A 66,242-nucleotide genomic window follows, 5' to 3' on the forward strand; every position below is an offset into this window, starting at 1 on the left:
AGGGACATCACCCCGATTCTGGCCTCGCTCCACTGGCTCCCAGTACGGTACAGAATCAATTTCAAGCTCCTCCTATTCACATACAAAGTCCTAAACGGGTTTGCCCCCCACCCCCCATCAAAAATCTTCTAACCCACCACTCTATCTCCAGGTCCCTCAGGTCGGCCAATTTGGGGCTACTCACTATCCCGCGGTCTAGGCTTAAGCTCAGGGGTGACCGCGCTTTTGCGGTTGCAGCTCCTAGACTGTGGAACAGCATCCCTCTCCCCATCAGAACTGCCCCCTCCATCTACTCCTTTAAGTCCAGGCTCAAAACCTATTTCTACTCCCTAGCGTTTGAGGCCCTCTGAGGAGGCGCTGTGAACTGTTTATGTATGTGTTGTTATGTTTGTGTGCCATTGTATGTTCGTTTCTTAGTACCTGAACTGATGTACAGCACTTTGGTCAACGTGGGTTGTTTTTAAATGTGCTATACAAATAAAATTGACTTGACTTGACAATATTTTTCGGTTGAAAGGGCATGTGTGCTCCAAGTCCCTTTCCAAAAGAGAATACTGAAACTTTAAGAGAACCCATGCACTGCCAAGTTAACCATTGAATGAACATTATGAGATGTGTGGAATGCATAACTAATTTTAATGAAAATGTTCTTCCACCGGGTCTTCATCCACTAACATCCTTGCAAGCTGTATGCACGCAACGAAAACAGGCAGTGGTTCTACTTACTTCAGCTCTGAAATAATGACAAAAATAAACTGCCACCTGTCCCCGGGAAACCAGTTCTTAATATTGCTGAGGTGGAAAACTGGGAGGGACAGGAGACGAATCAAGCGTTCGTCCGCGGTCGAGTCGGTCCCGACTGTGAGGGGGGCTGCTCCGCGCGCCAGGGCTGGTTAACGGACAACCGGGAGGGACACGGCGCGAGCTCCAGACAGCAGTTGGCGCCAGAAGCTCCAGCCTCGCGGGGGGCGGGGGGCAGCGCAGCACCGGCTCGCGCATCCTCGCTGCACTGCGCGTGCCGGTGCCTGGCCCAACGGCGCGGCGCCAGGTGGGCAAGGTGGAGCCTCGGCGGGAATCCATAATGGCCAGGACTCATCTGCATTTTTCCCACGACCAGTAAGATATTGACTTTATACATAAGTTTTTTTATTATGGGTTGTAGTAAAACTCGCGTTTCAACGACAGTTCCAAGTGCTGTAACAATTTCGTCTTTGGATGTGTAGGGATATGGATCATGTGCCGATCTTCGGTGCAACTGCAAACTCAGCATCTGCAGTTCCTTCCTACACATGAGGTTAGTTTATCATAGCATCATGTTCTGCACAGATACTATGGGCCGATGGGCCTTTTCCTGTGCTGCACTGTTTTGTGGAAAGCGGAAAACATTATGGTCAAGCAATGAAGTGTCCAAATAAACATTTAATTACTAGGACATGACTGCACGTGGCCAAATAAAATGCACCAAATAAAGTACATCGGGAAAACTTTGCAAAATTTGGATGGAAATTACCACAGCTTTACATTAGGGTAGTGTGCTCCCAAATGATGAAAACAACCCATCCCATCTCAAACTCATAGTCACACGATTGTCATCAGTAGTGTTTCCGAACAAGAGCAGCTAAAATCATATTCTAACAGTAAGTTATTAGGGCTTGTGCATTACAGAAGATCCAGAGCACAGGACTGTTAAGGTGGTCAGTCCCTTGTACTGAATGGTTTATGAAATTATCTTCAATAAACTAAAGGGTAATAAAAGAAAATATAACACAAGATCCCCTTATTTCTGAAATGCAACTATTAAACCGGAAAGACAGCACTTTTGATCATTCAAAGAAAATACAGAAAACCTAACTTTGCTTTCAAGAAAATGGAGAAAAAGAATAGGTGACATTTTGGGTCGGAACCCATCTCAAGACTGTTTAACCTGGGAATCCCTCATATTAACACAATTGTGCTGTCTCTCAGAAGAGGGTCATGGTGGCATAGATGGAAATTCAAAGTATTTGCAACCCTCTGTGTCTGTCGCAGTTCTTTAAAACAGCTATGTGGTGTACCTCGACTTTCAGAAAGCCTTCGACAAGGTCCCACATAGGAGATTGGTGGGCAAAATTAGAGCACATGGTATTGGAGGTAGGGTACTGACATGGATAGAAAGTTGGTTGACAGACAGAAAGCAAAGAATGGGGAGAAATGGGCCCCTTTCAGAATGGCAGGCAGTGACTAGTGGGGTACCGCAAGGCTCGGTGTTGGGACCGCAGCTATTTACAATATACATCAATGACTTGGATGAAGGGATTAAAAGTACCATTAGCAAATTTGCAGATGATACAAAGCTGGGTGGCAGTGTGAACTGTGAGGAAGATGCTATGAGGTTGCAGGGTGACTTGGACAGGTTGTGTGAGTGGGCGGATGCTTGGCAGATGCAGTTTAATGTGGATAAGTGTGAGGTTATCCACTTTGGTGGTAAGAATAGGAAGGCAGATTATTATCTGAATGGTGTCAAGTTAGGAAACGGGGACGTACAACGTGATCTGGATGTCCTAGTGCATCAGTCACTGAAAGGAAGCATGCAGGTACAGCAGGCAGTGAAGAAAGCCAATGGATTGTTGGCCTTCATAACAAGAGGAGTTGAGTATAGGAGCAAAGAGGTCCTTCTGCAGTTGTACAGGGCCCTAGTGAGACCGCACCTGGAGTACTGTGTGCAGTTTTGGTCTCCAAATTTGAGGAAGGATATTCTTGCTATTGAGGGCGTGCAGCGTAGTTTTACTAGGTTAATTCCCGGAATGGCGGGACTGTCATATGTTGAAAGACTGGAGCGACTAGGCTTGTATACACTGGAGTTTAGAAGGATGAGAGGGGATCTTATCGAAACGTATAAGATTATTAAGGGGTTGGACACATTAGAGGCAGGAAACATGTTCCCAATGTTGGGGGAGTCCAAAACCAGGGGCCACAGTTTAAGAATAAGGGATAGGCCATTTAGAACAGAGATGAGGAAAAACTTTTTCAGTCAGAGAGTTGTGAATCTGTGGAATTCTCTGCCTCAGAGGGCAGTGGAGGCCAATTCTCTGAATACATTCAAGAGAGAGCTAGATAGAGCTCTTAAGGATAGCGGAGTCAGGGGGTATGGGGAGAAAGCAGGAACGGGGTACTGATTGAGAATGATCAGCCATGAATGGCGGTGCTGGCTCGAAGGGCCGAATGGCCTACTCCTGCACCTATTGTCTATTGTCTATTCAGAATGAATGCTGGAGTGAGAGATGCCTAGAGCTTTGCTAGGCCAGGTTGGCCCTTATTACCTAAGCCTCAAGGACCAGGCCTGCAGATCCTGGGGGTCAGGAAGATAGGAAGAGTGAGTTTTCAGCCAGAAGCACTGCCGCTTTTAAGGACCTGTTGTACTCAGGAGTGTGGAGTCGATACCCAAAACACCCGATTCCGACTCCTTGATTTCTTGTGACTCCCATTCCAACCCTGACCCCTAGGTAATGCTGCAGCGCTGGCGGCGTGGGGTCGAGGTGAGTTGCACCCTTCCCTTTCCCTGTCCCCTCCTCGCCCACCCACGGCCCTGGGAGACACTCCCTGCCCGGCAACGGGCTTCGTCAGTTGGAGAAGGTTGCCGCGCCTGCAGGATCATCAGTTGGGAGATGGTTACTCCAGGAGAGGCCCGCAGGAGAGATTTGGACCTAACGGGTCCACTTGGTCTAGTACAAATTAAAACTAAATGCATAGGTAGTTAAGCTTGCTACAAAAGTACATACCTAAAATTTATTAATAACTTGTCCTCAGGAACAGAATTGCTTCTGCCAGATCCTCTTTCATTGAAACCCTTAAATCTGGTTTAATTATTTTCAGTGCGGAGAACAGCCTCCCCACGCTGACCTGAGTGGGTGACATGGCTGTTACTATCATAGTGGCAAATTTTACTATTTCTGGAGAAGCAGAGATGACTTCTTGTACTGTAAGTTTAAATGAGCGATCATATTTCTCTACTTCTTTTAAACCACCAAGAAGATCGTGCTTAAATTCTATTAGTTTAGCATCAAAAGTCTGCCTTCGCATTCGCACGTTTAAATGGGAACGCTTTGCTCTCGACTGTTCAATTTTATCGAAATATTTTGCAAGATCTGACTCTTCATCATTCGAAGAGGATGACGATTTGGTATTCCCATAATATTCATTTTGTGGTTCTTCTGACTTTTCAGGTCGTAGCCCTTTTCTCCGAACTGCAACATCACAGAGGGCCCATTTTTGCTTTAGCAATTTGATCTTCGCTCAACAAGATTCAGTTCATTGGATCTATGTAGACAGCAGCTAACAAGATCTGATTTTCAAGTAGCAGATCTTTTCTTCATTGACGATACAATTCCTTCAGCAATTAATCCTCCAGATCCTTCCACCTTGGATAGGTGAAACATTAATTTTTTCCACTCCCATAGGAATGTACCAGGAGTTAAACCCTCTGCTTGCAGCTTTTTGGTGACTGCATAAGGGTGAGGAAGCAGAGCGTCAAATTGTGATACCTCCCTCCATTGACTTTCAGTCAGTAAGACCTTGGAATTATCAATGTCTTCTAGAAAGGGTTTTAGGTCAAGCAAACGCTTAACCATCATATATGTGCTGCCCCAGCGAGTTGCTTAGTCCAAAATAGGTCCCTTTCCTGCACGTCTCTGGAGGATAGCATCAATTTTAGAGGTCCTGGCTGCTGTGGTACTTGCCTGCCCTTACCTATCAGAGTAGCTGCATGGCATTCTTTCGATCCATCTCTTATTTTTAGCTGCAGTGTATGTACAGCACAACGCATATGTTGGATTAGACAGAGCTGAGATGACACCTCAACAATATCATCTAAAGTTTCATCATTCTGTTCTATTTCTGGTATTTCAGTTTCAGAATCTGCATTAGAGATCTCCCTTTCAGTAGTGACTTTCTTCTTCAACTTTATTAATCTTTTCTATTGTGCTTAGCATATTTGAAGCATTATCCAGTGACGATGCATAGTCTTTCTTAATTTAAAAATCTTTCAAAATTTCTTCCACTAAGTTCTGGAGATAAATGGTGTCATCATGTGTCCTTTACTCCTAATGTCCGAGTTACTATTTTATTGTTTTCATCAACAAATCTAGCATTGATGGCAAAATAGTTAACTCTGTGACGAGTGGTGGCATCCATGTTAATGAACATGAACTGCCCCTTAAGAGTTTTTTGAAGCTTTTCCTTTTCATTCTTGGCTTCTTCAAGTACAAGTTTTCTGATACTCTCCCTTGCCAGAGAAACTCCTAGTTTCCATTTTTCCATTTAGGCCAAGAAAGACTGGTTGTGAAAATAAAGTTAAGGCTACACCATTTCTTACAAGAAGTTTGATAAGGTGTTTCTTAAACATTTCTGTGGTCATTGTTACAGTTACTTTGTCTGTAATAATGAACTTTGTAAGTGAAACTTGTCCAGGTTGTCCCTCAGGAGATTTATTTTTTGCTGACTTTAATTTAGTTGTACGTTTTTTCGTCTTTACGTTTTTCTTGGTCTAAGGAACACTTGCTGTACTGAAGCTCCACCATCACTCTTATCCAGGGCATGTCCCATTTTCAGCTCTCTTTATTACTATTAATTTACACAGACCCCGCGTAGTCTGACCTGCTCAATTCACAAAATTCTGTACCAATTTACACAGACCCCGAGTAGTCTGAGCTGCTCAATTCACAAGAATACATTACAATTTGCACAGACTGCATGTAATCTGACCTGTTCAATTCACAGAATTCTCTTACCAATTTACACAGAGTAGTCTGACCTGCTCAATTCGCAAAAGTTCTGTTACAATTTACACAGACCCCAAGTAGTCTGACCTGCTCAATTCACAAAAATCAATTCCAATTTACACAGACCACACGTAGTCTGACCTGTTCAATTCACAGAATTCTTTACTTGATGTTGTCTTCTTAAAGGTTCTCAGCAGGGAACCAGATCATGTACCAATTCCTCTTTATCATGCATGCGGGAGTGGGAGAGCTACATACTCGTTGCCCCTCAGGGTCCCACTCAATAGTATTGAGCACAAACAGTACATTTATACCTGATTTTTCACAGGCAGTTAATCACACAGTCAGTACATTCCTTAGCACATTCTTCAGCACATCCCTCCACTAGCTCTTATCTTTCCTGGCACCAGTTCTGATCTTGTCTGGATCACACTTGTCTTTCAAAGTGGTTTGACTTAGCAATCGGGCATCTTATCTTTTTTTAGTCCCAACATCCGGAATCTGTTTATTTTGTCATACATTAATTTCAGTCGCTCACAGCATTTTATCTTGTTTCCACAAATTTCCTGCATGAGTTGTTCCTTAACCCATTCAGTTCTAAACTCTTTCACTGACATACTTTACTTACCTTGACTAAATCACTTTAGTAGTCTCTATTCATTGATAATAATTAAATAATTTGCCCCTCTGTTAGTTTGGGTTAGGGGGGGGGGGGTTCAAGGGAACGTTGCCCCCCTGTTAGTTTAGGTTAACTGGTGTTTACTACACTTTTACCTAAATGAGCCCTTACCTTTTTTTTTTCTTTCATTACCCAACCCCTTACTCACCTTTTAACCTAGAATATTGTGTCAAGCATCCCACTGAACGTAGAAATTATGGTTTGTATTGACGAAAAATTACCAGATTCTTTGACGCTTTGCCAAGACTAGTGTTTACTGCTGTTGAGAAGGAATTAATCAGCACTGACGATTAATTTTGCAGTAAATCATGAAAATTTGTAATCTGTATTCATTTATAATATATTTCCCAATAAATGAATGACTAAATTTACCTTTTGAATTCAGAAATTATCCAGACACTCAGTAGCAGATGGAAGGAAATCAGCTGGTGATAGCGTTTGTTTACGTTTTGTTTCTCGTCGTTCTGCCACCAGATGGCAGCACTGATGTGATTTCTCATTCTCTCGGGTGGAAATAAAGTGTGCAGTATGTTTTAAGAGTGTTTTTTTTCCCGATTTATGAAGTCTCTGAAATTTATGTTGAGGTCGGAGTCGGGACTTTTTTACCGACTCCGACTCCAGCAGCACCAAAATTGCTCCGACTCCACAACTCCGACTCCAACTCCACAGCCCTGGTTTTACTGTGGATCCCAATAATTTAATTGGCTTTATGGGAAAATTAGCATCCCGTGTTAATGTCCTACTGGACAGATAACTTTCAGATATAGAAACTTGTGCACATTGCAGGATATCGGCATTCTTAACATTAACAGCCATGACATATATTGTGATATTCCTTGGTCATTGGGTATCCTAACCCGAGGGCTCAGACTTGTCCTTCAGAAAGCTCACTAAAATAGTTTGGGATGAAAAGTTTCAGACAAATAAAGTTCATCTCCATACACAATTCTTAAGTGATCGTCTAGAATAAGTATAAAACAAAATAGGAATCCAAGAACACAAGAAAATATGTGCAGGAATAGACAGTTGGACCTTCACGTCTACCTTGGTGTTCAATATGGCTAATCTACCCAAAGCTTCAACTCCTTCTCCATTAGATTCTCATGGTCCTCGAACCCCCAATTTTTCAAAATTGATCAGTCTCCACTTTTACCAAGTTAACCTCCACCATCTCTCGAGCAGAGAATCCTAAAGACTCACCACTCTCTGCATGAAGACATTTCTATGGATTTTGGTCCAGCTCCTTAACTTGTAACTATGTCTCCTTGTTCAAAATTCTTTCAGTAGTGACTACATCTTGATATGTACCATGCTATGCCTCGTTGGAATCTTGTTTGCTTCGATATGATCACCTTTCATTTTCCTAAACCCCCAAAGAATACAGATCTATCTCGATAGAACAATCCTCTCATCTCAAGAATTACCCCAGTGAATATCTTGAGACTATCTCCATTGCTACTTGATCCTCTCTTAGGTGAGGGATCATAACTGTGCATAGTACTCCTGGTGTGGCCTTACCAACACCCTGTCCAATTCTAACAATCAACCAAGAAAAAACAATTAAAAAACGTAAAAGTGAAGCTAGAAGACCACACAATGAATATTCCGCAGTGCCTACTTTGCAGTGACAGTACACATTCCCATGTGTTACTTTTGATTTAGTTTAGTTTAGAGATACAGCATGGAAACAGGCCCTTTGGACCACCCTGTCCACGCCGACCATCCATCACCCATTCACACTAGTTCTATGTTATTCAATTTTCTCAGCTACTCCCTACACAGTGGGTCAATTAACCTACAAAGCTCCTCTGCCCCTCTGTTTCCCCTCTCCCTTCCCAATTCTCCCACTGTCTTCCTGTCTCCAACTACATCCTTTCTTTGTCCCGCCCCCTCCCCTGACATCAGTCTGAAGAAGGGTCTCGACCTTAAACGTCACCCATTCATTCTCTCCTGAGATGCTGCCTGACCCGCTGAGTTACTCCAGCTTTTTGTGATACCTTTGATTTGTACCAGCATCTGCAGTTATTTTCCTACACCTCCTACAAACCCACATGTCTTTGGGATGTGGGAGGAAACCGGAACACCCAAAGGAAACCCAAACTACAAGGAGAACGTGCAAACTCTACACAGACAGCATCTAAGTTCAGGATCGAACCTGGATCTCTAGCTGTGAGGCAGTGGCTCTCCCAGCTGCCACTGTGCTGCACAGAATTGTTTCAGTTAATTTGTCTTCCAAAATGTAGACTACATTTAGGCGGCACGGTGGCGCAGCGGTAGAGTTGCTGCCTTACAGTGAATGCAGCGCCGGAGACTCAGGTTCGATCCTGACTACGGGCGCCGTCTGTACGGAGTTTGTACGTTCTCCCCGTGACCTGCGTGGGTTTTCTCCGAGATCTTCGGTTTCCTCCCACACTCCAAAGACGTACAGGTATGTAGGTTAATTGACTGGGTAAATGTAAAAATTGTCCCTAGTGTGTGTAGGATAGTGTTAATGTGCGGGGATCGCTTGGCGGCGCGGACTCGATGGGCCGAAGGGCCTGTTTCCGCGCTGTATCTCTAAATCTAAAGAAAAACTACATTTTCATTGAATTAATTTTTGTATTTTTTTAATCGCGCTGTATGAAATAACATGTAAATTCTATTGATGCAGATTGCTTTAAATTAAAATTCAAAACACTATATAATATAAAAGTTTATTGAATATTCTTAAATTCTAGCATTAAGATATGTTACATTTTCTTCCATAAACTGTTGAAATATAATAAATGATAAAACAATCTGAAATGCATTTTAGTGATTTTTTAATTCCATACCCCAGCAATGTACTAATTTCTATTAAAATCATGTTAAAAATTTTTAAAGATATTTGGCAATTGCAACTATCCAAAGGCTGATTTATCTATTGCTCTGTTAAGAGGTCTCGGCAATCTCCAGAACAGTTTATTTTAAAAGGTGAATAATACCTGTCTTGATCACTGGTGGGTCATCCTTGTACTGAATAAGAACAGATGCTTTACAAATATAATGACCAAACGACAAGCTGTTGGTCAGTATAATAAACAAAAAGTTAGATTATGCAAAGAAAACTTCAGTGACTGTAATGAGCACCAAGATAATTGGTTTGGCAAAGTAGCTGTTGACTGATGGAAATTAAAGGGAGATCTTCCATTTTTTATTTTGTCATGAATTTGTGCTACAAAATAAAAGCTGGGTGTACACTTGCACTGACCAGTCCAAAAATATGTAACAATGTTCTGCTATAATCCTTCATTGGACATCCCAAATTTCACAGAGCAAGGGTGTAAGTTTCTGATCCTTCATCTTCCAGGACATTAATACCTCTGAATGATTGTGGTTAAGAGTTCTAAGCTGAGTAAGTCGACCCAAAAGCCGAGCAAAGCGCTGTGGACTCTCGGGATGATGGATCTTGGAGTACTTGTGTAAAATCTCCAAAAGAGGCTCCTGTAATTTTTCTACATGTATTTTATTCTTTAAATACGGTCGATCTGCAGAAAAAAAGTGATGAGCCTTAAGTTGTGTACAATGATCAATGGCATAATGTTACTGCAACAGTACAAGCACAGTAGGTTAATATTAATCTTTTAGTCAAGGAGTTAAACTTTAAATCTGGGTGCAAGCTTTGGAATGTCCCAAAAAGTACCCATCTGCTGTATGGAAACTAGTTTGGCAAAACCTCACTATTGAGAATGACTGAATTTTCTTTCTAGAGTGTTGTCATATGTACCGAAAGGGAACAATTAAATTCAATACATAACGGCCGGATGGAAATGTAAAATAATCTAAACCCAGGTTTCCTGTAATTTGCTAATAAAATTGTTCAAGTGAATAAAGAAAACAATTTCCTGTGAAACTAGCACAAAATTATGGTTGCAAATAGGATCCTTCCAGAGTAGCTAACTTGGTTCCCTGTTATAACATGACTTTTGTAAATTCAAAAGAGCAGACTTGAAAACATTTTCTTTTTGTTGCGATTTTAAAAGCCAATAGTTACCAATGCAATAGGTCTTGACTTCTCCAAAATCAAAAAATAATATTTAAAAATTCCATTGTCTCAACTCTCCAAGTTTTGTTGTTTCTTCATATGCAATAAGATTTTTCAAATACTTAACAATGATATTTGTATGAATGTGAATTATTCTTGGATTTTATTTTCTGACTCCGGTTTATGAAACCATAAAGTACATGTGCATTTATTTGACTTAATTTAAGATTAATTTAATTTTTGGAAATAAAATGCCTCTGCACTGAAATAATCCAATTGTTTTACTTAAGTAAGTTGAGGCACAAAAATGACTTACAATTAACAGTAATTTCAAAATGGCAGTTATTCTCTGTTAAGTAGCAAAAGCCACAAAAATAAAGAAAATTAGCTCTATGTACAGTAATAAGATAGTCTCTGCAAATAAATTCTGATATTGCACTTATCAAGATGCTTATAAAATAGCTAGAAATACAAAGTCTAACAAATGAGTGTTTCTGATACTGAATAATAGTTTAAAGATTCAGGTTTTAGAAAGTCAACAGGTGATAGAAATAAAAGTGAGAATTCTAAAACTCAAGAGAGAAGATTTTGGTTGACTGTTATTTAAGACATATAAATTCTGTGTCCAATGATTGTGCACCTCAAGGGTTAAAGAGGACGTGTGAGGCAGGCACCAATTAACCTTCCAGAGATTTATTAATTTATGTTTTATAACAAGTGTGCCTTGATTTTATCTGTGTTCCAAGTTTAGCTTTGACTAAGGAAATCAGCAGATAAACAGATGCATAGACTTCTGTATGAAATAATTAATTGCCTTTCTACCATTTATTGTAAGCCAGGAGGAGAGCTTTCCTCTACTCCCCACGCTAATCTACTTGCCCCACTGTCTACATTTCCCTTCTGCAGTCATCAATACCCCATCAATGACAGTCACCCCTTGATCACCAACACTGCAGCTGGTTTTAAGGAAAACTTTCAACAGGAAATGAAGATGGAATTTCTCAGTTTACTACCAGGCAGTTGTCAGTGATTAAATGATTACAATCAGGGGTTGGCAAAATATCATGAATGCCCACGAGGTGATATTAGAAAGATTTGTTGGGCAAGGAGATGTTGCGGAGATAGGAGGCCACAGATAGATGTAAAAAAAATATGTTCCACTAATCATTGCCTGCTCACTGCGATGTGTGGATTACTAGAAAAAATCCCAAAATTATTTCTTTACAATCTGCCAAAGTGTGAGGATTTGGTTACCATTAGTCATAAATCAGCACTTCCTCAGAGTAGCAATCTCCTCAGAGGAGTCATTGTTGTCCTGGTGCATGAGTTTTCTTGATAAAAGAGGCTAAAGATATGAATTGGAATCATCCTGGTAAATTTTGAAGGTTGTATTTTGTACACTTGATACTAATTTCAGAGAAGCAAGTGTTAGATACAATTTGGCTGCGTGAGGTAGAATTTACATGGAAGGGAACCTTGAGATCTCTCTGCAATTGCCAGTTCTAAAAATAAATCTATTCTCTCTCCTCCACTGAATCTGCAGGTATTACTCCCAACTTCATTTGAACCTAAATGTTAAATGCAAAGTCCAAAGAACTCTGATCAACCACTGGATCAAGTTTTGTCGCAATCACGCTATAGTCACGACTTTAACATTATTTATTATTCGCCTGCTTTTAATCGTTATTTCAGCATTAGCCCGAGTCTTTTAGAATTTATGAAAACATACAACTATCTGCTGCTCACAGCCATGTCAGAGGCTCCTGTGAAGACCAAAAATGAACATCGAGCAGAATGGATGTGGTCTGAGGGTTGCAAGCAAAGACAGGCATTTGGGTTGTGTGGGTTATCGGATTTTAATTCCAAATTTCTTAACAAACTCGGTAAAGTATGATTGTCTAAATAGTGGTTGCAAGGTGAAAATTTGTGAGGAATGATGAGCTGGAGTCGATTTAAGAATTGTTCTTCACCAAGATCTAGAATACATGAATGTAATGCTTGTAAGATCCCTTGGAATTATAGTCAATTGAGTTAATGTTATTGTCGTGACGCTCAAATCAGCTCAACCAGAAAGGAAATCAGGAGTGATATGTTAATGCCACGGTAGACTTACAAATGTAATGAAGAAAATTTCAAGTCCTTCACCTACTGGTGGCCTTTTCCAATGTGCCAAGATGTTACAATTTGGCACTATATTTCTTCCATTTAAATTCCAATATAATTTGGGCAAATTTATAAATTTAAGGTCTTTTCAGCAATCGTAATAAACAATGTGTTTAATCTGATCATTATTTCCCAATTAACTACCACACCATTTTACTTCAGCTGCATTTGAACCAGCATTGAATTATAATGCATGACCAACCTAATTAGTGATTATGTTTGTTTTACCTGAGAAAAGAATGGTAGTTGCAGAAAGTAAGGCATATTCAGTGTCTGTCACATTCAGTTCCCCCATGCTTCTGTAGAAATCGAACATTGGTGTTATAAATTCTTCAGCTATACCTGGTTACAAAGAAGTGCAACATTATATTTCCAAATAATCTTCACAAAAATGCATACATGATTTATGAAAACTTGATGTATGATGGGGTACTTGCAAAAGTTGTCAATAGATAAAGGTGAGCCGAAATAGATTAAATCAAGATGTCTAACTTAGAATTTGTAGCATTTTAAAATCACAACTATGTTTTTAAACACATTTGAATCAGACTGAATTGTATTATACGAGATGCTTTAGAAAATAATGCAGTGGAAATGGATCACACTTTAGAAGTATTACAATCAATCATAGTTTTATTCAGATATAGAGAATTAATGAAATTATACAAAATTTATGTCATAAATATAGTTATAGCAGCAATAAAGGAACTAATTTTTCCTTAAATTCACTGGGAATTTTTTCTTCCTTATATCATGATATCAAGATGGTTATTATGGTGGAATGGGTGACTGAGAAAACCCAAGAAATAGACCCTCTGATGAGAAATGTATTGACTTTAATTTTTATTGTCACCATACCCTCTATGCCCAACAGTTAGTGAGAGAAAAACAGCATGACGCAGTCTATGGCTAATGGCTAGGTCTATGGCTAAGAATTCATAGTATTTCTATTTTTATGGACTAATTCTAATAAACCGAGGTAATTAAAAATACAGTTAAAATATAACTCACTCTACTAAAATGACCCCCAGTGTCAACAAGGAAATAAAATTTGAATTTAATGTATAATAATCTTCCATGCCTTAATTATTGCATGACTGTAATAGTATACAAGCAGGTAGTACCTAATGTGCGATTTGGAACTACAATCGAGATCTCATCCAAATTAGACTGCTCCATCATAACAGCTGGAATATGCTCTTCAAAACATTGGTTAGTACAACATCCAGGGAGTGTGGAATAGTGTTCAGTATCTGGAAAACAAACAAAAGAACAATTTACAATAAGGATATTTTATTGGCTATAGTTCAAACCTATATATAAAGGTGAGAGAATTCATAACAGTAGTACAATCAGCGGTACAATATGGTTTTGCTGCAAATCAGTCACTTGTTCTGTGCTTGGTTTCACTTGTGTGGAAGAGGCCTCATTTGGAGCACATAATGCAATAGATAAGGTTGGACGAGGTGCACATGAGCCTTGCATCAACTGGAAGGGCTCTTTGGGTCCTTGGATAGTGATGGAGGAAGTGGAAGAAAAACAACTGTAGCTTGAATCACGGAGGAGTGTGTGCAGAGGGATGAGCAGACCGTAGAGTCAGAGGGAGTGGTCCTTGCAGAAGACAGAAAGGGTTGGGGAGGCTTGTAGTAGGATCTCATTGCAGCTGGCAGAAATGAAAAGGATAATGTACTGGATTCAGGGGCTGGTAAATGAAAGATGCTGTAGTTTGTAAGAGCTGCTAGAAAGCTGGAATTCATGGTGACTATATCTCTGGAATCTGTAGCTTGAGGAATTTGTCTCGGAGTTGATGCGATGAAGCTTATAGATTATGTACTATGATGTAGTTTATAGATTATGATGCATAAGAGGGAGGGAATGTTACTTGTGTACTTGGTTCCAGAGGACAATCAAACTCTTTAGATTAATAACTGGAATTGGACATCGTGTGACTAAAGTGAAATAGGTATGAGAGTCTGGAGGAGCCTCCATTCTTGTACCTTTCCAAAGGTATGAGGTTCTTTCAGCCTGTGTGGAAGGCAGCAGGATGGATAAGCAAACTAACCAGGGGGTGCAGTGCTGCCGGAGCTCAGAGGAGCACTGCTCTGGCACCTCTGTAAAAAAAAAAGCCAAAATAAATAGCGGGGAATTTTAACTGGCAGGGATTTTAACAGGGGCCGTTCCGGCACCTAAAAAATTAGCACTGCAACACTGAAACTAACTATAGATAGTGTTAAAAAAAAGGGTTAATTGCTCCTGTAGTTAAAAATGGAAAATTATCTAGTTTGTTTCCTTCAGATTGAATTAAGGAGTTATGAATTATGAGAGCGTTTTGATAGATTGGAAAAAATATTAAAAGGCATGGCAGTAAACAATCAATGGCTAACCTTTAAAGAATTAATACATGTTTTCAAGCCATCGTTTAGACTATTACAAAAAAACTGGTACACACCACCAAAACTGTTCCTGGAATTATTTCTGATCATTTCTTGCCATTGAAAGTTGTGAGGTGGAACCTTCCTGAATATAGTCCTTTGATGAAGGAATTGTTTTTAAGGAGGTAGCTTTAATATATTTACTGAGAATGCACGTACAAAGGGAAAACACATTTCCAAGTGAGCATGTTATGCGACTTACAATGCTCTTCCTCAGTTGTAATAGCACAGTTGCAACAGCTGCCCTTGTCTTTCCAGATAATACAGTTGACATGGCTTCTACTTGTGAGGGTGAGGAAAAATTGATGAATTGCTGCCATCCATTTGGAAAATGGTATGCACTACAGCCATTAAATCAATGAAAGAAAGACTAAAGGTGGAATATATAGGACATACATTCTATGTTAAATATAACACAGATATTCTTCAGTGTGTTTTTTGATATAAAGAAAATAAAAAATGTCCTTATTTTTGAAAAATAAGTTGAGTACCCTTTTGTTGTGTATGGAGCATCTAACAACCTAGCCCCAGAAATTTGAAGTCAGAGCCATGCGCAAAAATCCCAGCCTGTCCAACCTCTTTCTATAACTCAAGCCCACAAGCCCAGGTAAGAAACTGGTGAATCTCTTCTGCTTCCTTTCTGGCTTAGTGACATCCTTCATATATCTGGGCGACCTAATTTGCATACAATGCTCTAAGTGTGGTTTCATCATTGACTTATACAGTTGCATCATGATGTCCCAAGTGTGCCAAAGGCTTTCTTCATCACACTGTCCACCTGACCTGCCATTTTTAGGGAATCATGCACGTGATGTTTGATGCTGAAGTAGGCCCAATACCTAAAAAAGTGAAGTGAACCACCCGAGTCAGATTTCCCAGTCCTGGAATGGGACCAGTTCACAGACAATTCATTTAAGTTATGGTTTAGAACAATATGACCCTGCTTCTTTTGGCAGTGCTCTAAATATGTGTTCATACCAGTGATATAATTCTGCATTTATCCAGGACAAGAAATGGCTGACCTGAGCAAGAACAATTTGTGACATAAAGTGTCCAGATAATCTTCTGAAGTGGTTGGATTTTAAGATAAACTGGCTTAATCATGTTCTATTCTAGAGGGAAAAAGGTGGGAAGGTGGATGGGAGATCACTGAAAAGTGGTAGATGGCCAAATGCCTATGCAATAGCATGTTGGTTGGAAAACCCCTTTGTGTGTTAAACTACTACATTTTGGTTCGGGAACATGCAGCAATCTCACCTTGGAGTTAGGAAGTTTAAGTTCAAGTCCCACTCCAGGGACTAAAGCACAAAATCTAGACTAACATTCAAGCCAGTTACCTAGGAAGCATTACCTAGTTAAAAGGTGCTGTCATTCACAATAAGATCTTAAACCATGGTTCAGTGTTTCCTGAGGAATATGTAATATAATTAGCGAAGGATGGCCAGGTAAGTCCTTCCTTTGTCCTAATGCTCATCCCTCAAGCACAATTTATAATTTTAATTACACTCCTTTATGTGGGAACATGCAGCATGTTAAATCAGCTGTTGTATTTCTTACATTTCCTAAAATCTCTTGCACCAACCAGGTTTCCGAAGAGTTGAGTGACAAAAGTGAAAGAAGCTTGCATTCTTTGTTTGAATCTCGCATTACTCACCCTGAATATATTGGTGACTGCTCTGTGTGAAGCTCTGGTTGTACAACTGTGCCGAATGAAGGAACATCACTTCCACAGTGGAACCTTTTAGCAATGCAATCTGGTCTTCGTTGTCTAATGTCTGGAATCCTTAAACAATATACACACTACTGAATTTCCAGATATAACATTCAACCTCTCATTTTGCCCATTTGGAATGCATAAAAACAAATCATCAACTTTTATAATCTTTATATTTATCCAATATTTGACACTTTCCAATTCTGTTGCTGCATGTCATTAGGCAGAGGTTCATTTGCACCTCCTCCAACCTCATCTACTGTATCTGTTGTTCCAGGTCTGAACTCTTATACATAGACCAAACGTAGACTGGGTGATTGTTTCACTGAAAACCTTCGCTCAGTCCGCCTGAGCCTACGTGATCTCCTGTTGCCAAACACTTTTAACTCCCCTTCCCATTCCCATACTGACCTTTCTGTCCTGGGCCCCCTCCATTGTCAGTGAGACCAAACGCAAATTGGAGAAACAGTACCTCATATTTCGCTTTGGCAGCTTAGAATGAATATTGATTTCTCTAAATTCAAGCAATCCTTGCAACCCCTCCCCCACCCTAGTCATTTTACCAGTTTCACTGTTGTCCTGGTGAGTTTCATTGTCCTTATAACTTGTTAACACCCCGCCCACAGGCAACAATGGGCCGTTTCCTTGATCATCGTTACTTTTTTGCATATCTTTCATTCATTTGTTCTATATCACAATCTATATCTCTTCTGACCTTCAATCTGAAGAAGGGTCTTGACCTGAAACGTCACCAATTCTTTTTGTCCAGAGGTGCTGCCTGACCTGCTAAGTTACTCCTGCTTTTTGTGTCTATCTTTGAGTCATTATAATATATATATTTAAACTGAATGACAAATTAGCAGCAGATTTTGTTGTCCAATACACCCGGAGTATATTTGCTTCTCGTGGAGAGTAAAAAAACTTGAACTCTAATTTCCTTGTGATTGAGGAATTTCTTGAGGAGCACCTGGAAGGTCCAATCTAACTATAAGTGTAAATGATGCAGGAGTCCACTTAAAAGGCTTTCACCAACACCTTTACCAAGCAGGTGACAAAATGAAGGAACGTCCATAAGAAATGAATGATAGTCTTTGATATCACCGTTTACATTTGAGTGGATTAGATAGTAAGACCATGATGATTTTTTTAATCCTCACAATGGTTTCCATTGAAGAATAAATACATTTCCAATACTTCATACAATAATTGTTTTGATTTGAAAATGTTTAAAATAACGTTTTGCAGCAAATGCAAAAAAAAATGCAGATGATCTGAAAATAAACACAGAAAATGCTGGAAATAGTCAGCAACTCAGGTAGTGTCTGTCGAGGGAGATCCAACCACTTTCTTTCCTTGCATATTACAAATATCATATTTCCCCAAAATGAATATTCATTTTACAAAATACGCTAAGTAATTCTGTTTCAATTGGTTTTAAGTAGTCCAATGGAACAAATAGGAGACATTCTTGGATTTGCAATTGCACATTAAACTATACAAAGCTTTATTTGCAACTTCACACCTACTCACCTGGTAATCTTTTAGTAAACTCTACCAATACTTCCACTTGCAGGGTAGCATTCTCTGAGAGCCTGAGAAAATCCTCCACAGGATTTGCAGGTTCGAACAACTGACACATAGACAGTCATATTAGAAACAACACTTACATGTGAAGAAACATTGTGGTTAATCAGGTAAACACAATAAAAGCACAATAATGTATATCAAATACTTCTCCCCATCAGTGTCACAATAATGAAAGGGAATCACATTAAGTAAACAGAAAGAAAGGCAGAAATAAATGCTCAGCGACTCGTATAGCATTTGTGGACCAGAACATCAACAGGATATTCACGAGATAAAACAAGAGTATTTCTGTAATTCTATATTTATTGCAGATTTACAGAATCTGAATTTTGTTTTGGGGACACAAGAGTCTACAGATGCTGGAAATGGAAAAAGTCCCTTTGAAATTTGGTTTAGTTGAGCACGTAATGGCAAGCTCCATTTGAGCCAATGTGTTAAAATTTCTCCCAGAATATGCTCTAAACAACTATTACACCAGGAATTACTTAATTGTGTACCGCCTATTGAGATCAGCTGCTCTGTACAGGCATTATTTGTGACCGGAAGTGTATGTTAAATGCTTGAAATGGTTGATTCTATTTGGATATTCTCTTAAAGATAGCGGAGTCAGGGGGTAATGGGGAGAAGGCAGGAACGGGGTACTGATTCAGAATGATCAGCCATGATCACATCGAAGGGCCGAATGGCCTACTCCTGCACCTATTGTTTATTGTCTATTCCAATTGGAGATATACTCAGGTAATACACATTTCAAAAGGCAGCACTTTCAAGTGGTTAACTTACTTTTACCCATAATTCACATACATTTGTCAACTACTAACATCAGATGCAGCAAAGTGTTTAATATATATCTCCAAACAAGATAGAAATAAGATGAACTTGGGTCCGAAAAAGGATCCCAACCTGAAACGACACCTGTTCATTCCCTTCTCCGGTCCTGCCTGACCTGCTGACTTCTTCCAGCACTTTGTGTTTTGCACAAAATTCCAGCATCTGCACTTTCTTGTTTATTAAAACTGCTCTAAGCACATCAACATGGACGATTGATGATGCAATTGTCAAAATTTAATTATATGGTCTTTACAAAACTGTATTAAGCTGGATTGAAAGTTAAATCACAAAACCAAATTATCATTGATTCACTTGAGCCAAAAATATTGATGTGACTATAACATTTTAATAAATTGTTTAAATCTGCTCATATTACTTACATATTTTCTTGCTGCTTCTTGGGGTATTCGGTACTTGTGATGAGCTTCCACAATGTAATCGAGGAGCTGTTGTTGCTCAGCTGTATACTCCACTCTCTCCTGCATCTGTATAAATAATAAAGGTATTTATGCTACTCAGATGCTCAGTGCATTCTCAATAGTGGTCATTTAAGTTAAATTTACTGTCAAGAAATAAGATCTGTGATATATTCATGTGGGTGGCACGGTAGCGCAGCGGTAGAGTTGCTGCTTTACAGCGAATGCAGCGCCGGAGACTCAGGTTCGATCCTGACTACGGGTGCTGCACTGTAAGGAGTTTGTACGTTCTCCCCGTGACCTGCGTGGGTTTTCTCCGAGATCTTCGGTTCCCTCCCACACTCCAAAGACGTACAGGTATGTAGGTTAATTGGCTGGGTAAATGTAAAAAAATTGTCCCTAGTGGGTGTAGGATAGTGTTAATGTACGGGGATCGCTGGGCGGCACGGACTTGGAGGGCCGAAAAGGCCTGTTTCCGGCTGTATATATATGATGATGATGATGATGTAGTTTCAAAAATAACGATTATGCAGAATTCCATCTATTTGGCAGGGAATTAATATAAAACACAGGAAATCCCATCATTTGCACATCTCTAATGTGAGAAGTTTTAAACAATGGCACTTTTCATTGGAGTCTTCATTATTTTAAGGATAATGAGCTCATCAATCCTTAATTTGTTTAACAATCTAATCTCAATGCAGTTTTGCTCATTGTAAGTAATAGTTACCTGGAAATAAATTGTATTCTCAACTTTACTTTTGCAAGCAATGCAGTGGAAATGATTAACATTTTAGAACTGCTGCAAATCATTATAGTTTTATTCCGTTATTCATGCAGAATTAATGGAATTATGTACTAAATTTATGTCACAAATTAAGTTATGGCAGAGATAAAAGGGAATTATTATTCCCTTTGCTTCATCTATATTACACATAAGTAATATCAGCATGACGGTGTCATTTCATATTATACACATATATTAATTGAACAGATAAATAAAGACACAGGGATTACATTCAGGAGGCCTTTCTTGCTCCTTCGTTTATCATGATATCAGGAAGGTTAATCTAGAGGCATGGATGACTGAGAAATCCCATGGAGAGCACAGGGATTGGCCCGCTGAGGAGAGAAGTATTGGCTTTTCAAATTTTTATTTTCACCATACCCACTTATATCTGATAGTGAGAGAACAGGAGAATGATACACATGTAATTAAAGAGCTTGGGAAATGGATAACAGGGCTAAGAATTTATAGTATTACTATTCTTAATACATGACATAAAGAGTAATTCTAATAAACTGAGGAAATTAAAAATACTATTATATAAATTATTCTGACAATTCCGCCCTGAATTTTACCCTCAATTACCCCAAAATATGACCCTGTCATAAAATAAGTTTGTTTTGCCAAATCGTATGTTTTCTAGATGTCTCTTTACCATGCACAAAATGATGGATCCTCATATTGTGCTGAGGAAAGATTCAAATGACTGGTCCATTATATTTTCTGTCCCTCCTTTCTTATGTTAGCAGTATTAATGTTTGTTACTTCCAACCTCTGGAACTGTTTGAAAACTGTGGAAATTTTTGAAGATCAGTGCTACTGTCTTCCCATCACCTCTTCAAACCCTGAGATGCAGGCTATGAGGTACAGGATACTTGCACAGATTAGGTCCTCTTAATTTCTCCAATAATCAATGTAAATCTTTCTCTGTATTGCTGTTATTCCACTAATTCACCTCTTCAAAAAGATGTCTCAAGCATGAAATTCTCAACATTTATAATTGTTTTAATTTTCAGCTAAAATGTGTGCCAAGCAGCCATGGCAAAATAGAACAGCAAGTTAAAAGTTTAGTTTAGAAATAATAGCATGGAAAGAGGCCTTCAACCCACTGAATCCACACTGACTATTGATCATCCATTCACACTAGTTGTAGGTTATCCAAATTTCTCATCCGCTCCTTACACACTAGGGGCAATTTGTACAGAGGCCTAAAGACCCTCACATCTTTGAAATTTCGGAGGAAACCCATGCGATCCAGCACTGAGGCAGCAGCTCTACCAGCTGCACCACTTGTCCGTCCTCAAAAGTGAGATCTTTATCCTATGTTCAAACAATCTTACCTTTCCAGCCTTTGTTGTAGATGAAACCTGTTTGCTGTCAACACCATCTTCCTCTGTCTTTATGCTGCAAAAAATATCCATGACTTGTTTGGTGTTTTTCCGCAGGCGTTTAGATTTGCACTGGATTTCTGTTAGCAAACCTAGGAGAATTTAATAGATACCATTTCATGCTCAATACTGTTATTCCTGAATAAAGAGATATTATTTTAACATGCAGTGCTCCATTTAAATGTAGATGCGTTAATGAGTAGATTTGTGGACATCAAAATTGGAGAAGTTGCAGAAAGTGAGGAAAGCTGTCAGAAGATACATTGGGATATAGATCAGCTGCAGAAATGGGTGGAAAAATGGCAGATGGAGTTTAATCTGAGCAAGTGTGAGGTGCTGCACTTTGGGAGCATGAATGTAAGAGGAGACTATACAGTTAATGGGAAGACCCTTGATAGCATAGAAACATAGAAAATAGGTGCAAGGAGGAGGCCATTTGGCCATTCGAGCCAGCACTGCTATTCATTGTGATCATGGCTGATCATCCACAATCAGTAGCCTGTGCACGCCTTCTCCCCATATCCCTCGAGTCCATTAGCCCCTAGAGCTCTATCTAATTCTCTTTTAAATCCATCCAGTGAATTGACCTCCATAGCCTTCTGTGGCAGAGAATTCCACAAATTCACAACAGCTTGTTGTCTATAAATTGGCTGACCTATTTCCTAAATTACAGTAGTACTTTATTGGCTGTTAAGTGTTATGGGGTTTCCAGAGATCCTAAAAAGTGTTAAATCAATGTGTTTTTCTAAAAATCAGAAGCCAAAGTATCAGCAAAGATAGATTTTGAAACATAATTTTTTTCTGTTTATTAATTACTTACATTCAGCTAGCATTCCCACTGCCTTGCACTTCTTCAGCCGGCATTCCTGACATTTTCTCCGCATGTACATATCCATTTCACAGTTCCCACCAGTTTTACATTTGTACACAGCATTTTTTGTGATACTCCGGCGGAAGAATCCTGGTAGGAAAACAGGATTGTCTAAATTTTATAACAATAAAATAATCTCACTGAAAAGAGAATTCATTATTTAAAGTAGACAGATCTACACATATTTTTTAAACTATACTTTTTTAAATGGCTACTTCTACATCTTTCATATCGAAAGAAAAATCTGAGAGCAAAGTGGAACATTTCTACAATGCCATCTTTTCTCTTGATTTAAGCAGAATATTTATTTCATTCATTATCTCTGTGTATATAATTTCTGAAGTCAATATCAATTGTAATGCTGAACTGCTCTTCACAACGATGCTTTAGAAGAATACTCAGAGAAGATATTGCAGGGTAATCAAGAATCAGCAGATCCTGAAAGGTTACAATGCCAAGATGCACCAACAATATTTGCAGGTACACCTTTTAAATGACCAATATGAATCAAGTTCCCAGGCTCAGGATTAACATAGAGCCATGTATTTCTGACGAGTTACCTGTTTCAAGAATACATGTAGTTAATGTGCATTATATAGTTGACTGTGCGACATCTTGCCACGCAAAATCCTAAAACTATCGGCAAACATTTTTGGATGTCTCATATCAATAACCTGGTACCGTGGAAATGAAAATAGGAAATCTTGGATGCTCCTTTCAATCTTGCTGGCTGGGATTCCAATGTCTCTGACAATGTGGAAGCTACTTGTTCAAAATGCAAACTCTTGACATCAGTCACTCGATATTGTATTGGCGTGCGTCCCCAGATGAACAAATTGAAAAGACTGCTTATTATGCAGATAGGAAGTGATAAAATTATAGTGCACAAAGCCTTTTGTCATGTTGGAACTGGATTCCTTCAAGTTTATTGCCATTCTGCTTGAGTTAGTTCTTACAATGCACTTGTTTATGCCCATCAGCTTTTTTCTCTAATATACACCATCAAAGTCCTTATCTGACTTTCCTATGACAAAGTTCACTTTGGTGGCACTCCCTTGTGTTATGCAAGGGAAAAGGATTTCTCTTGCATATTCACATCCCTGGTGTTTCATCAATGAGTATACATCCTTCAAAGCATGTGCAATGTATTTTTGAGCTGAGAGTGAGGAATGGAGAGGCACAAATACAATTGAATCCAGTATCCCATTGAACATGAATGCATATATTGGACAATATCAGTAATATTCTTTCTGCCCCACTTCTAGTTAAATAGTGCCAATCCAATTCATTGGCACTAAAGCCTGATATAACAATAAGACTATAGGGGCCTAAATACCAATGCACAGGAACAAATGTGCAATCATATACAAAAATACCACTGCACAGGAACAATGTGCAAATGTGCAATCCAAATACAGCGATAAAAATTATCAAAGCTACCGTCCAGAACCATTCAACAGTTATTGTGTTTGATATTTGCGAATGATGAGTGTGTATGGAAATGCATCAGGAAGACAAGTATCTGCACTTTGATCAGTTTTAGCAAGATAGCGATTGATTGATTGATATTGCTTTTCTGTTAAATCATTGCATTTAAACTAGAATTGTAATATTGAGAGTTTAGTTGTTACAGTTGTAGGAAGTAAATAAGTAATTTAAACTGTAATTAAATTGTAGAGCATTACTTTTATTTTGTAGGCATATGTGTATTTACTATCCCCACGCTCAGCTTTGATGAGCACCCACGTGTCTACCATGGCAATCTGAAGCTTTCAATTTTAAGCCATTCTTCTTCCCATTTCCACACCTACCTGTCTTCATTGGTCTCATATACTATCAGGATGAGGCGAAGAACACATATTCTGCCTGGGTAGTTCTGCCAACCCACCAGCATAAATATTGAATTCACCAATTTCAGGTAACCTGCTTTTCCTCTCTCCTGTTCTTACACGCACCCTTCTTTTCAGCCCCCCATCACATAATTTCTTTCTCTTCCCCACCACTCCATCTGTCCATCATCCACACACACCTCCTGCTGGATCGTCATAAGTGATCGGAACAGAATTAGGCCATTTGGCCCATCAAGTATACTCCGCCGTTCAATCATGGCTGATCTATCTCTCCCTCCTAACCCCATTCTCCTGCCTTCTCCCCATAACCCCTGACACCCGTACTAATCAAGAATATATCTATCTCTGCCTTAAAAATATCGATGGACAGCCTCCACAGCCCTCTGTGGCAAAAAAATCCACAAATTCACTATCCTCTGACTAAAGAAATTCCTCCTCATCTCCTTCCTAAAGGAATGTCCTTTAATTGTGAAGCTATGATCTCTAGTCCTAGACTCTCCCACTAGTGGAATCATCCTCTCCACATCCACTCTATCCAAGCCTTAAACTATTTGGTACGTTTCAGTGAGGACCCCCCACATTTCTCTAAACTTCAGCGAGTACAGGGCCAGTGCCGTCAATCATTCATAAGGGTCGTGCCTTGAGCAAACTAATTTCTATCACTTAGGCTATACATATGAAAGATCCATTTTAGCAGTAAGTACAAATTTATATTTATTGAAAAAATATTGAATTAGGAAGATAATGAATTACAATATATATTTTAAAAGGCTTGAATTCTTACCTTTACATCCTTCACAGGTTAGTGCATTATAATGATACCCTGAAGCCTTGTCCCCACACACCACACACAACTCCTCCTCACCCTTTACTCGCAAAGATGAATTGTTGAGTCTTGGTCTTTTCATGACAGGCATTCCTCCATCTGTAATATTGGGGCCCAAGTACTGTGGTTTGTTTAGCTCATATGAGCTTGGAGAATAATGTCCTTCTGGTGAATACTGAGGGTAATAATTATGAGCAGAATAATGTGTCTGCTGCTGAGGTGCTGCCATCGTAGAGAACTGCATGTTGGAGTACTGGCTGTATGCAGGCATCTGTAGATCTGGGTCTTGAAGTGGGTAGCTAATCTGATCAGTCAGAACCTCTGCATTAAAACAAAGTAGAAATTACTGTATTGCAAGAAATTTTAGTCTACATCTGTAAACATTTTGAATATACAGAATGTAGAAACAAGGAATTGCAGAATTGCAGATGCTGGTTTGCACAAAAGAACCCTAAGTGCTAGAGTAATTCAGTGGGTTAGGCAGCATCTCTGGAGAACATGGATAGGTGACATTTCAAGTCTGAAGAAGAGTCCCAAGCCGAAATATCACCTATCCATATTCTCTAGAAATGCTGCCTGACCCGCTGAGAAACTCCAGTACTTTTTGTCCTTTTTTGAATATGCAGCTGGATTTCATAAGTGTAGTGTTTCAGGACCACCTACTACTCAAGGGCGCAGATTAACAAAAGTGCAGAACACCCCATTTACACTCAGCTTCTTTGTAAGTAACCTGCATCATTTGTAGACCACAAATAAGTACTGAAATCTTACACCAAGACATAAAAATATTGTTAAGTGCCATTTGGCATTACTACTTAAGCTCAGGAATATTAGCATGTCAAATGCATAAGAGGATCTGGATCAGATGTGCAAAGATGTGCTACTTTTTAGGTAAAATTCATTTGTGGTACACAAAAATATGGTATTTTGTGAATGAATTTCTGATTATTTTTCACAAAATCATAACATAATCATCAATATATGCTAATTGTACATAGAACAAACTCAAAATTAAAACTTTGTATGAAATCATGTTAAAAACAAATGGAAAATTACATCAAAATAAAAACAATACATTTATTAATAATATTTAGTGAAACATTCCTACTTTTAAAAATGAGATAAAATGGTTCATTTTTGAAAATCATGTTGGTATTTCACTTCCTTAGTTACTAAAGGAATATTTTGCAGGAAGAGAGTCTAAAATAGAAGATCACTTCCCATCTTTATCCAGCCTGGTCAAAATGTAACCGTAATCCGATAATACAGCAGTTTGTACTGAGGTAGTTGGCTGTACACGTTACGGGGGACGCAGTGGTACAACAAGTAGAACTGTTACCTCACAGTGCGGAGACTCGGGTTCAATCCTTACTTCAGCCATTGACTATGGAGTTTCCACATTCTTCCTATGACCATGTGGTTTTCCCCAGGTCATCTGGTTTCCTCACACATCCCAAGGACATGCAGGTCATTGGGTTAATTGGACTCTGTAAATTGCCCCCCACTGTATGTGTGAGAGAGGTAGAATCTGAGGGGAGTTGATGAGAATGTGGGGAGCATAAAATGTAGGATTAGTGTAGATGGCTGGTTGATGACCAATCGGCCAAAGGGCATGTATCTGTGCTGTATGACTAACTCTAACAGACTCTATTCAGTGAATGGAAGGCCATTGACGGACTGTAAGATCGGAAAGTCAACTTTTCTTTGTTTTCCTTGAAAGCTTGATAGACAATAGACAATAGACAATAGGTGCAGGAGTAGGCCATTCGGCCCTTCGAGCCAGCACCGCCATTCAATGTGATCATGGCTGATCATTCTCAATCAGTACCCCGTTCCTGCTTTCTCCTCATACCCCCTGACTCCGCTATCCTTAAGAGCTCTATCTAGCTCTCTCTTGAATGTATTCAGAGAATTGGCCTCCACTGCCCTCTGAGACAGAGAATTCCACAGATTCACAACTCTCTGACTGAAAAAGTTTTTCCTCATTTCTGTTCTAAATGGCCTACCCCTTATTCTTAAACTGTGGCACCTGGTTCTGGACTCCCCCAACATTGGGAACATGTTTCCTGCCTCTAACATGTCCAACCCCTTAATAATCTTATACGTTTCGATAAGATCCCCTCTCATCCTTCTAAATTCCAGTGTGTACAAACCTAGTCGCTCTAGTCTTTCAACATATGACAGTCCCGCCATTCCGGGAATTATCCTAGTAAAGGTTAGGGAGAAGGCAGGAACGGGGTACTGATTGAGAGTGATCAGCCATGATCGCATTGAATGGCGGTGCTGGCTCGAAGGGCTGAATAGCCTACTCCTGCGTCTATTGTCTATTGTCTATTGTCTAAACCTACGCTGCACGCCCTCAATAGCAAGAATATCCTTCCTCAAATTTGGAGACCAAAACTGCACACAGTACTCCAGGTGCGGTCTCATTAGGGCCCTGTACAACTGCAGCAGGACCTCTGCTCCTATACTCAACTCCTCTTGTTATGAATGCCAACATTTCATTGGCTTTCTTCACTGCCTGCTGTACCTGCATGCTTCCTTTCAGTGACTGATGCACTAAGACACCCAGATCACGTTGTACGTCCCCTTTTCCTAACTTGACACCATTCAAATAATAATCTGCCATCCTATTCTTACCACCAAAGTGGATAACCTCACACTTATCCACATTAAACTGCATCTGCCATGCATCCGCTCACTCACACAACCTGTCCAAGTCACCCTGCAACCTCATAGCATCTTCCTCACAGTTCACACTGCCACCTAGCTTTGTATCATCGGCAAATTTGCTAATGGTACTTTTAATCCCTTCATCCAAGTCATTGAGGTACATTGTAAATAGCTGCGGTCCCAACACCAAGCCTTGCGGTACCCCACTAGTCACTGCCTGCCATTCTGAAAGGGACCCATTTATCCCCACTCTTTGCTTTCTGTCTGTCAACCAACTTTCTATCCATGTCAGTACCCTACCTCCAATACCATGTGCTCTAATTTTGCCCACCAATCTCCTATGTGGGACCTTGTCGAAGGCTTTCTGAAAGTCGAGGTACACCACATCCACCGGCTCTCCCCTGTCAATTTTCCTAGTTACATCCTCAAAAAATTCCAGTAGATTAGTCAAGCACGATTTCCCCTTCGTAAATCCATGCTGACTCGGAACGATCCTGTTACTGCGATCCAAATGCTCCGCAATTTCGTCTTTTATAATTGACTCCAGCATCTTCCCCACCACTGATGTCAGACTACCTGGTCTATAATTTCCCGTTTTCTCTCTCCCTCCTTTCTTGAAAAGTGGGATAACATTAGCTACCCTCCAATCCACAGGAACTGACCCGGAATCTATAGAACATTGGAAAATAATCACTAATGCGTCCACAATTTCTAGAGCCACCTCCTTAAGCACCCTGGGATGCAAACTCCTTAAGCAGCCCTGGGGATTTATCAGCCTTGAGTCCCATTAGTCTACCCAAAACTTTTTCCTGCCTAATGTGGATTTCCTCCAGTTCCTCTGTCACCCTAGGATCTCTGGCCACTAGAACATCTGGGAGATTGTTTGTATCCTCCTCAGTGAAGACAGATCCAAAGTACCGGTTCAACTCTTCTGCCATTTCCTTGTTCCCCATAATAAATTCCCCTGCTTCTGTCTTCAAGGGACCCACATTTGCCTTGACTATTTTTTTCCTCTTCACATACCTAAAAAAGCTTTTACTATCCTCCTTTATATTATTGGCTCGTTTACCCTCGTACCTCATCTTTTCTCCCCGTATTGCCTTTTTAGTTATCTTCTGTTGCTCCTTAAAAGAGTCCCAATCCTCTGGCTTCCCACTCTTCTTTGCTATGTTATACTTCTTCCCTTTTATTTTTATGGTGTCCTTGACTTCCCTTGTCAGCCACGGGTGCCTCTTACTCCCCTTAGAATCTTTCCTCCTCTTTGGGATAAATTGATCCTGCAACTTCTGCATTATTCCCAGGAATACCTGCCATTGCTGCTCCACAGTCTTCCCTGCTAGGGCCTCCTTCCAGTCAATTTTGACCAACTCCTGCCTCATGCCTATGTAATCCCCTTTGCCATACTGTAATACTGACACCTCCGATTTTCCCTTCTCCCTCTCCATTTGTAGAGTAAAACTTATCATATTGTGGTCACTGCCTCCTAATGGCTCATTTACCTCGAGTCCCCTTATCAGGTCAGGTTCATTACATAACACTAAATCCAGAATTGCCTTCTCCCTGGTAGGCTCCAGTACAAGCTGTTCTAAGAATCCATCTCGGAGGCACTCCACAAACTCTCTTTCCTGGGGTCCATTACCAACCTGATTTTCCCAGTCTACCTGCATGTTGAAATCTCCCATGACCACCACAGCATTACATTTGTGACATGCCAATTTTAGCTCCTGATTCAACTTGCACCCTATGTCGAGGCTACTGTTTGGGGGCCTGTAGATGACTCCCATTAGGGTATTTTTACCCTTACAATTCCTCATCTCTATCCATTCTGATTCTACATCTCCTGATTCTATGTCACTCCTTGCAAGGGAGTGAATACCATTCCTTACCAACAGAGCTACCCCGCCCCCTCTCCCCACCTGCCTGTTTTTTCTGTACGTTGTGTACCCCTGAATATTCAGCTCCCAGCCCTGGTCCTCTTGTAGCCATGTCTCAGTGATTCCCACAACATCATACTTGCCAATGTCTAACTGAGCCTCAAGCTCATCCACTTTATTTCTTATACTTCACGCATTTAAATACAACACTTTAACTTCGGTATTTACCTCCCCTCTCACACCGGTCACCATTGGCCCTGACCTTACTCTCATATCCCTTCTAGAACTTCTCTTCCCATTCATACGAGAGTCCTTTACAGTTTCTCCTGTATTTGCTTCCCCTTTAACTCCATCTCCATATTCCCAATTTGTCAACCCCTCCCCCCCACTACTTAGTTTAAATAGTTTGTCATTTTGTGAGCTATCTAGCTTTAAGGATAACTGAAGAGAAGTCACCTTCCCAATTGGAAGGAAAGATAAGGTATATAATTTTGGATATAACTCTGCATTGTTATTTCACAGAATCATGAACAAACAAGCACAGAAGGATACCAATTGGGTTCTGAACATGTGTTAATGGTCACAATTCTCTCCTTTATTCCTAGCAGATCCTCACAGCAGTTTTTACATTCTCATTACTTAAATCAGTTCCAAGTCAGCTGCAGTTTTGAATTATGTTAATTAGATCCATGTGTCAGTTGTCAGCATTTCACTAGAAAACTCAATTATTCTCTTGATGGTTCTGAAATCAGCTGGATGCAGTCCCCTTACTGTTATCTTGGCTTAATATTGTGTCAGTTATATTTTCAAATGAGCTGATGATATCTCAAAGTCATAATTACAAATGTGTTTATTTAACTTTTACCCCGGCTAAAGTTTCATATAATAAGTAAGCTGCCAAAATGGAACAGTTAAAGTGTATTTAATTTTCCTGCAAAGAATTTTCCTTGGATTGATTCCAGAAATTGTCTTATGTGAAAATGTATTTAGCACAGTTGTTGCACCCGTCATTTTCTCCCAGGCATAAAAGCATTAATTGGCTTGATTTCAATAGCCTTGATTTGGAATTTTGAAATAAAATTGATGGTAATAAGTTTTATTTGAATGGATTACATTTTGATACACACATTTCAAATTTTATTGCAAATTCAAATTCCTTTTAAAATTCATTCTCGGGTTATGGGTATGTCAGGCTAGGTCAGTATTTATTGCAGAGCCATCCGGAAAAGAAGGTGACTCAACTGGTGACTTGATACTAGTTAAGGATTAGTCACATTAGTTTGTAACTACAGTACAGTGACAAATGGGCAAGTTTCTTTCCTTAACCTCTCATCCCTGTAAACCGTTTTTAAATGATTGTAGTACATTGCACATTGTTTCCATGATTTACCCCTTACATGTGCATCATCTATAGATGGCACAAATCACTCATGAATAATTAGTAGTTATTTTTGAAAAGCACTCCTTTTCAGATATTAGGCAATGAAAACTACTGATTGAGCTAACTACTTCATGCAGGAAGTTGAAATCTAAACCTTTATCACAGATTTCACTGAGAACAGTCTGGGATGACAATGTATGCCTGTGGGGAAAGAGCAGTCTTGTGGAGGGGGCCTAAAGCTGGCATCATACTGCTTATTACATCTGCTTATGCCTGTTTCGGGGTGGGAGCTGCTTTACGTCCTCGTCGTCCATCCTGGGTAGTTCTACAGAACTGGCAAAATTTGCAGCAAAGTGTCAACTATGGTACTCTGAAGCACCAATTGCCACTTTTGATTGTTGTAGTTGACATACGAAAGAAGAGAAGATGCCCATTTCAGTTGTTCTTGCTAAAAATGGAAGGTGCTATCTTTCCTGTCCTCTATTCTGGGGTTTTAAGTGAATGCCCAGTGCATGAACAGATTTCCTCTTAGACTTTTGCTTAAAATGTTCAAAGAGCTGGTGTATAACAGATATATACACTCCTATTTGGTCTTTGCCAAAGTAAAAATTAATTGTTGTGAGTTTATACATACCATAGAGTTGAGGTGGTTCTGCAAGACAGTATCCATCTGAAAGAGCTAAGTGGCCGTGCCCAGCCATGTTGGCCTCTGATCCCATCCAGTGTTTCATTCATGCACTGTTTGTTGATTGCATTAAAAATAACAGCATAGACACTGAAAAATGAAAAGACAATTGACATGTTTAATTATTCAATAGCAATAATACCATTGGAACCACTGCCTGCAGTAAAGTGTGTACTGGTTTAATATATCACGGGTTAAATGCATCTCAGTCAGTCTTTGTGGAAAAGGCGCATACTACTTACCGAAATCAAAGTTAGCATTTGTAAATCATTTAACTCCTCCTTGATCATTTGAATTGAGGAATTGGCTTATCAGCAGCTTTCTTACATTCACTTACAGAAAACAAGAGTAAATTCTGTTATAAAAATATATTTATTTGAAGGTGAAGCACTCTCAAAATTTTCAAGTATCAGAATTCAATAAAGACAATTCAAATGTTACATTGTGCAAGCCATTTAGGGCCATTCGTAGTCACGTGTGTGACCAAAAAAAGTGAAAAATTGTGGAATACATCTCTTCCAATTCTGAAAGCATTACAGGCATATTGTTTTGTACTGTATATAACTTATATATGTCAAAGTTTATCAAGTGAAGAATCATATTTGACCTCTGACCCTAAACAAACATTGTCAGCATAACATTAAAATTTCACTTGATAAACTTCAACATATATGTCATATATACAGTACAAAACAATATACCTGCAATGCTTTCAGAAACAATAGACAATAGACAATAGACAATAGGTGCAGGAGTAGGCCATTCAGCCCTTCGAGCCAGCACCGCCATTCAATGCGATCATGGCTGATCACTCTCAATCAGTACCCCGTTCCTGCCTTCTCCCCATACCCCCTCACTCCGCTATCCTTAAGAGCTCTATCCAGCTCTCTCTTGAAAGCATCCAACGAACTGGCCTCCACTGCCTTCTGAGGCAGAGAATTCCACACCTTCACCACCCTCTGACTGAAAAAGTTCTTCCTCATCTCCGTTCTAAATGGCCTACCCCTTATTCTCAAACTGTGGCCCCTTGTTCTGGACTCCCCCAACATTGGGAACATGTTATCTGCCTCTAATGTGTCCAATCCCCTAATTATCTTATATGTTTCAATAAGATCCCCCCTCATCCTTCTAAATTCCAGTGTATACAAGCCCAATCGCTCCAGCCTTTCAACATACGACAGTCCCGCCATTCCGGGAATTAACCTAGTGAACCTACGCTGCACGCCCTCCATAGCAAGAATATCCTTCCTCAAATTTGGAGACCAAAACTGCACACAGTACTCCAGGTGCGGTCTCACCAGGGCCCGGTACAACTGTAGAAGGACCTCTTTGCTCCTATACTCAACTCCTCTTGTTACGAAGGCCAACATTCCATTGGCTTTCTTCACTGCCTGCTGAACCTGCATGCTTCCTTTCATTGACTGATGCACTAGGACACCCAGATCTCGTTGAACTCCCCCTCCTCCTAACTTGACACCATTCAGATAATAATCTGCCTTTCTATTCTTACTTCCAAAGTGAATAACCTCACACTTACCTACATTAAACTGCATCTGCCATGTATCCGCCCACTCACACAACCTGTCCAAGTCACCCTGCAGCGTTATTGCATCTTCCTCACAATTCACACTACCCCCCAACTTAGTATCATCTGCAAATTTGCTAATGGTACTTTTAATCCCTTCGTCTAAGTCATTAATGTATATCGTAAATAGCTGGGGTCCCAGCACCGAACCTTGCAGTACCCCACTGGTCACTGCCTGCCATTCCGAAAGGGACCCATTTATCCCCACTCTTTGCTTTCTGTCTGTCAACCAATTTTCTATCCATGTCAGTACCCTACCCCCAATACCATGTGCCCTAATTTTGCCCACTAATCTCCTATGTGGGACCTTGTCGAAGGCTTTCTGAAAGTCGAGGTACACCACATCCACTGACTCTCCCTTGTCAATTTTCCTAGTTACATCCTCAAAAAATTCCAGTAGATTTGTCAAGCATGATTTCCCCTTCGTAAATCCATGCTGACTCGGAATGATCCCGTTACTGCTATCCAAATGCTCAGCAATTTCGTCTTTTATAATTGACTCCAGCATCTTCCCCACCACTGATGTCAGACTAACTGGTCTATAATTACCCGTTTTCTCTCTCCCTCCTTTCTTAAAAAGTGGGATAACATTTGCTATCCTCCAATCCACAGGAACTGATCCTGAATCTATAGAACATTGAAAAATGATCTCCAATGCTTCCACTATTTCTAGAGCCACCTCCTTAAGTACTCTGGGATGCAGACCATCAGGCCCTGGGGATTTATCAGCCTTCAGTCCCATCAGTCTACCCAAAACCATTTCCTGCCTAATGTGGATTTCCTTCAGAAGAGATGTATTCCACAATTTCTCACATTTGTGGTCACACACGTGACTAGGAATGGCCCTTTACGCATTTTTTTCACATTCTTGGTTTTGCAGATTAAATGTCTGAGCTTTTTCTCTTGATCTTGGGCGAACTGAAAGAATGAATGACTATTTAAACACCATTTCATTGTCTTTCTTTTGATAATTATATAGCACACATTGCCAGATACTCGAAATTTAAAGACGCTGTAACAGTAACGAACAACAAAGATCCCTGCCAAATAATTTCCTTCTACATTGGGAAATAAAGTGACAGAAATATAAAAAACAAATTTCTCAAAGAGTTTAAAGTAGATTTTAAATTAAATTCTGATCAAGTCTCTTGATGTTGACACGCTCTTGTTAAGATTGGTTCAGATGCAATATCCTCCCAGATATAATCCCAGATATCAGGAACATGATGAAACATTGAGAAATCTATAAAGTTTGGGAAGGGCATTATCACATGTCAGCGATTTCTAGAGAAGATTTTTTTTAGCTCTTGATCTGAACTATCCTTGTCACTTGGATTATGTTATTGGCGGATGCTGATGTTCAGGTATTTTTCTCATTTCCTACCTCTTCTTCCTGCTCTTTCTTGCTTTGGGAAATGTTCAACACCAGAGGACATAGCTCTAAGGTGAGCAGGAGAAAGTTTAATAGAGATGTGTGGGGCAAATATTTTACACTGAGAGTGATGGGGGCTTGGAATGCATTGCCAGAGGTGGTTGTGGAGGCAGATATGATAGTGGTGTTAAAGAGGCTTTTAGATAAAAACATGGATGTGCAGAGAATAGAGGGATGTGGATCATGTACAGGCAGATAAGATCAGTTCAGCTAGGCATCATGTTTGGCACAAAAATTGTGGGTAGCACTAGCACCCTGATCAGGTGACTCATACCAGAGACTGGATTTGATCTACGTATTTGTTCTCCTTTTGGCCTTTCTCTGGAATAGAATCCCCATTAAGGACTAAAATTCCTGTAAATGCAAAACTTGCACTTTGATAAGTTTCCCAAAGACATTATACAACTGAAAACAGTTCCAATCCCATGCAAAACTTGATCAGAATAACAATGACATTTCCCACACTCCAATTCTCAAAATGTTGGACTGAGAGAACTGGGGATTAGCAAACAATTTGACATGTGTCTAAGGAAAGCATCCCTGGGGATCTTCTGGTTTGGAATTAGAGTAGTTTGTTTACAAATTATACATGTTGAATTTTCAAAGATAGCAAATCAATCTAATGTTTATAGTTGAGATGTTTTTGCAACATCTAAAAATCTGGATTTTAATGTGAAAGATTAATCATTCTGAAAATATTAATGAATTACTTAGAAAACCTCAGTTTCTTTATATCAGGATAAACTAGATCCAACACCATGATTTTGAAAGTGCTTCATACTTAGAACAGAAGAAATGAATGCAGGGTTAGATCAGATGAGCACCCTAGCATGCTTTGCCATTTAAATATGGGCATGGCTTATCTACCTAACTACATCTTCCTGCTCATGATTCATTATAACCAAAAATCTATCACTCTATACCTTGAATTTAATCCACAACTAAATATTCACTGACGTCACAGTAGAAATTCCAAAGATTCACAAATCTTTCACTCAAAACCTGGGACCCATAGATTTTTGAAAATTGTGGAATCAAGAGATAAGGGAATAGGGCAGAAAAATTGTGTCAAGGTAGAAGAGAAGTAGATTAAAGTGCGAAATGACGAATTTTTAATTCTCCATTTAACATTATCACAGCTGATTTCCTGATGTTCTTTGATAGGATAGATTTCTCTTAAACTCGGTCCTAAAATGAAAATATGCCTTTCAGTTCCAGACTCGTAAGCCAGGATAAACAGTCACTCAACAATAACCTTAACAATCCATTTTATGTTTCTAATTAAGTTCTCATTCTTATCAACTCCAAGGAATTAGAGGGTAAATTCACTATTTTTTCCAAATTGGGACAACCCCAACCATTACCACAACTGCATCTTTCATCCATGAACCCTCTATCACAGGAGCCAGTCTTATGAACCTCTTTAACATCCATGTAAGGCAAATGTATCCTTCTTTAATTAAGGAGACCAAAACTGTGCATGGTACTCAAGGTACTCAAGATTGTTGTCAACAATCTGCCTATCAAAATCCCTCTTGCCTATTACCTGCCACACTTTGTCCTGTCCCTTCTCTCTTGTAGCTTTCTTCCCACTCCCACCTCCCACAAGCACTCTGAAGAACGGTCGCAACCTGAAACATCACCTATCAATGTTCTCCAGGGATTTAGCCTGAGCAGTTGAGTTACTTCAGCACTTTGTGTCTTTTTTTTGTAAACTAGCATTTGCAGTTCCTTGTGTCTACACAGAACTCCAGGAAAGGTTTCATTATGTCCCAATATATTTGCATCTGTGCATCTTTACTCTTATATCGTAATCTTTTTACAATCATTGCCAGCAGACTGTTTGTTTTCTGTAATTCATTGTCAAGTTTCTGTGATTGTATGTTCAAATATGCTAAGGTAGAAGAGAAATAAATAAAAAGCTGAATGATAACATTCCCAATCTCTCTGTTAGAAAACCAAATCGGCTTTTCAACATTTTCTTCCAATGTGAATAATATTTCATGTGGCACTTCCTTGCTTGCCTTGCTTAACCTAATAAAAAAAAGAAAGAGCAGCCCTATAATACTCTTCCACTATTCAATAACATTATGGCTGCTCCTGCACTTTGTCCACTTACCCACCTGATCCTCGCTGCCTTGCTACCAAAAAAATATCAGTCATTATTATATTAAATCCATTTGCATCCATTGCATAGATTACTTCCTATCCAAATTTGTGTGGTTAGTAAACATAAATATATTATTCTCATTAACCTTGCCTAAATCATTGGCATAGATTATGGGTAGCTGAGGTCCAACCAGTAGTTCGTGTGGTACTCCATTAGTTTTCGTATTAAAAATGTTCCTTTTATTCCTATTTATTAAGCAGCTATTAACTACTTTCATTTTAATATCTGTCCTAATTACAACATCAAACAGATTAATTAAATACAGATTTCTATTCATAGATTTACATTGATACTTCCTGATCATTTTATGATTTTGTAAATTTCTGTTACCACACCCATTGGTACATGATTCAAGCATTTTCCTTCCTGTTGTTCCGAAACGACCCGAAACGTCACCCATTCCTTCTCTCCTGAGATGCTGCCTGATCTGCTGAGTTACTCCAGCATTTTGTGAATAAATACATTTTTTTAAATGTATTTTTTTCTCTTTCTTTCCTTTCTTGAATAGCCAGGTTATGTTTACTGATAGCTAATCCACACATATCATTCTAAAGTGTATCAAATTCTGAAAGATCAAAACCACAGCCATCATCCACAGCCAGCTCTTTTTGTTTTAAATTCTGGCAATTTGTTTGTGTGCAGTCCCAATAATTTCTTCAATATTCTTTTATATTCAAATTTAATTTTTCTAAGTTCCTCATCTTCAGAAGACTATCTTCACCGGTTTGTATTTCATGAATTATACCATGAAGACAGTCATAAAATATTTGATGTTTCTTCCATATTCTTATTCCTTATTATAACTTCACCTGCCTCAGTCTTAATGGGTCATACATTTATTGTTCCTAATATTACTTTGCAATCTGCTTGATTTCTCTTTCTGGTTTATTCTATTACCTTATTGATTTCTTGAAAATCTTATGCTGAATTTTAAAATCCTGTCTTTGAATATATAGCTATTTTAATAATATTATAAGCTTTTTCTTTTAATTTAATTCTGTATTTAATTTTTCCCATTTGCCAATTGGACTAGTTTTCCTGTTTCTTGTCTTTTTTTTTCTTTATGGAATGCATACAGGTTGTAAATTATTAATAATTTCTCTAAATATTTTCCAATCATCATCTACTGACGTATCTTTAATTTAATTTTATTTATTTTGCCCTTCTTGTCCTTCTTGGGTTGTTTTGCATTACTCAAGTTTCGGGCAAATTTAAATCTCTCTCAAATCAGTATAAAATTCCACCATATTTGTGTGCTTTTACCCCAAAACTGCAAAGTTCATATATCCATTTTGCACTACATAATTTATATCTAAAATATCCAATTCTCTAGTTTTTTTTTAAACAACTGGGGAAACCTACTTTGAATTTCCTCCATGAACTTGCCCTGCACACTATTACCATGTACTGATTTGTCTAGTCTACCTGCCAACAATTATTCCGAGCAAATATAGATCTCATGAGCCATCAAGAAAATTAGACGATGTTCCAATTGTTTTCTTTGACTTGTAGAATCACCAATGATCTCCTTATGTCACTTCCCCTATGGGCAATTGGCACACTTGTATCTAATTTCACACATCCTGCCTTATCTTGGGTATCTTCAATACTTTCCAAGGACCCTTGTCAGCATCACCCCCAAGCTTCATTAATAGAAGATCCCAAATGTGTGAATTTTGTCACATGGTGGCACAGCGGCAGAGTTACTGACTTACAGCGGCAGTAACCTGGGTTCGATCCTGACTATGGGTGCTGTCTGTACAGAGTTTGTACGTTCTCCCTCTGACCATGTGGGATTCCTCTGGGTGCTCCAGATGTTCCCATATTCCAAAGATGTGCTGGTTTCTAGGTTAATTGGCTTCTGTAAAATGGTCCTTATTGTGTAGGATAGAACGTATACGGGTGACTGCTGGTCGGCGTGGACTTGATGGGCTGAAGAGCCTGTTTCCATGCTGTATCTCTAAACTAAACTAAACAAAAGTAGAAAAAAGGACAATTGAACCATAATTTGCAAATACCCTTCAAATCACCCAGTATCTTAATTTGGCCATATGCCTCTGTTCTTACATTGTTGTTGAATCAAAATAATCTAATACCATCTAATAGCATCTTTATCACTCTAGTTACAATGATTCAATAGAAATACACCCTTCAATCTACTGTCCAGGCTGACCATTGATTACCCATTCACACTAGATCTATGTAATTCCACTTTTTCATACACTCCCTACACACATTATGGACAATTTTAGAGCAACCAATTAACCTACAAGCCCTTGTGTCTTTGGCATATCGCAGGAAACTGGAGAACCTGGAGGAAACCCACGCAGTCACACAGAGAACATGCAAACTCCACACAAACAGCATCCGAGGTGGTATTTTGTGGTATGGCAACAGAACATAATGGTTGCTACAGCTCTAGTATCCAGTGACTTGGATTATTGTTAGGGACTTGAATTTAAATTCATGGCAAATGATGAATTTAAATTCAAGCAATTGAAATAGATCTGGAATTTAAATATATATATTCGTAATGATATCCTGATTCACTCAAGTCCTTCAGGAAAGGAAATCTACCAACCCAACCTCGTCTCGCTGTGAGAAATTAACTTTTTTTGCTTTCTAACCGTTCACGGACCTTCTTTCTAAATTCCTTCTTCCCCTCTCTCTTTTTCACTGCATTTTGAAATATTTTTATGTTCTAATGATTGCATCTCTTTCCACATTCTGGTCTGAAAACGGAGTACTTTTTCTGTTTTTATTGCATTATTTACTCCTTATGGAAGAAAATATTTTCACTAAGTACTAAAATCCTGAACATGATTCCAAAAGTTCCAGAAGAGTTAAAAAAAAGTGAGAATAAATTATGAGAATAATATACAGAAACCGTTGTTGTATACATTGTCAGTAACAATTAGGAAAACAAAATTATTTTCTTTACATAAATGATGCCTGACCCATTAGGTGTTCCAGATTTGCCACCTTGAAGAAGTTCTCCTCCTCCCTCTAACGGGAGTTCAGAAAGATCCACTCTCATTGCTCCCCCTCTGTGATTCCTGCTGATCTCCTGCACTTTGACCAAGTTCATTTGTATCCACCAATCACTTGCCAGGCTCTGTCCTGCTCCACCTCTTTTCCAGCTTCCCCCCCCCCCCCCCCCCCTCAACTACAATCAGTCTGGTCCAACCTGAAATGTCACCTGTCCTTGTCCTCCAGAGATGCTAGATTGGCACTGTTCCAACCAGTTTCAAGCACGCGGTGGTCCAGCCCCTACTGAAAAAACCTAACCTAGACCCCACCTTGCCTAGCAACTACAGACCCATTTCCAAACTGCCATTCCTGTCAAAAGTCCTTGAAAAGGCAATTCTAAACCAATTAGTGCCCTACCTGCACCAAAACACCATCCTGGAAAGTTTCCAGTCAGGTTTCAGAGCCCACCACAGCACAGAGTCTGCCTTGTTGAAGGTACACAACGACCTGCTTCTCGCCATCGACACCGGCGACTGTGCAATCCTGCTCCTTCTCGACCTCAGCGCAGCGTTCGATACAGTGGACCACACCATCCTTATTGACCGTCTCCGGTACGCGGTTGGCATTGATGGCACTGCCCTGAGCTGGTTCGCTTCGTACCTCAAAGATAGGAGTTTCGCCATCAACATAGGCAGTTATTCCTCTGCTCCAGCTAGCCTCTCCTGCGGAGTTCCACAAGGCTCCATCCTAGGCCCCATTCTCTTCTCTCTATACATGCTCCCCCTTGGCCAAATCATTCAAAGGCACGGCATTTCTTTCCACTGCTATGCCGATGACACTCAGCTTTACCCCCCCCTGAAACCCAACAACCAGTCAAATTTAAACAGCCTCTTACACTGCCTTGAGGACATAAAATGTTGGATGGCACAGAACTTCCTCCAATTAAATGAGAGCAAGTCTGAGGTCATCCTATTCGCCCCCCCCCCCCCCCGACTCCATCAAATTGATAACAGGCAGTCTTGGAAGTCTATCCTGCCTAGTCAAACCGCATGTCAAAAACCTCGGCATGATATTTGACTCTGCATTAAAATTTGATAAGCAAGTCAACGCTGTGTACCTGCACTCCTAGATCCCTTCACTCCACACCACTCCCTAGAGCCCTGCCATTCACTGTGCATGCACTAGCTATTGTGTAAATTGCACTGTGCAGACATTAAAGGTAGTGATCTTTTTGGGTGAACTGTTCCCTTTCACTGCTGTGTACACCACCTTTTGCTAAATTAGCATTCGTCGGAACGTCTGACCTTCCATGTTTGCTCATGTTGTTACTTTTTAATTTTTTTATCATGCTTTGGATCAAATTCCATTATTGTTTCAAGGGAAACAATTTCCAATACAGTGCATAATGGACTTTTTACAGTGACTTTCAGAAACATTTTATTAGATTATTATTATCCTTTATTGTGAGATTGCTGGATCAGTTACTTGATTATCAACTGCATTTGGTGTTATTTTTATTGGCAAAGAAGCACACTAACAACTCTGTTTGTTAACAAGAATGTTTTTTGTTCTTGTTAATGTTTATGTTGACACAGTTTGCATTCCCTTACTCAATCTGAGGATACTGGATAGTTTATGTGGCATAACATGGATAAAAATAGAATGAAGATGTCAATGGAAAGAATCTCACAGTTTGCCGATTCAAGCCCCACACCAGTGGCCTGAGTACAAAATTTAAACTAAGGTATAAAATGTTCTCTAAAGTTCCAATATCATATTGAGGGAGAGTATCATATTTAAGGACTACCTTTGTCAAATAAGGTTAAACCGAAGACCTGTCAGCTTTCTGAAGTGGGCCTAAAAAATTCCATGATGATATTTTGATGACGTCCAGTCCCCTTAACTGGTCATTATTATGTTTTAGTTTGTAAAGGGCTCGCAGTGTGACATAGGATCATGGTCCCTTCATCACCAATGTACTTAATTGGCCGTAAAGTGTTTTGGAGCTTCCGAAAAGTAACTTTAAAAATATGTTATATATGTTATATATGTTATATATGCAAGTCTTTTTCTCATTTGTTTAATTGAAAAATGTACAGATTACTTTATACTTAGAATTACTCTGACACTTCCACTTCCACATTTATTATCCACCCTCGCTCTCCTGTGGAAGTGAACTTATTTCTGTTGCAATGAATTGATATTTAATTATTTTTTAACCACATCTAAGAGCATTAAAGATTAATCCTATATTGGGAGAGTGGGGTTACGCGAAGGACAACCCTAGTAAAAAAATCAACAATCGCAGATTGCCTTCATTAAAAGCTTGGCATACTAGTCCAATAATGCCATTTCACAAATTTCACTGTAGGGTTAAAAAGCAATCAGCTGAGTTTCCTTGACCAACCACTATATGACAACTCTCATTTACTGTATCATACCAGTAGTCAGACTAGTTGAAACTCTGCACTCTTTCGAGCTTTCCAAAAGCAGGGGGACCAAACCTGAACACAATACTCAAAATGTGGCCTCACCAACATCTTGTACAAAGTTCTACGCAAGACTCCAGCATCTGCGGCTCTTTTGTGTCTCCGGTTAAAAAACATCTTTGTTCACATAAATATAAGTGACATTTTCTTCATAGGATATATTAAATATATATTTTTCTATTCAAAGTACCATTTAAAAAGTAGATTTCCATCTCTAATGCATAAACTGTGTAACTTTATATCTGCAAAAAGAAACATTAAAGCAGAGGAGTGACTTCACAATCGCTTGGCACAGTAGACTGGGCAATGTTCAAGGACTTGGCAATGGACCTGAACAAATACACCATGTTTGTTCCAATTTCATAAGGAAATATATGGAGCAGTATATTCCTGCCAAGATCATCTGAGTGTTTTCTAACCAGAAGCCTTGAATGAACCAAGGAGATGGTAATCTACTGAAGACCAGATCTGTGGTGTTCAAGTCAGGCTATTTAGAATCATACAAGATCCATGTACAAACTCCAGAAAGCCATTGAAAATACAAAGTAACACTTACAGGTTAAATTGAAGCCTCAGACATATGCTCGCCAACTGTGGTAGGGTTTGCACTACCTTACTTCCTACAAGGTGCAACCGAGTAGCTCAAGTGACAGCGACGCATCACTCCGAGGTGAGTGCAATGCCATCTAAAGGGAGAACAATGATGTACATTCACGGACACCTTAGACCCCAACAACTCTGTAATGTAAGGCTGATGTTGGAAGATCGTTCTCAAGGCTGAACCTTCGGAAAGCATTCAGCCCTTCGGACCTAGCTGCATGGGTTAACTGGCTGGAGTGTTCAAGGATATCTTCAACCTTTCATTACTACAGTCCGAAGTCCCCACCTGCTTCAAAAGGATATCCATAAACCTGATGCCGAAGGTGACATGTTTCAACGACTACAGACTGGTGGGCATTTTTATTAAGTGTTTTGAGAGGTTGGTTATGATGCAAATCAACTCCTGCCTCAGAAATGACCTGGATCCAAGTTAATTTGTCTTCCTCCACAATGGATCCAATCTCACTACCCCTCCACTCTGCACTGGACCACAGGAACAAGTACAGTACGTCAGGCTGTTGTTTGTTGACAAAAGTTCAATATTTAATACCATCATCCCTTCCAATCTCATCATCAAACTTGGGGAACTGAGTATCCGCTCCTCCCGATACAATTGAATCCTCGACTTCCTCATCGGCAGATCTCAGTGTGGATTAGTAACAACACCCCCTCTTCACTGACCATCAGCACAGGAGCACCTCAAGGCTGCGTGTTCAGTCTCCTGGTCTACTCTCTCCCTAAACCCACAATACTGAAGCCATACATAGCACTAATGCCATCTTTAAATTTGTCAACAATACCACCATCATTGGACAATAACAGGCAGCGATGAGTTAGAATGTAGGCGGGAGATTGATAATCTGGTTGAGTGATCTTCTCAAATTTAGCAAGACCAAGGAGCTGATTGTTGACTTCTGGAAGGGAAAGCCGAGGGTCACTGCACCTCTCTTCATTGGCGGGATGGCAGTTGAGGGAGTCAATAGCGTCAGGTTCCTGGGTGTACATATCTCTGATGATCTGTCTTGGTCCCAGCACATTGATGCAATCACAAATATTGCCACTACTTTGTCAGAAGTTTGAGGTGATTTGGCATGTTGCTGAATACTCTGTTAAATTTCCACACTGTACGATAGAGAGCATACAGAATGTTTGTATCATGATCTGGTTCAAAAATTAAAATGCTCAAGAACAAAGAATGCTCAAGAACAAAGGAGCCTGCAGAAAGTGGCAGACATTGCCTGAAGGGATCTAATGCCTCAAAAAGGCAGCTTATATTACCTGGCCACACTCTTGCTACTACCATTGGGATGAAGATGCAGGAGCCTGAAACCATTATCTCCGGGTTCAAAAGCAGCTCCCTCCTATCAATCTTCAGGTTCTCAAAACACCCTGTTCAACTCTAAGCACAACCCTATCTCGGCATCAAAAGACTTCCAACTTTGCACTACTAGGGTTGCTCTACATACTTTGGTTTTTGTACTATCATGATCTAGTTTACTGAGAGTAACTGATAGTTTATTTTATACTTATTGTTGTTGATCAACTTTGTGTGTAAAGCTGCAGCAAGTAAGAATTTAATTGTTCCAGGCTTATCCAGTGCATGTGGCAAATAAACATGTGAAATAAACATTTGTTACTTTACAGAAAAAAAACTATTTTATAATTTAGAGTTTGGGATGTAGGTGTATAGTAAATTCTCAATTTTTAGTAGTAACAAGGAACTGCAGATGCTGGTATACAAAAAGACACAAAATGCTGGAGTAACTCAGCAGTCAAGCAGCATCTCTGGAGAACATAGATCGGTTATCTTTCGGGTTGGGAGAGTTCTTCAGGTTGATTGTGGTGGGAGGAGAAAGCTGCCAGAGTGAGGCCACGCACAAACTGGAGGAACAGCACCTCATATTCCTCTTGGGTAGCTCTCAACCTCATGGTATGAACATTGAATTCTCCAATTTTAAGTAGCAAACCCCACTTTTTACCGGTGCCCCTCTGCCCCCACTCCAATGTTGCCCATTTCTCCCATTATCCTGCCCCACTTCACCAATAACTTTCCTCCCACAGATGTTAGAGTTACTTGTCCATAGAACACACGTTTTTCTTTGCTTCTCTTCTTAAGGAGAAGCAAAACATTAGCCAGCCTCTAGTCTTACAGCATCTCACCCATGTGTAACGTTGATTAGGTTCAGGTTAATTATTGTCACGTACCGGGGTGCAGTGAAAAGCTTTGTTTTCCAATTCTATCCAAACAGATCAGATATACCATACGATCAGTTCAAACTCAAGTACAATATATAGAGCAGAGGGGAAGATTCCCTATGCAGAATGTAGTTCTCAGCATTGCAGCGCATTGTAGCGCATCAGTTCATTAGACATTGTCCTGAATGGGGTAGAGGTAAATGAGACAGTATCCTACCTTATGGAAGGAATTCTGTTATGAAGCCTGATAATGGAGGGGAAGAAGCTGTTCCTGATCAATAAATCTCTCCCAGGACTTCTGCAATTTCTTCTCTAGCTTCCCAGTGTTCTTGTACATATCTGATCAGTCCCACAAGATTTATCTACATTCATACACCTTATGACATCCAGCACCTCCGCGAATGCAATACAAACTGTCCTTAAGACATTGCCATTAACACCATTAACAAGTTCCCACAATTTCCACAGCAGTAAAACAGAGGATAAATATTAATTGAGAACCTTGCCCATCATCTGCGGTTCCATACATAGGTGACCACTTCGGTTTCTGAGGGGCTTTATTCTCCCTTAACCAGATTTCCATGATGGGCCTAACATCCCAGTCACACGTCCTATCCACACCCTGAGTTCATCCACCTTACCTGTCAGATCTCTTGTGTTAAAATAATTGCAAGTTAATCCAACAATTTAATCCGTCATTCCTCACTCCCTACCGTGCTCATGTCCATCCTGTAAACTGAACCTAATGTCAGTGACATCTATACCAGCTTCCATCCTCCCACCTGCATCACTGCTGTATTTAATCCTGTCCCCATGCCAATCTCAGTTTAAACCCTTCCTAGAGGCATTTGCAAAACCTGCCCACCAGGATATTGTTTTCGCTCCAATTTTGATGCAACCTCTTGTACGTCATCTCTGCCCCAGAAGAGATCCCAATGGTCTAAAAATCTGAATCCCTGCCTCCTGCACCAACTCCTCAGCCATGCATTAATCTGTCACCTTTCCCTATTTCTACCCTCACTGGTGCACGTGGCACCAGGAATAATCTGGAGATTACAGCCCTTGAGGTCCTCCTTTTTAACCTTTGCCTAACTCCCTATATTCACTCTGCAAGACCTAATTCCTTATCCTACCTGTATCAATAATACCAATGTGCATAACAAATCTTACATAGTGCTCTTACGTTGTTCAATCACTGGGCCCCTTTCCACCTCGAGAATTTTGTTCAAACCTTATCAATATATATATATATATATATATATATGTGCCCAAGAAAGGAACCAACAAAGAAGTAAATGACGTTATTAAATGGTTTCTCCTTTCCTCAGTGGAAAGTAAATACCTTTTGCCAACTTTCTAAGATAGACACAAAGTGCTAGAGTAACTCAGCGGGTCAGGCAGCAACTAGAGAGAAAAAGAATGGGTGACGTTTCAGATCGGGACTCTTGCTAACTTCTTGTTCAGTTGAATTAAACTATTTAACATTTATTTTAATGATCAGATCATCACTATAAAACCACCCATGAGTTGAGAGTATCAATTGGATTACTTTAGGTTTGTTCCCTTTTATTAAAATGAACAGAAATTGTAACTGTAGGGTTTTCTCCAGAGATGCTGCCTGACCTGCTGAGTTGCTCCAACACTTTGCGTCTGTCTTTGGTAAAAACCAGCATCTGCAGTCCTTTGTTTCTTCTACTTGTATTTGTAGGGTCCCGATCTGCAATGTCATCTGTCAATTTCCCTCCACAGATGCTGCCTAACCTGGTGAATTCCTCCAGCAGTTTGTTTTTCACAGACGTTATATCAATAGTCAATAGTCGTTTATTTGTTACATACACATAAATGTGTAGTAAAATGAAACATTACCCGCAGTTGAACAATAAGACCAATAAGATTAATCAATAAAAATGCAATAACACATACAATCACAACTAACACCAAACAAAAAGAAACATCCATCACAGTGAGTCGCCTCCAGTCCCTCCTCACTGTGATGGAAGGCCAGAATGTCTTTTTCTCTTCCCTGCCGAATTTGTACCCTAAAGCCTGTGATAGTGGTCTATCCTATAAATGTAAATACCAGTACACATATGGATTAGTATTAATGGAACCTCAGTTGTTTGAATATAGTTATCTCCTATTCAGCACATTTTTTTGCCGAATCTGCATCCTTGTGGATTTTGAACAATTCTGTTTGAGAATGAAAGGGGATGGGGGGGGGGGGGAGGTCATGAAAGGTGAGCAACAGGAGGTTTTATGTTTTAAAAAATCCTTGGGGTGCTTAAAGTGCACAATGGTCATATTTAAGGAAGGATCAATGAACTATCAAGGTAGTTTATTTCCATCTCAGTATGTTTTTGAAGAAAGGGGTTGGTTAAAAGTCACGGGATTTCTAGATTTATAAACAGAATGTGGTGTGTCAAGGTGCAGCTTACAGAGAGTTAGCTCTTATCTGTCACAGTAAATGTTTGTTTTAAACCAAAGTGACCCATCATTATCTCACTGCAAAGATCAGACACTGCTTATCAATTCGAGAAAATCGGAAGCTGTCAAAGTCCATTTGGAAAAAAACAATTTTAGCTTTCCTTTCAGGGAACTGTTGAACTATTTTATGTACTGACCTATTGGAATGTACATACACGCACGACAAAAGGAACAATAATTTTCTTCTCTCTTTCATCAAGTTGAATGCATTTTCAGTTTCAGAACTGGTCTGTCTGAAAGTCTTGCAACTCCCAGAGAATTAAGTATAATAATTGATACCTCACTTCAACGTTACTTTTCTCCTTGAATACCAAGGTTCACAATGCCTCTGAATATCTCCAAGCATACACTCAATGTGTAACCTAGAGCAGTAACACATACATACATAATCAAAGATGGGAGAATGTTACTTCTCCATTTCCCACACCATCCATTCTCACTGCCTCTATGTGTAAGAATATTGTGGGAACTGCGCCAAATGAAAGAGTAATGTTGTTCTGGGGACCTGTGTTCATCCACTGGGGTTATGCATAAGACTGTATAAACTTGTTTAGGACAGGACACAGCTGTTGGAGAGAATAGCCATCTTTTCAGTTTGTTTGTACTTTTGATGAATGTGAGGCACTATTCATTGTGATGAAAGCTCTATGGAAAAACTATGCAAAAAAATCCAAAAGTACTAATTTAACATAAAACACATAAAATAAAACAAGCTAAACATTATATTGGTAATTGTAATCATAATAAGCAAATATTACACAGAAACATAGAAAATAGGTGCAGGAGTGGGCCATTCAGACCTTCGAGCCTGCACCACCATTCAATATGGTCATGGCTGATCATCCAAAATCAGTACCCTGTTCTGGCTTTTTCCCCATATCCATTGATTCCTTTAGTGCCAAGAACTAAATGTAACTCTCTCTTGCATATTTCATTTTTGTTAAATAATCACACCACATCATATCTAAACCACATTTCATAGCATTCCAAAATGCTAATAACTTTGAAATGCCATGACTATTACACAAGCATTGTAAAAAGTACTCAAAGGTAACAATTTGAATGAGCCATTGGTCTGTCTCGTGAAGCTGTATAATTTTATTTATTAGACATCTGATGCAGAATATAAAAAATTAACCTTTATCCAGAGCCCACTAATTAAAGTCAGATAAATCGTTTGCAAGTCTTCGAACTCTGCGAAGCTCGACGGCTGCGATACCGTTGGAGTAGGGCATAGGCAGCCGAGAGTTCTTCACTCATAGGCTGGTGTGCAAGGCCCCATCGGATGCCAAACATCCTTTGCACCACCTCGCCCAGGATTCACAGCAACTGGGACCTCAACGCCTGTCATCTCATCACCCTTTCTCCCGTCATGCAGTGACCCTCTGTGGCTCCGGTTTCAACATACTAGGAGCATGGAATGCACCGAACACCACAGCCCCACCCGGCTCGTACATGCCCTGCAAAGAGTGGGTCGCCCTGAACCGGCTCCGCACAAGGGTCGGCCGGTTCAACGCCAACATGCATCGTTGGGGGTTGCGTTCATCAGCAGCCTGCGTGTGTGGAGCAGACCAGCAAACAGCGCAGCACGTCATTTTCGACTGCACTGTCCTCCGTCCTCCTGGTGGAAGGGTAGACCTCACGGCCCTCGACAACAGCACATTGTACTGACTACAGCGCCTAGAGGGCATTACATAACCTCTGCTGCCCCAAGTAAGTAAGAAGAAGAAAATCTTTGAAGTTTTCTGTGTCTGCCATGGTTGGATGGTAGCTGAGAAAAGAGGATGTAAGACTTGGAGTAATATAAATGTGTGAGGACGCAAAGGAAGTTACATTAGGAAGGTATACTACATGATAAAGTTTGTTGGTAATTGAGTGATGGAAATGCATTATCTTTATCAACTAGATGGAAATGCATTATCTTCATTCACTAGAGGCAAGTTATGCATTTGGTGAAAAGGCCAGGTATCACCTGCAATGTTAGACAAACTGCAAAAAATCTCTACCATTTCCAATCATAAAACACTCCCCACCTCTCAAACATCATCCCCCATCCTTCACCTATTAGAAGATTAAAGTTTGGGTCCTACAATCAGTGTAGAATTAGCACTAGTTTCAATGTGCTAACTAATTCACAAATAGAGAAGCAATTTTCAGCACTGAGGCCAACAGTAGTACGGTTAGCATTGGCTTGTTTCTCCAACATGGCAAAGTAGGCCCAGAACATATTTTGTGTGCAGTCTTCTTTGCCTCAATCTAAAGTGGACAATTTGCCAATGAAGATATTCCTAGCTGAGAATGTTACATGTGCTATATAATAATTTTGCTTCCAAAGTCATTTCATTGGGCTTAGAGCTGCTGGTCATGAGTGAATTACTGGGCCTCCCAATTTGTCAATACAAGTATTTATTCTTATTCTCACTCTCTTCCTTCTATTAATCCTACAAAGCAACCAAAGAAGTCTACTCAAGATGTTGAGGCGGGGAGACAGCACTATACTGTCATAGATGCATACTTACAGTTTTAAATTGAGGGTTGAATAGGCTCTCCAGTGGATGCAAAATGTACCTTGGGTCTGTTTCAGAGGAGAATATTAGCATTCTTGATGAAGTTCTGCCCAACAATTATCACCCAATTAATGCAATTAAAAACACAATTAATTGGACATTATCACTTTGCTATTTTAGGACCTCTATGAAAACTAAACTGCCATTTTTTTCTGCATTGGTGTAAAACCTACACTTCATAAAATTATTCAATGGCTTTAAAGGGATGTTCTGCTATCATAAAATATATATTAAATTTTGTTTTTCTCTTTCTCTCATTACTTTTTTTCGTTTTAGGCAGACGGATAATGGATGTTTGTTTTTGGTTATTTATTTGCTGTTAAAATATGATATAATTCCATCAATGGACTGCATGCCATGAAAGATAGCTGCCAAGTATCAATAGTAGAGTTTAAATACTTTGTTGCAATAATAGAGTTTAAATACATTTAGACTTGAGTGGTCTAATGCGACAGAATACATATCCTACAGCTTATTCACTGAGCACAACTGAGATTTCTCTTGCTGTGCTAGTTCCTTTGAGCATTTATTTTATAGTTGGTTTTGGGATCTGAACTGTACTGGCAAGGAAAACACTCATTGCCCACTACTGGCTGCCATCTAGGATGAAGAATCTCTTTATGTACTCTATTATAACTTGTATGATTTTAAACACCTCTATCCAATTCCTGTTAACCTTCTCTGATCATCCAGTGAGACATTTGGATGGAACTGAGAAATAAAAATGGTTGTTCTCATTGATGGGATTGTACCATGGGCACCCCAATAGTCAGCAGGAACTAGAGGAGAAAATATGTGGAATAATAATAGGGTTGTATTAGTGCAAATTTTTGACTTTATAATTTTTGACTGGGCTGCCTCAGTGCTAAGGGCTTGCATGAGGTGGAATTTGGTCAGTGTGTTCAAGAAAATGTTCTCAATCAATATGTGGATAGCCTATTGGAGAAGTGACAAAATTCAACCTCCACTTGGTCAATCGGGCAACAGGTGAGAGGTAAAAGTTTTAGTAGGAACCTGAGGGGCAACGTTTTCACTCAGAGGCTGGTGCTTATATGGAACAAACTGCCAGAGAATGTAGTTGAAGGTAAACAACATTTAAAAGATACTTGGACAGGTTCATGGATTGGAAAGGTTCAGAGGGAAATGGGCCAAATGCGGTCAAATGGGACTAGCTTAGATGGGGCATCTTGGTGTTAGTTTGAAGAGCCTGTTTTCGTGCTGTATGACTCTAATAAGACAGGGCAGGTGACTGGTGTTGATGGGAGATCTGTGATATATAATTGTATTACTTTTTAAATAGTTATGTAATAGGATAGGACTGGTCCAGAAGTTGAAGTCCTAAATGTTGATGATATTTGACAGGAACTATCAAATGCTCATTGGGGGAGGTTATTTGCAGGGAAGATCAAGAATTTACTTGATGCCAGGTGCTGTACGTCATATGACGTAAATTCTTTGAGGAATATTATGATGAAGGTGTACCCTTGAAGGAAATCAGCAAGGCAAAAAGGTGCCATTCTACAATTACATTGAGGGCAAAGGGGTAACTGGGAGGGAGCAGGCCCTCTTGAAGATCAATGAGGGTAATCTGTATGGAGCCAGAGCAAATCAGTCACATGTTAAATGAATATTTATTGTGCATAAAAAACATGGATTATAGGGAACTTGGGCATATTAGTAGTTATATTACAGAAGAGGAGGTGCTAGAAGTTTTTTAATAAATCCCTGGGATCTAATCAAGTGCATCCTAGGACAATGTGGAAAGCAAGTGGAGGAAGAACGTGGGGGGCACTTGGAAGAGATATTTGTATCATCAACAGCCATGAATGAGGTCTGGAAAACTGGAGGATGGCTAGTGTGTGCCTCTATTTAAAAAAAAGGGTTCCAAGGAAATTAAGCCTAAAGTCATTGCTGGGTAGGTTATTGGAAGGAATTCTGACAGACAGGATATGCATGCATTTGGAAAGGCAAGAAGTATTTAAGGATAGTGAGCATTTCTTTGCGTGTGGGACATTGTGTCTCACAAATCACATTAAGATTTTTGAAGAATGTCCAAGTGGATTGATGAAAGCTGTGCGGTAGACATGGTCTACATGGATTTGAGCAAGAGCAAGGTACAACATGATAGGAAGGAATTGCTGATGCTGGTTTACACAGAAGTTAGACACAAAATGCTGGAGTAACTCGGCGGGACAGGCAGCATCTCTGGAGAGAAGGAATGGGTGACCTTTTGGGTAGAGACCCTTCTGATCTGAAAGTTAGATCGGATGGGATCCAGAGTGAGCTAACCAATTGGATATAAAATTGGCTTGAAGGTAGGAGACAGAGGGTGGTAATAAAGAGCTGTTTTCAGACTGGTGGCTTGTAATGAGTGGTGTGCTACATAGATCGTGAGTGGATTCGCTGATGTTTGTTATTTATATTAACAATTTGAATGTGAATATAGATGCCATGGTTAGTAATTCTGCAGATGACACTAAAATCGTAGTACAGTGATTAGATGAAGGTTATCTAGGATTACTATTACGATTACTATTCTATCAGTCTGTCACTGCCTTTTCCTTCTCAACATTTGCTGTACTGATGACTTTTAAGACATGTATCATTGGAAATTATACCAGCCCAAATCAATAATATATATATATTAATGGTCCTGGTATCAAGAACGATTTCTCACCAGTTTGATAAACAGACATTTGTGAATCTTTCTGCTTTCTATTATTAACTAATTTTGTCCTCATGCTGTCATATTCTCTTCATGGGCTTAACCTTCACAAACAGGTCCATTGTGCACTTAGTCAAACGCTTTTTTTAAATTAATTTACATAATTTCAAATCCATTATTTCAGCAAGATATGCCATAACTTCTCCAGAAAAACATGTTTTGCCTGCAAAAAATCTGGACTGACTATTATTTAATAGTTCTTGCTCTTCGGCATGTCATTTAGTTTTGTCTTGGCTTATGTTCCCCATTACCAATGTTGGGTTAATTGACTTACTTCAATATATATCAATAAGAGGCTATTAGATAGGCACATGGATATGGAGAGAATGGAAGGATATGGATCAAATGCAGGCAGACGAGATTAGTTTATCTGAGCATCATGTTCAGCACAGATCTTGTGGGCCGAAGGGTCTGTTCCTGTGCTGCATTTTTCGATGTTCTATATAATACCAAAGAATCAGAACCAGTGTTTTAAAGAAGGTTGGCAAAAAACATGAGGCCATAAGACAAAGGAGCAAAGTTTGGCCATTCGGCCCATCAAGTCTGCTCCGCTATTTAATCAATGCTGATTAATTTTTCCTTATCAATTCCATTCTTCTGCTTTCTCCCCGTATCCTTTGAAGCCCTTACTAACCAAAAACCTATCAATCTCCACTTTAAAAATAATAACTTGGCCTCTACTGCTGTCTTTGGCAATGAATTCACAGATTCACTACTCTCTGGCTAAAGAAATTCCTCCTCATCTCCATTCTAAAGGTACGTCCTCTTATTCCAAGGCTGTGCCCTCTGATCCTAGATTGTCCACATCCACTCTAATCTAGGCTTTTCATTATTGAATAGATTTCAATGAGATCCCCCCTTATCTTTCTAAACTCCAGTGATTATAGGCCCGGAACCTTCAGACGCTCCTCATACATTAACCCATAATCCACAAGATCATTCTAGTAAACCTCCTCTGGAATCTTTCCAACGCCAGCACTTTCGTCCTCAGACATGAAGCCCAAAACTGCTCACAATATTCCAAATGTAGCCTGACAAGCCTCAGCATTACATCCTTGCTTTTATATTCTAGACCTCTCGAAATGAATGCTATCATTGCATTTGCCTTCCTTTACTACCCACTCAACTGGCAAATCAACCTTTTGAATGCCTACTTTCAACTGCTTTTATCGAACATTGTTAATGTCTATTCATACACTGCCACAAAGGCAGAATCCACTTTTCCAATGAAGACGTGTTCATTTAATTTCTACTTCGCAACAAGATGTCTCATTTGAAACCTATTCAGTTTCTCTGATTATTCTTATAGGTTAGTTCTAACCTGTTTTCTGGGTCTCAGGGAGAATTAATGAGAGTTACAAATTGAAATGCTCTAACTTAATTGTGGTGAAAAATATAAGAACTCTGGTGACTTGCAAAAAGCAGGAAACTAGTAGAGAAGGGAGTGAACAAACCAGAATTTACTGAACACAAATGGAGATAAAGATTTATTAGAGATAAATATAGTCTCTGCAGTTTAAAATATCTTAGAGTAAAAATGACAAATGATAATCAACTCAAGAAGGATTATGTCCCAATGAAAGAAGGGATTGAGAGCATTCCTTGAAGCCTTGGGGTTTCATATACAAACTGATATTCAAGGTTCTTGCAGCAAAGTAGGTTGGGTGACTTTTGTGCCCCTAAAGAATCGGTCACCTGAATTTGTGATGTAAACTTTCTAGAGGAGGATTTCATTTTTGCCACCATTAAAGTGTGTGCTAAAGTGTCACTAGTTGTATTCATCGCCATTCAATCAGATCCATTAAAGTCAATGAAACACAGTGTGCTAAGGTGCAAGTAACTAGTGGCCAATACTCTTGGGTGCATTTAGTGCTGGAGACTACAAAGACAACAATTTCACCCCTTTGATTCACAATTTATAACAATTTTGGGAGGGTCTATCACATGGTGATCCATTTTCAGGATGTGCAGGGATTTTTATACTGACCTTCAATTTTATTAAATACAGTAAATAACGCTCAAAATATTGTAAGAAAAAGTAAGTTTGCAAGTAACCAGGAAATGCTAAATATATTTGTACAGAATTGAAAAGTAAAATTTTGGTTAAGACTACTGTCTTGTGTTGAAGGTCTCCATCCAAAATGTTAACATCATTCTTTTGAAGACGCTGATCTATTTGCTGTACATCTACCATGATTTTGTTTTGTTTAAGCTCCGGGCTCTCCACAGATGTCCATGGTCGTCTTAAAATGGATCACATTATCCACAATCCCACTTTGTGATAATAACAATAATTTGTATGCATGCAGTTTTCTAATGTAGAATTGGGGAATTCTACCTAATTAGGGACAATAAATTAAAGAAAATCATAATTTGAATGGTTAAACTCAGATGCAAATGTGAGTTATGATAAATAATTAGTGTTGAAAGCCTTTACTTCGCACAGAGCCAAAATTCCATTAAAATTCTTCAGACCATAGAATCAATTTAATCCAAATCTTAAATATTCTTCACATAATTGGATCGATTATTCTAATATATATTAGGAACACTAGGTCATTTAGAAAAATTAAAATATCCCGCCTGCAAAATTTATTTCTACACACATCTCTTCCTTACTTTCTTTTTGCACTGCATACTCATAGTTTTCAAATCATGGCAAAACACAATGTCTCCCCAGGCCGAAAGTTCAGAAAATCTTGTCTTCCTTAGTCTTTACATTTTACGTTGGTCTATTTGGTATAAGGCATTTGGTATTGCATTATCGCCACTTCATCATTTGTTTCATCTTTTTGTTCTACTGATTTCAATCTTCATAGAAACCGATACCGTAGACTTTGGCTCTTAATCAAAGCATTTGCAATAATCGAAAACAACCGCATTAATGAATTAGACAGAATATTTTACCTTGCCTTTCCTTTCTGTTTAACTATGAATCTATACGTTCTGTTTCTTTTTGTCATTTTGTCTTATCCACATGACAATGTGCATTTAAAAAAAAGTTTTTTGTTATAGGGGGAACTTCAAAAATAATTGGGTTTACAAGTATTGCATGTACGATTGAAGACATAACTGTGTTTCGCATACGTAGGACATCAGCTATGAGATATTGTTTATTTATGGCAACAAATAAATTCTTGAATCTCATTTTATTTCTAAATGAACAGTGAGATGTTCTCCGTGGCTGGCAGGTACATCGTCAGCTATTCCTTTTGCACATTTGGTCAACCACGTACAGTAGTGATTTCCTAAATTACCATGGAGTTAAAAAAAGCTTTACAACTGAACACTGATACTTTAAGATTTGTACTTATTTCTTTAGAACTTCAATTTCCCTTGAAGCATCAACATATGCCGTTATTTTAAGCTGCAATAATTTAAACAATCTAAAAAAAATGATGGTATACAGAAATTAAATGTACAATTACATGTAAGTGAGTATTATAAAGTTGAATAGTAAGTTAATAACAATATTTTTCTGTTCTAGGTTTATGCCAGGATATCTACAATTATCACCCATTTTAAGCCAAATAGCTGGCCTTCAAAGACGTTTGCTTTATATTATGACATATCCAAAACTGCAACAATATTTTTGTTTCTTGGCAATGAATATATTCTAACTGCGCATGTCAATGTTAATGATAGTTAAAGAAAGAACTTGCATTTATACAATCATTTAGAATTTCATGACATCCCAATTTACTACACGGCCATTTGTGTAAACCTTTTACGATCGCAGTTAAGTCATAATGTTGAAAAGTTTGCAATCTAATGGGTGTATGATCAACCTTTAAAAAGTATAAAAGTAGTCAAACAATCTTTGTAGTATCATCTAAACTAAATATTACAGATGAGGTTATTCTTATCTCATGTGATGAATGGAATAAAATATAACCAATATTAATTCTGCTTCTGCTAATTGTTTTGCACATTTTCTCCAAATAAAATATACTTTCAGTTTCAGTAGTTGAGCACATCTGCTCATTTTTCTTTTGTCATATTCCTCCTGATATAAACTGTATTTTAAAGAGTCACCGAAGTTTGGTAAAATACTGAAGAAAAATTAAACTGTTATTCTTAAAAGTCTGCTTACCAAAATCTGGTGGAGCATAGGGATGTTCCTGCTTATTTGAGTTGTTACATGAGGATACAATGATCTCTGCGCGTCACTGAAGTCCAGCTGGAGAGAGCAGGGCCTTTTTTGCCTATTTATCAGAGGCTCTTTGCAAACACTCTGGCTCCAGACATTCTGCAGAACAGCACTGGAGGCCTATCGCACTAACTAGCTTCCCACACAGCTCCCTCCTGGGTCAGAGAAAGGGCAGCCCCTTGTGTGAATAAATCAAACAAAACTGGCTCATCGTTACTGTCCGCAACCAGGTCACAGAGATCCCTTAGTTATGTTTATCTTCTGCTACCCAATTTTTGAATCTTTGACTTTCTTTTTACCTTCAGGTTTAGGCAAAGATGAGTAGTGGAATAGAAGAAAACATCTTTCTATTCATCATCCGGTGACAATCCCAAACAGGAAATCCAGGCCAAACATCTGAACAAATCCCAGTATGGTTGGTTAGCTTGGTCAGATTGTGTAAAGGAGCAATAATTATTTGAATACTTGAGGACATTGTGGGATTCCACATGCAAAGTTTACTGTCAAAGCTCAATGTAACTGATAACATTGCTGCTCAGACCTGTAGTTTTTTCATAAGTTCATAAAGTTATAGGAGCAGAATTAGGCCATTCGGCCCATCAGGTATACTCTACCGTTCAATCGGCCCATCAGGTATACTCTACTGATGTATGCTTAGCCTGATTTGCACCGTGGTATTTTTATTGCAGCTTCAAGTGATGAAAATGCCCTGTAACAGCTACTGTAATGTATGAGAAATTACCAATATAGAGTAATTGAGCTGTACAGCATGGAAACAGGCCCTTCCACCTACTTTGTCCATGCTGACCAAGTTGGCATTCTGGGCTAGTGCTGTTTGCCTGCATTTTACCCATGTCCCTCTAAACCCCTCCTGTCCACTTCTATAGCTTCCTCCAGCAGCTCATTCCAGATACGTTTGGGTTTAAGAGCATGATCAATTTGGCAGAAAATGAATGGGAAAAGTTATTGTCATCAATGGCATCCTTTTGTTTCAGTGCTCCCAACTGAATGCTTTTGTGCTTGTGCAGGAAACTGTTTCAGTCTTCCATTTTCCCAGACTGTAAGGCTCTCTTTCAAAAGTAAAATCATCTTTAAAGCACCTTGTAGATGTTTAATAGGTGAAAATCAACAACACTGCCACATTTTCAAAAATTTACTGTCCTATTTAACATTTTGATAATCAAAGGCCTTACGGGTATGATGTGTATGAATCAATTTCCCTGTATTCTTGGCAATTCCTGGTCTTATTTCCTACCTATGCAGGTTGTAGGTTAAGAAGGTTAATTGTCTTTGGTAAATTACCCCTAGTGTATATGACTTAGAACTAGTATATAGGTAATTGATGGTTGGTGCGGACCTGGTGGGCCAAAGGGTCTGTTTCCACACTGTAGAACTGAACTGCACCCCATGACCATCTTGGTGGAAGAGGCTGGATGTTTGAAAGCTCCTGTTGGGCGAGTATAACCTAGATGTTTGTGTTGTGTTGTTAGTGTGCACCACATTGTCCAAAGATGTACAGGTTTGTAGGCTAATTAGCTTGGTGAAATTGTGAATTGTCCCAAGTGTGTGTAGGATAGTGTTAGTATGCGGGGATCGATGGTCGGTGTGGACTTGTTGGGCCGTAGGGCCTGTTTCTGGGCTGTATCTAAACTGAACTAAACTAATCGAGAAATGGTTAAAACAGAAAAAAAATCTCATAGCAAAAAATCAGCTCAAACCTCTGAAGTTCAATCATCATAGGAGTCCATGATGCATTTTGCTGGATACTGAAACAATTAAAGGATGGAGATATAAACATCTTCACCCTGAATGATTGTGGAGCCCAACAGGTGAGGCCCAAAGACAATTATGAAGCAGTTGACTATCTTGCACACTTCCAGCACTTAGATCTCCGAGATCTCCAAATCCATCTAAGAGTGCATCTTTCGGATGTGGGAGGAAACTGGAGCATCTAGAGAAATCGCATGGGATGAAAGGGAGAAAATACAAACTCTGTACAGATAGGACCCATAATCTGGATCGAATCTGGGTCTCTGGTGCTGTGAGGCAACAGTTCTCTCTCTATGCCACTGTACAACCCCAGTTGAATATTATTACATCAATAACAATAATAACAATAATGCCTTAGAGGGAGTACAGAGAAGGTTCACCAGATTAATCCCTGGGATGGCAGGACTTTCATATGAAGAAAGACTGGATAGACTAGGCTTATACTCGCTGGAATTTAGAAGACTGAGGGGGGATCTTATAGAAACATATAAAATTATTAAGGGGTTGGAGAGGCTAGATGCGGGAAGATTGTTCCCGATATTGGGGAAGTCCAGAACCAGGGGTCACAACTTAAGGATAAGGGGGAAGTCTTTTAGGACCGAGATGAGAAAACATTTCTTCACACAGAGAGTGGTGAGTCTGTGGAATTCTCTGCCACAGAAGGTAGTTGAGGCCAGTTCATTGGCTGTATTTAAGAGGAAGTTAGATGTGGCCCTTGTGGCTAAAGGGATCAGGGTGTATGGAGAGAAGGCATGTACAGGTTACTGAGCTGGATGATCAACCATGATCATATTGAATGGCGGTGCAGGCTCGAAGGGCCGAATGGCCTACGCCTGCACCTATTTTTTATGTTTCTATGTAACACTGCAATAACATATTTTAAAGCGCTTGACACAAACTTATTTTTAACACTAAATCATGTTATCAGTAAAATAATCAACAGCCCAGTTAAGGATGTGTATTAGGAATTTGTACTCATACTGTAGATTTTGTTCTCAGCATTACATGCAGGAAGAACAACTATTCTCAGAGTTGATTGTGACTGCAGGGATTTCTAGGTCAATTTGTGCCTCAATTTAACTGGATGCATCCAGTTGCAAATCCATGCTTGTGCCAATGATGTGATTTTCATGTCAAATGTTCATGGAATAAAATCATTTTTCATGCAGTAGTCCTTTAGGATTTTGCATGGGAACCTATATCACCAATTTATCGTTCAATATGCCTATGGTGGAACACCCTCAAACACTATGTTTCTGTGGTGATGGTCCACCCTCGGGTTTGACGCTGAGGCTCGGGCAAGTTTCATCCCCACAAATCCTCAAATGCCTTCTTACTCTGACTCCAACTCTTTCATCCTCCATCTCTGATCTGAGTTCTATCCCCTCCTTCCTTTCCAGCTCTCCACTCTGACCCCAATCCCCTGACTTTGGCCCCAATCCTGATCACCTAATTCTTCGATGTGACCTGTGCTGCCTCAATCATCCTCCACCTCAAAACTTCAAATCATCTCCAGATCCTGGTTCTGACTCCCCCAACTCTTGATCTGTCTCAATAATTGCCCTCCAACTTTGTGACCCATTTGCTGCTCTCCCACTGACCCTCTGATCACTTACACAGAGGGCAGTGACTCTACCCTTAGTTGCCCTTTGACTCATGCCAATTCTCCATTCACCAATCCTTCCGAATGACCTCCGACTCCACGAATGATCTCCAAACTGGCCCCAGCTCCCGGATCCCAACCCCAGATCCCTACCAATGTCTCATTGACACTCATCCTCAGGCGAGGATCCTATCTGATTCCTGATGGTGGCCCTGGCCCCACCCTCAATTAGTGGGCTGGCATGATGGCGCAGCTGTAGAGTTGCTGCCTTACAGGGACCCGGGTTTGATCCTGACTACGGATGCTTGTCTGTACGGAGTTTGTATGTTCTCCCTGTGACCTGTGTGTGTTTTCTCCGAGATCTTCGGTTTCCTCCCACACTCCAAAGACCTATAGCTTTGTAGGTTAATTGGCTTGGTATAAATGTTAAATTGGCCCTAGTATGGGTGGGATAGTGTTAAGGTGTAGGGATCACTGGTCGGTGCGGACTTGGAAAAGGAGAATGCACAATAAATAATGAACAGCCGGAACCAATGGAGATCTTCTCGGTCTCTTGCTAGAAGATAGGCAGTGTTCTGAAGAAAGGAAAAAGGTCAAGGCTATAAAGTCATATCACAATGATATGCTGCATGAGTTTATGACCTTCATAGAGATGAGGCTGCCCGGTAACCAAAGGAATTAAATATTCCAGGGTGCTTGTCATCTAGAAATTCCAGATAAAGTGGAAAAGGAATAGGTAAAGCTGGTAATAATAGAAGGAATAGAAAAGCAGCACAGAATGACCTTGCCACAATGAACGGGAGGTGTATGTTTAAAGGCAATAAGAGATTAAAAATACATTGATTTGTATAGTCTACAAGTTTGAAAATGAATACACCAAAAAAGAAATCTTGTCGCAAGTTAATACAATAATTACTGTGAATGTTAATCTTTTTGAGGACAAGCTCATGTATCTGGGACATTTTTCTGGAACAATATATCATGAAGCCAACTGGGAACAGTTTGATTTATTAATGTAATATTCAGGGGTACTCAAGGGAAAATGGATTACAATGTGATTGAATTTGGTATGTGACTCAAGGGAGAATTGTGTCAGATGAAAGCCTAGAGTCTTGAGTGCACGCAATGATGGTTATGGAGGTATGAGGGACACAAAGGTTATGGTTGATTGGGAATTGATTAAAAAGTTTATGAAAAATGATAAGCATTCAACAAAATATTTCAAAATTTTTAATGATTATAAGTTACACTGAGAAATATAGACTTCACAAGGAGAATTGTCCATCTATGGCTAGGTTCAGGATATTTTTACAATAAAAGAAGGGACTTGTAATGCTGAGACATTTAATGTTGCCAAGTAAAGTGGTAAGCCCGGGAGCTGGGAGAATTTTAGAAGATAATTACGAAAAATAATAATAGAGGGAGAAGATAAACTAGATTCAGATTAGTTCAGATTTATATTAATTTATTGTCATATGCAACAGGGTTCAATGAAATTCCTAATTCACCTGAAGCTCACGGAGTAACCGGTATACATACAGTGATGATAAGTACAATAATAAATAAAATGACAAGACAAAACAGCAGAATGATGCAAAAACATTTTTTCAGAGATAGAGCATGAAAACAGGCCCTTCGGCCCACTGAGTCCACGGCAACCATTGATCACCCATACACTAGTTCTAAGCTATCCCATCCTACATGCTCCGGGCAATTTACAGAAGCCAATTAACCTACATACCTGCACGCCTTTAGAATGTGGGAGGAAACCGGAGCATCCAGAGGAAACCCACGCAGTCACAGGGAGAAGGTGCAAACCCTGAACAGACAGCACCCGTTGTCTGGATTGAACGTCGGTCTCTGGCGCTATGAGGCAACAGCCTTTTCACTGCGTTACTGTGCCGCCAATTATAGAGCAGATTTAGGTGGTGCAAAAAAAGAACCAATAATGGAATAACTGAATAAAGTAGAGTTAAGAATAAGAGCGGGTGCCAGCCCCTTGGGGAAGAGGATATGAAAGAGATGATTGGTTCAGCAAACTGATAGCAGTGGGGAAGCAGTGACTGAGGTGGGGTGGTCTGCGATCCACAAGAAGAGACCTTCAGTCAAAACACCAGATTTAATCTACATTTAGTGCAGCATCTTGAATGAATGATACTTTGTTATCACGTGACATGTCACCTGAACATTCTATGTTTTGCATACCCAAGGTATGCAAAGAGTTGCCACATATAGGGCACTGACAAAAATACCATTACTAATAGTATTGATGCTAACACTAGAAACAACCACCCGGAAACCAGTTAAACATTTGGTGAGCATTCATGAGGGAGGGACTTAGAAAGTTGTTATTTTAATGAAAACTGCCCCTTACCAGCACCCAGCTATCTGGGACTAAACATGGTATGGAAGTTAATTCCAAGTAACATTTCAAGGGATTTTGCAATTTCATGAATTGTTTTTTGAGAGATTATTAGTCTGAAATATTATTTGCTTTCTCCATGAATGATACCTGATCAGATGAGAATTCCAAACATCTTTATAACTTGAAGGTATTTATTTCACAAAATGCTGGAGTAACTCAGCAGTTCAGGCAGCATCTCAGGAGAGAAGGAATGGGTGACGTTTCAGGTCGAGACCCTTCTTCAGACTGATGTCAGGTAGCCGGAACAATGGAAGGATATAGGTGGAGACAGGAAGATAGAGGGAGAACTGGGAAGGGGGAGGGGAAGAGAGGGACAGAGGAACTATCTAAAGTTGGAGAAGTCAATGTTCATACCACTGGGCTGCAAGCTGCCCAAGCGAAATATGAGATGCTGTTCCTCCAATTTCCGGTGGGCCTCACTGTGGCACTGGAGGAGGCCCGTGACAGAAAGGTCAGACTGGGAGTGGGAAGGGGAGTTGAAGTGCTCAGCCACCGGGAGATCAGGTTGGTTGATGCGGACTGAGCAAAGGTGTTGAGCGAAACGATCGCCGAGCCTGCGTTTGGTTTCGCCGATGTAAATAAGTTGACATCTAGAGCAGCGGATACAATAGATGAGGTTGGAGGAGGTGCAGGTGAATCTCTGTCTCACCTGGAAAGACTGTTTGGGTCCTTGGATGGAGTTGAGGGGGGAGGTAAAGGGACAGGTGTTGCATCTCCTGCAGTTGCAGGGGAAAGTGCCAGGGGATGGGGTGGTTTGGGTAAGAAGGGACGAGTGGACCAGGGAGTTACGGAGGGAACGGTCTCTGCGGAACGCAGAAAGGGGAGGGGATGGGAAGATATGGCCAGTCGTGGGGTCCCGTTGAAGGTGACAGAAATGTTGGCAGATGATTTGTTGGATATGCTGGCTGATGGGGTGGAAGGTGAGAACGAGGGGGATTCTGTCCTTGTTACGAATGGGGGGAGGGGGAGCAAGAGCGGAGTTGCGGGATATAGAAGAGGCCCTAGTGAGAGCCTCATCTATAATGGGAGAGGGGAAGCCCCGTTTTCTGAAGAATGAGGACATCTCTGATGCCCTAGTGTGAAACACCTCATCCCGGGCGCAGATGCGGCAAAGACGGAGGAATTGGGAGTAGTAACTTGAAGCAGCAATTCCGAATTCTAGAAGTCGCAGTACTTTTGCCTGGCCCGTCGAGTTACTCGAGCACTTTGTGTTTTGCTCAAGATTCCAGCATTCTGCAGTTCCTTGTTTCTCATTATTTTTCTTTTGTTTCACCGTTTCACCTCTATTGTTGTTGGAGGTGTAAAAGGGACATCTGGAACGTATTTAAAGACTTTTTCAGGCAGTGTATTACAATCAATCCAACATTCAGGTAATGATTGTTCAGGAACTTCTCCGAGGATTACACCTAAAGAGTTTGGTGTGCTACCCTCCAACATTGGGCCGTGACATCAGTCACCCAAGAGAAAGGGAAGGCTTCTTTATGGGTATCTTGCTTGGGGTACCCTAACTCCAAGCAAGGAATGGGAAGGAGGCACAAACAATGTAGAATAAATTGGAAGTCATGTGCCATGAGGAAACTTCATCAATAATTCAGGTTATTTTGAATTGTAACCCCGTAAATAGAGCTTTTACTGTGGATATTGCACAGGAATTGACAGTGAAGCAAACAGATCATTAACACCTATAGATTAGTTTATTGCCATGTGCACCAAAGTACAGTAAAAAGCTTATTTGTTGCGTGCTATCAAGTCAGTGGAAAGACTGTACATGATTACAATCAAGAGGTCCACTGTGTACAGATACAGGATGAAGGGAATAACATTCAGTGGAAGATAAAGTACAGTAAAGATTGATTAAAGATAGTCTGAGGGTTCCCAATGTGGTAGATAGTAGGTCAGGACTGCCCTCTAGTTGGTGATGGGATGAGCCAGATGCTTGATAACAGCTGCGAAGAAACTGTTCCTGAATCTGGAGGTGTGCGTTTTCAAACTTCTATACCTCCTGCCTGATGGAGAAGATGGAGTGGCTGGGTGCGGTTCGTCCTTGATTATGCTGGAGGCCTTGTTGCAGCAGCATGAAGAGTTGCCTCGAGTGCCCAATGATGCAGGTTATATATATTGTGCGTATATGTATATATTGTACAAATGATCTATATAGGTGCAACCTATATATAAACATATATTGTAGCACCTAGATCAATCTAATGGCGAAAAAAGGGTTAAATCAAAATGTGTTCCTTTGGGAATTTGACTGTGGACTTGTTGAAATCCTTCTTATTCATGTAGAATAGTGAATGGTTTAAATCGGTAACTTACTGTTTCAATACTGTCATTCTTTATCGGTAACACTCTATCTGTAGTCAGTGTTTCAGCCATAACATGCCACTAGTGTTAGGAATTCCAGATCCAATTAATCTATGGCTTGAAGCACTAAATGATGGTAAGGATTAAAGGTGCTTGGAGTTTGAATTTTCCAGATGTGTAAATACGCCAATTATTGATTAATAGTCATGAAGCTTAGAATTAGAATGCAGAATGTGATTTCTAATATAAGTCAATGAGAATGTTGTACAATGAGTATAGGCAATAGTTACAGAACATTTTTAAAGATTTTTAAACGGTTTACATTTTTATCAGGAAAATATATTTGCATAATGTTTGACATTTGATGTGCTGAACCACATTTGTTAAAGGATTTTCAGAAAATACTTTTCAGATAAATCCTTGCAAACTAAATAGCATGTTAGATGGTCCCAGGATATTTCATACAAATGTATATGCAATTTTCTCATGAAGATTGTTGTGGCCAATAGCCCTACATCAAAAACTGGCAAGGAACACAAACGGATATAGTAAATAATTTTGCTGGAACATAGTGAAATTATGTAAGGTCAACGAGAACTGAAGAAAGAAAACTTATTGGATTTTGACAGAATTCAGGATGCCTTCTAGGATCTCAGGAGAAGTCAAAAGAGAAATAGCAAGTGTTCTGTCTAGTGTACAATGAAACAGAATCCCATAATTGGCTCTGAAATTTGTGCTAGATGACTGGACAATTGCCAATGTAATACTTTATTCATAGATAGAGAAATAAATATACTGGGTAACTACTAGATTAGTCAGCCTTACATTCATAGTGAATCTCTGCTGGCCATGAGTG

The 66,242-nt window shown here is 39.6% G+C and overlaps 1 protein-coding gene across 5 annotated transcripts; it reads right to left on the bottom strand.

Annotated features, from left to right (window-relative positions):
- Positions 1 to 9,178: 9,178 nt before the first annotated feature.
- On the bottom strand, positions 9,179 to 57,355 carry LOC144605504 (bile acid receptor-like). 5 transcript variants are annotated; one of them, XM_078420859.1, is made up of 11 exons: positions 57,228 to 57,355; positions 31,866 to 32,006; positions 25,262 to 25,624; positions 22,577 to 22,717; positions 21,709 to 21,848; positions 19,546 to 19,650; positions 18,278 to 18,377; positions 16,688 to 16,816; positions 13,726 to 13,854; positions 12,830 to 12,943; positions 9,179 to 9,941 (listed from the first exon to the last, which is right to left on the bottom strand). In XM_078420859.1, exons 2-11 carry the CDS (start codon positions 31,960 to 31,962, stop codon positions 9,703 to 9,705), a joined length of 1,557 nt encoding a protein of 518 aa, XP_078276985.1. In that variant the 5' UTR covers positions 31,963 to 32,006; positions 57,228 to 57,355; the 3' UTR covers positions 9,179 to 9,702. The 5 variants fall into 5 exon arrangements, with proteins under 5 accessions (XP_078276985.1, XP_078276986.1, XP_078276984.1 ...); XM_078420860.1 differs by lacking the exon at positions 57,228 to 57,355 and adding an exon at positions 46,072 to 46,145; XM_078420858.1 differs by lacking the exon at positions 57,228 to 57,355 and adding an exon at positions 46,000 to 46,094.
- Positions 57,356 to 66,242: the final 8,887 nt, after the last annotated feature.

Source organism: Rhinoraja longicauda, chromosome 24, assembly GCF_053455715.1.
Source record: "Rhinoraja longicauda isolate Sanriku21f chromosome 24, sRhiLon1.1, whole genome shotgun sequence".
NCBI lineage: Eukaryota > Metazoa > Chordata > Chondrichthyes > Rajiformes > Arhynchobatidae > Rhinoraja > Rhinoraja longicauda.

What these genes read in the sequence shown, in the direction of transcription:
- LOC144605504 (XM_078420859.1), bottom strand. Translation starts at nt 31,962, where the DNA reads ATGAAACACTGGATGGGATCAGAGGCCAACATGGCTGGGCACGGCCAC. An exon ending in CTACAACAAAGGCTGGAAAG is followed by an intron (nt 19,651 to 21,708) that starts GTAAGATTGTTT and finishes TTATTTATACAG; the next exon opens with ATGCAGGAGAGAGTGGAGTA. An exon ending in GTTTACTAAAAGATTACCAG is followed by an intron (nt 16,817 to 18,277) that starts GTGAGTAGGTGT and finishes ATATTGTTTAAG; the next exon opens with GATTCCAGACATTAGACAAC.